We start from the raw sequence: 72,089 nt of genomic DNA on the forward strand, positions 1-72,089 counted from the left end.
CTTCTCTCTCCCCGATCTCTTTCCTTTTTCTTTCTTCTCTATAACGACATTTGGTCCCTAAACTTTTCCTTCTTACCATTTAGTCCCTCGACTTTTTTAATTACAACAATTTTGTCCTGCAAAATTTTCAATTAGCCCTTAAACTTTTCTTTAGCTTTTCAATTAAGCCCCTAACTATTTAATTTGGGCCAAATTAGATTTATTGAAAATATACAATTACATATTTACCCTTGCTTTTAAACATAAAATTATCAAAAATCCCTTGCCGATATATTTAATTACAAAAATACCAAACATACAAATTTTCATTAAAACCCCATATTAATAAAATTATACCTTTAATCCTTATTCCAAATTAATTTTCCAATTTAATCCTAACACGCAATTAATTTAATTAATCAATTTGCTAAATATTTTTCAATTAAATTTTAATACCATTAGCTAATTAAAATGCCCTTTTTCCCAATAATTCTTTTATAAAATATCCTCTACAAATTCTTCCATAATTCTCGAATATAGAATTTAATTTATATATATATTCATTTCGGGAGAAATTTTGAATAACCAAAAATATAATCTATTTCTTAAATGATTTACTTAATTAATTTCTTAAAAATCAAACTAACTGGATATAGAAAATAACTCATTTATGTGTCTAGCATTAAAACCATTTAAGTCATTCCAATTTAAACCAAGTAAAAATAAGGTGAAATTAATTTTAAATAAAACTCATTTATTAATATTATCATTATTAAAGGAAAATTACGGGTATTATAGACTGAAGTAGTGAGGACATGCTTGAACCATATGACCCATCTCGCCACACCTGAAACAGGCTCCGCTAGAAGCTAAGCACGGTCCCTGATATGACCTGTCGCACATCTAAATAGGTGTTGGCTTTAGAATTAGAGCTGTTGTAGCCAAAACTCTACCTACTGCCACTGAAGCCCTGCCGTAGCCTGAATCTCTGCTACCCTTCTTGTGAGTACGGTAGCCTCTCTGCCTGGCTTGCTGGTCGGAACCTCCGGAGTAGCCTCCACTATCGTAATATGGGACAGGTGGCTGCGAACTTGACTGACCATCAATCCTGGTCTTCTTTTTCCTGCCATCATTAGTCCCCTGTAAAATCCTCGCAAGGTCATCTCCATATGCCTGGTCATGTCAGTCACCTCTAGGAAGCTGCTCCTCATAGACTGAACCAAGGAGAAAAACTCTAGACCAAGCCTTGAAATATACTTACTGTTCTTTTGCTTCTCGCTACAGTATAGGCGCACACCTACTCAACTGCACAAACTGGCTAGTGTACTCCGCTACTGATAGGTCTCCCTTAACCTGCCTCTCAAATCTCTCTCTGAACTCCTGCCTCACGCTAAATGGGATGAAGTACTCCTCGAACCTGTCCCTAAACTACCTCCACAATAACCCATCCAAAAATGGGCGGATATAGTCTCTAAACCATTAAGATGCTATTCCCTTCAAAGAAAAACCGGCCATCTCGATTTTCCTCTTATCAAAACAGTGCAAATCTGATGCCATTTTCTCAACCTCGTCTAGGAAGTCCAAAGGGTCCTAGATGCCTTATCAAACTCTATGGGTCTCAGCTTAGTATACTCAGACATGGGGACCTTGTTTGGATTCCTAATACCAGACCCACTACCGCAGCTCCCTGAATCCTAGGCAGCCTGCTGCTACTGAAAAGCTAACAACTGCTCTAAAGCCCTTTGCATCCTAGTCATACCGGCTATCAACGCTTCCACTAGGACTCCACCAGCACCGTGTGCCTCCTGAGCCTCGCCCTGATCTGATTGGGCTACTGCTCAAGGCCTACCTCGCCTCCTGGTATCACGAGCAGGGGCTGGTAGGGCCGACTGAGTGGAAACCTCATCTCAGGTCTCTTTGGCCGCCGCTGCTGCTGCAGCTGCTAGAGTCCTCGGCATAGCAAGGCCTGAAAATAAACATCAAGATATTAAACCCAACAGACTCTCTAACGTATAGCACAAATTCTAGAATCAAAGAAACACGCAAGGACAGACTCGACCCTAACTCCGTAGTAGTTAAGGAAGCTAACCTAGGTCGAAGGAAATTTAACCTTAGGCTCTAATACCAACTTTACCACGATCCAATCTGTGGGCCCGTAACTGGCATTAAGATATGGGTAGGCTTAAGGCCACTAAAACCCGTAGTAAGCCTGATTAATTGACAATTCAAATATGCATATATAAACATACTATTAAACCAGCCCACATGTCATTCATAAGTACCTAACTGGATGTTAATAAACATTTCAAAAATTTGTTACAAACCAAATCAAACATAATATATCAGGTATACTAATGTGGAGAGTCTAGAATCTTAAGTAATTCAGAACATAAAAATAGGAATTAATTACAATAGGCCCGATGGAGAAGGAAGTCGGGTTGTCAAGTGCAAGACGGAGAACCTAAGCATCACACGAAAATTAAAATTGAGGTATGACCTCGAGTGAGTTAATATCATATGATCCTATAACAATTACAGTCTCCTCAAAATAGTATTTATTAAATCGGAATAACATGTCATATTGTATTAAATCATATGTCATACCATAATTCAGAAAAATACAAATTGAAATACTTATGGGATGAGTGCCTCAGCAGAACCCTAACCCCAATATTAGTAACCTTTCGGCTCTCTTATTCCAATAGGTTTGGTGCCCAACGAGCGAAGCTCAACTAGGTTCCTTAAATCTAGCTCGGACACTTGATTCATAAATAAGCCAGCGCCTAGAGAGCAACGCTCGACCAGGGACTTTCCTCCGGCAATCAAATTTCCACAGCCCAGACAGTTATACTCGAATAGGGCAAACTCAAAAATAACCTTTACTACATGTCTCTGATTAATACTGGTGTGCACGCGGTCCTGATGCAACCCATCATGTGGCATGTTCTACTGTTGCGTCATCCCAATGTCACAATCATAACATTAATAATAACTATAAATAGTATAATCATAAGAAAACATAATTCAATAACATAATAAGAATTAAAAGTTAATAGTCTCGGGTAATACTAATAATAATAAAATAACAATAAATATGATAGTAAAAATAATGATAATAATAATCAAAAAAATTATTAGTCAATTAATGTCGCATTTAATTTAGGCATAACAAGGTATGGTTGATTTTATGACTTTAATTTAGAGTTTTACCGCGCTCTGCAGTCTGCTCCTACGCCTCGGGTGGAGCTGGCTGGATGGACGGATTATCTATTCACGAAAATACTAAGTTAATAAGATATTCTTAATTTTTCCTAGGCCTAAACTCCTAGATTAGACTGCGTAAGAAAATTCAGACTCGAAAATTTTACCGAAAATTTGACAGAACCTCCTCTAAAATTCAGACAGTCCGATATAATATTTATTTCGACAACCAACCCACACAAAATTTTCGGATATTTAAACTAATTCAACACAACTACATCTACCACAAAACAATACAATAATTAATTATACCAATTAATTTGCAATATTTATTTTTAACTCATAATTAATTAAATTCAATTAAATTAAGTTATCTATAATTGATAATTAATAGCAAAATTATTTCTCTAAAATTATAAAATAATTTTTAAAGTCCAAATAAAATTATACCGAGTCAAAAATCTAAAATTATGCGCGTCTGGAAAACACTAGAGTTCGAAAGTCAAAACTGGCAACAGTGTCGGAATCCGAATCCTGAAGCACCTACGTGAAGCTTGAGTTGCGGGGAATCCGAAAATGCAAAAGCTTTGGCTGGAAACTCGCTGGAAGCCATCGGGTTAAGGCCGGAAAGGTGCTGCTCCGGTGAGGCTCCACCGAGGCTGCCCGCGACGGAAAATGATGGGGGAAGCTTGGCTCAGGGATTTTCGATTATGAGAAGCTTGTTTCCAGCGTCGGACAGGCGATAGGTGGATGGCAGGTGCAAAAATGGGAGGTGACGGGGAGGGGAAGAAGAAGAAGAAGAAGAAAAGGGGGGTGGGGGGCGGGGAAAGAAAAAGAAAAGTTTCTTTCTTTCTTTTTTTATTTAATAATAATATTATTTATTTATTTATTTATTATACTAGGATATTATAAGGAAGGTGACTACTTTCATCTTTTTCTTCAAGAGTGAGGCCCAAAGAGAATGAAGAAGCAACATCACCTTTTACTGCCGGGTGTTTCTATGTCTTACTGATTACTTTTTCAAGTTTCACGACTGCATCAAGGAAACTTGGATCACTGAAAAAGTCATATCATTTTCATTATGTTTTTCAATATCAGTATCAGTTTCTTCCTCTCCCTGTGAGCTTGAAATGTTAGTGACATTTTAGATATGAAAGTGAATGTTTTATTCAATATTCCACTCCCTTAATATACTCATCCTATCTCTGCCATTACTTCTCCAAACTCAACCACTACTTCAGCCACTTTCTTTAGGGCAGTAGATACTTTCTACATAGACTCTTATAAATATAAAATTTTATTCATTAATAGTATTTAATATAGATACATAATTTAAAGAACATGTAGTGCAGATTAAATGAACCTAATTATTATGAATAATTATATAAAGTTAGGTTTATACTCAAATCTTAAATAACATTAATTTACCTTCTTGACATTTGTAGATTTAGAAATTTCAACTCTTTAGTTTCCATCATCTTCACTTCTTCTGCTTTCTTTTTTCATATTTGACATTTTTTATTCTATCCACAACATTTTTCACCTGTTTGGAGTTCTTCTTTGACTTTCTTCTTAACACTTTGAGTTGTCCAGCAAGAGAGGGTTTGAAACTTTCTACTGTGATTATCTGTTACTTAAATACAACTATGTCCAATTAAGAAGTTTCTCATTTAAGAAAAAATTTAGAAATGAACATAAAAAAACCTATATATATATAGTAATGAACCTATATGTATAAAGTAATAAACCTATAGCAAACAATATATTCGTCATTAACAAAATATATATAATACATTATTTTTTCAGTTATAAACTTTATTTTCATAATATCTAAATTATATGTTCTTTAATATCTTTAGCATTGTTTATACATGCAGTATAACTATGTTATTATATTGAAATGCTATTTCAAATGAATATATGACTATTTTTACAAAATAACGAGATTTGCAAAAGTTCTAAACCTAAAATCATTGAAATAGATAGTAAAAGAAAATGAAAAAACAAATAGAAAGTTACAGTAAAGGAGTTTATATAAAACAAGGATGGAGAAAGTTGGTAAGAAGAATTTTACTCACAGCAGAGTAGAAGAGGATTAACGATGTCTAATGGGTATGAGATGAATAAAGATTAGAAAAGAAACAGAAAGTGTTTAAAAAGGTAAGAAAAGGTTATTGCTTTTGAAATATTTTGTTTAGACAATGTGTAAGAGAAGAAGAGTCTTTTGCTTTTTTAAGAGATTATGAGGGTGTTTGGTTTGAAGATTTAATGCAGTTGATAATTGTTTCTCACTGAGCAACTATATTAAAGTGTTTGGTAAAGACTTAAGAAACAACTACTGATAGCTGATGTATTCCCAATCAGCTGCTGATAGCTAATTTAGCCATATCAGCTATATTTTAGAGCTTTTTCTTATCAGTTGATAGCTGATTTGATTTTATTTATTTATTTGGACACTAATATTCTTATTAAAACTTATTAATAGTAACTTTACTTTAAATTGATTTCATTTAATTAAATTTTTATATTTTAAAATAAAGAATTATTATTTTGAAATTATTCTTAATAGTTAAATAATTATAATATTTAAAATTATAATATTTGAAATTAGAAATTTTTATTAATAGAATTTAAATTTAAATTTCTACTTTTAAAATACTTTTATAAATATTTTTAATAATAACTACAATTGAGCTACAGAAAATTAATTATAATATTTTAAATACTATAAGTTACTTTTATTAATTTGTATCATTAAATATAATATAATATAATAAAATAAAAATATATATTTAAAGATAAATTATGACTTTAATAGTCATTTAACATACTAACAGCAACCGCTAATAAAATTCTACCAAACGGTTTAATTTATCAACCATTAGCTACCAACTATCAGCCACCAGCTACCAACTACCAGCTGCATTGATCAGCTGAACTGAACAGGCTCTATGAAAGAGAACTGATTTTTTAGTAGTAATATAGTAGTGATAGGGTTTTCTTTTTTAAAATAAATTTTGTTGGAGTAAAAGTTGGTCACCTCAGCTCACGATTTTTTTCGCTTTAGTTGGCCATTAAAATCATGCATTGAGACTGCGTTGTATTTAAATAGCGAGCTGCACATGTTCTTAGTCCTAGGTCTATAATGCTAGATGGATTTGGATCCAAGATATAACAATTATCCTAAAAGCATTCTAGTCATATCCTAAACATATCTTAGTCGTATTTATATATTGTATTGATAAAAACAAAAATAATAAAATATTTCAATACATACATACAAACCTTTTAAATTTATAAAAATATCATCACATACAATTATATTTTTATTTTTTTGCTATAAAATTATAATCTTTTTATATATTTAAAATTCCACCGCAATAAATCATCTTATTTGAATCTCAGATAATATAAATAGTTTATATAATGAACTAACTTGATATAAGTATAAGAATTGTATTTTAAGAAGAAAATGGTACAAATTAATGATATCAATTAAGAAAAATCTAATTTCTTAAATTATCAATTCAGAACAGAAGAAATATATGTTTCATATATATTTGGTATACGAATAATATATAAATAGTATCTACAACTGTTATTTCGTTTATGTTTTGTATCTTTGGTATCTATACAATTATAAATTAGACCGCTATTTAAAAGTTTAGCCAATTTTTTAGAATAAATATATTATCAAACATCATCAATGTATAACATAATTACATGTAATCCAATTTATTGGCCAACTCAAATGGTCATTTCATTGCTTGTCCATACATGGACAACACTATTACAAGAAAAAAAAATTAAACTAAATAACTAGCCAACAAGTTTTGAATCAATGTCCCATGTCATCTCATTTCTTTCCTAGTTGTATAATGATCTATTTGATCATTCTATAAATTTAGTCTCCTCCCACTCATTATTCACTATGTATTTCTAAACATAGAAAAAAAAAAGATAATAATATATGCACAATATATATAAAAGTTTCTAGCATATCAAAATAGTATTTATATATATATATATATATATATATATATATATATATATATATATATATATATACCAAGGAGAGACAAACGAGTTTACTAACAAGTTTCTGGTGTGCAGGATCCCCAGACGAGGCAAGCACATAGCATACCCTTGTTAAAGACTATGAAATAACAAAATAACAAAATAATAAATTTTTATTGATGAACAAATATACAAACTTTGAAATGAAAGCTTTAAAATGAAAGCTTTAAACAAAGAAATATAACTTACAAGAGTAGTTGAATACAAGAGTAAGGTGGTTTCTCACTATCACTCTCTCTCTGGCTCACTCTCTTTTCTCACTATATTTCTAAGGACTTGAAGAATACAAGAGTTTCTTGTGATTTTTCAGTCTGCCTTCTTCTTTGGTAACTCCTCTATTTATAGAGGTCTTCAGCCTTGAGGCTCAATAATTCTTGCTTTGGATGCTCTTCATAATGGAGTGAGGGGCTCCACATCTTTTGCAGGAATTGTCTGCCACGCTTGGAATCTTTTTCTTTTAAAAAGTAATGGTGCAGAGTCTTTTTTCTTTTTTCTTTTCCTTTTTTTTTGGGCATTTGGCCCATTGCAGAATTGTCTTGGGCTGCTATTTCTAGTTTTCAACCCAAGGGCTTTACAAAGATATTATTTGATGGGCTTAAATATCCCAAAACAGTCATCTTTATTCGAGTCACCATCTAGATCAATTGCTGCTGAGCTGTTGCTGGAAGAGGAAGATGAAGCTTTAGATTTTCCTTTTGAAGAGGTGGTCTCTAACAACTGTTTGATCAATTGTAAGAAATCTTCTTCTGTTTGAGCCGCCGCTAGCTTTGGAATAATGAAAGACTTATGTGCCAGGAAAGTGGTCTGTTCTTTCGGAGGTGGCAAGAAGCTATTTTTTGAAAGAAAACTTTGTACCATCTTTAGAGATAATTTTTCTTGGTGGTTGAATTTATCCCACCATTTAACTTTGAATCTTCAGGCAAGGATGATTTCTCCATCTGTTGCTTGGTTGAAGTGGAAATATCATACGCATAACCACGGAAGGAAGAAGTTTGAACAAAATAGAAGTAAGGAAGGAAAATATATTTCTATTTTGTTGGGTTTATAGTGAGCTTTGAATAGATTAAACAAAAGGAGAACTTCTGGAATTATGGTTTTTGGAACATTGCCATAATAATTCCACCATTGTTTAAATCAATATGAGATTTTTGAAGTTTGGATTGTGCTTGTGTTGAAGTAGAAAAGCCAAGAATGGCTTTGTCCTTTGTTTTATAAAAAAAAAGGTATTAAACCAAGCTTGTTGGTAGTCCCAATAGTTGAAAGTTGTATTTAGGCTTGAAGGGTAGGTGCTTTGGAGGGAAGTTGGAAAAGATCTTGGCGAGTGTAAATCCATTCTCCAATCTGAAAGGTGAAGGATTCTTTGGATGGTGTATGTAGAATATGTTGGGTCTTTGTGGTCTTTATGCTTTTTGAAGTGTTTAAATTTTGCAGAACCAGTTACCTCAAGGATAGACTGGTAGTAAGATTGGGGTTTTGATTTATTCCAGGGTTTAAAGTACCATCCTGGAGGAAAAACTTTTGAAACTAGTTTTGAGGGGCTTTCTATACAGAATCCTTCCTCAATAGTTAAAATGCTTTGAAAGTTTTACTTTTCTACATAATCATTGGTTTTGAAAAGTTTTGTTTGAGACAAAACTATTTCTTATGAGTTAGGCTTTGAAATACTTTGAGAGCTTTGAGATAGGTTTCGAGGAAAAATTACTATCTCAGGTTTTAAAAAAGGGATAGAGAGTATACCTTTACCCTTGTTTGAAGAGGAGGATGACTTTGGAGAAATTTCTGGTTGGACTTCAGCCCTTGGTACTTGCTTTGAATATTCTTCGACCAGCTTTAAAAACTCGGGAGTTTGTTGTGCAAGCCACTCCTGAATTTGGAATTGCTTTTGGGCTGGGTCTTCTTTGCTTTTGTCTATTTCTTCCTAGATGATCTCAGTCCAGGTTCTGATAGGCTTTGAAAATGAGGGTAAAATCTCCTTTTTTGAGTTTTGAACAGCTTTTGTATTTGCTGTTGGCTTTTTCTCTTTGTCTTTTGCTCTCGATTTTCTTGGCATTGTCACTCCTATTTTGAAGGAACTCTCTGGTTAGAAAGTCTGGAATTGAATTCAAATCTCCTCTTATATATTCGATTTCAGAATCAAAAACGGAAAGAATGGCTTGCCATCCGGCAAAAATTTGTTTTGAAGCTATATTTTGAACATCTTTTTGCAATACTTCTTTCGCAGATTTACAATCAATCCTTAAAAGAAATTTTTGATTTAAAAGGTTATTTTGGAATTTTGAAATGTATAATACTATTGAAAGAATTTCTTTTTTAATAGTTGAATAATTCTTTTGAGTGTCATTCCAGTATGCAGAAGTAAACTGGACAATGCATTCTTTTTTATTTTGAACTTGTTTGAGAATTCCACCATAACCTAAATTTGATGCATCCGTTTCAAAAATTTTGAATGCAGATGGATCAGCTAGGTGTAAATATGGAATTTCAGAAACTTGCTTTTTAATGCTTTGGACAATCTTTGTATGCTCATCCGTCCATGCAGGGGGATTTTTCTTTAATCTATCATGGAGAGGTTTTGCTAAACAGTTTAAATTTGAATAAAAATTCATGACATAATTTAAACTACTAAGGAACCTTTGCAATTGAGTTTTTTGCAAAATTTTATCTGAAAATTTTGAAGTAAAAGCTAGAGACCTTTCAATTGGAGTGATAATTCCCCGGGAGATGTAGTGTCCAAGAAATCTAATTTTCGTTTAGAATAAAGATACTTTGGACTTTGAAACAACTAGAGCATTCTTCTTAATAACATAGAAAAATGTCTCCAAATGTTTGAAATGTTGCTCTAGAGAATTTGAAAAGATTAACACATTATCGATGTAAACAATGCAAAACTTTGAATAAGGATTAAAAATGTCATTCATAATTTTTTGAAATTCAGAAGGAGCATTTTTTAATCCAAAAGGCATCACATTCCATTCGTATTGACCAAATGGAACTGTAAATGCAGTTTTGTACCGATCTTTAGGATGAATCTGGATTTGCCAAAATCCTGATTTCATATCAAACTTTGAAAAAATAAAAGCAAAATGAAGCTTTTGAAGAAGATCTTTTTTATTTGGAATGGGGTATCTAATCCACTTTAGAGCTTTATTCAAAGGTTTGTAGTTAATCACCAACCTAGGTGTTATCCTTTCTATTTCACTATTTTTATTGATATAAAAGGCTGCACACGACCAGGGGATCTGGATTTGGTAATTAAATCCTTTTGTTCTAGATCTTTTATTTCTATTCTACAATGACTTTCAAGGGTTTCATTCATTTAGATAGGCCTGGCTTTAGTAGGGATTTGTTTGTCACTAAAATCTTTTTCATATGGTAAATTCACCATATGATGTTTTCTTTTCCAAAAAGCATTAGGAAGATCAAAACAAACTTCTTTTTCAATTTTCTTTTGCAAATCAGAAATTTTTCTTTGGACAAATTCATTTTGCAATTGGCTTTGGATTCTTTTTAAATTCATATCTTGTTTTAGATGGAAAAGCTGGGTTTGTTTTCCTTTAATCAAAGCATTTATCTCAAAATTATAAATTGAGTGAGCTTTTATAAGATTGAGATTTCTCTTCTTGGATTTTTCTAAAAAAGGAAAAATAATCTTTGAATCTTTAGCTTTAAAAATGATACCAACAGTAGTTACTTTGAAAAGAGTAATTAAATTGATAAAAGGGGTTCCCAAAATAACAGTTTGTTGTAAATCCTTTGTAAGAATAAAAATACTTTTTAGAGCAATATTGTTGTTTAGAATTGCAGCTTCAGTTTTCCCCGCAATTCTGATCTTTGAACTATTGGTTAAGGTAAGCCTTTTTTCTATTTCTTGATGATACCTTTTAGGAACTAGCTCATAATCGATACAGTTGAGGTCTGCTCCTGTATCAAATAAAGCTATAGTTTCTATTTGGAAATCACCAGGGAAAATGAGTTTTATTTCAATCAAATATTTTCTTGAGGTTATTTCTTTTAACACATTAATGAAGTTTTCTGGGACATTCTCAGAAACCTTAAGATTTCAAAAATCATTTTCTTCTTCAGAATCAGAATCACTATTCTGTTTAAGAATCAGGCTTTAGAGTAAAACAGAATCATCTTGTTGTTTTTCTTTCAACTCTTTGAGTTCAGCTTTGATAGTTTTAATTTCTTTTTGAAGTTCTTGGATAGTAGGGAGAGGGTTTTTTAGCTTTTTCCCTTTTTCCAAGATCATAGGTGTTCTTACTAGAAGAAAGGATGAGGGTTTCAGTTTTTAAAATTTCTTTCAAAATTTATTTTTGGATTTGAGGGTCATTAATATGCTTGACGGCTTCAAGAAGAGCTTCTTGTTGCTTAGTAAGCATATTAATATTTTTTGAAATTTCATCTGATTCTAATTCAGAATAATCGGAAGAGGTTTTATTTTCATCAATTTGAAACTCTTCCTCAGTATTTGAAAATTCTGATTCAGAGGAATCAACAAGAAGAGCTGAAATTTTGCTCAAAATTTCTTTTTCTATTTGGAGCTCATGAAGTTTTTTAAAAACTTGCAATACTTTGAAGTGTCCTTTTTTCCCACATTTGTAGCAAGTAATTTTTCTAAAATCTTCCTTTGAATTTTGTTTTGGAAATTTAGAAAAAGATGGTCTTTTGTAGAAATTCTTTCTATTTTTTGGCACTTTCCTATTTTTGAAAAAATGTTTTTTCTTAAAAGGTTTAGAAAAATCTTCTTTGCATTTTCCTTTGTAGGTAGGGGAAGGTTCTATGGGATTATACTCAAACTGATTACAAAAGCTACCTAGCTCCTGTCTAGTCTTCTTCATTTTCCATTTGAGTTGTCTTTGGAGTTTAAGGTCATGACAAATTTTTAATCCCTCTTTCTGAGTAAGGCTAACTAATTCACCATAAGTGTAGAAATCATAAGGGATCTGGCTATTATGGGCTTCTCTTATGGTATTCCTAACTCTTTCACCTAGTATCTTAGGTAAACCAACTAAGAATATTTCTTTCCAGAAAGGTTGGTTTGAATCTTCCCTAAGCATGACTCTGGCCAGGAAAGTATCTTTATAAGCATGCAAGTTGCTAAGTTTTTTGTAGGTTAGATTGCTGAGAAGCTCAGCATTCTTATCTTTTAGAAGAGATGGGTCTCCTATGAAATGGAGGAAAATCGTCAAGATTAAGGTTGACACAGCATTCTCAATAGGATTTCCTAGCTCATCTAAGATAGGGGTCCCTTCTATGGTGGTTTGGATGGCACCTAGGATTTAGAGCTATTGTATTTGGGTAAGATGGTAATCCCACTATCCTTTAAGCTGGCCAGAAAAACCAACTATAAGGAGCTCCGCTATAGCTCTATCTGAGGTACTGCTTTGGGTTTTGTAGGCATTAGCTGCCATGGTCATCTGTTATAAGAGACCAAGAATGTTGTACTCCGACTTTCCATCTATATTCCATTCATAGACGGAAGAAGCATTGAACCTAGATTGGGTGAGGAGATTATTTCTATTTTCTATTCCTAAATCTAGGGCAGTATTCCTAGAAGTATGCCAAGTCAATCTAGGGGTTTGCCATCCCAATCTGTTGATGTTGGAAGATTTTTCAGTGACACTTTCAAGCTCTGAATCATTGGATTCATTGCTTTGGGCTTGATCTATAGCACTGATATTTCTACTGCATTGAGAAGTATCAGGTACTAGGTTCTTGGAGGACTCAGAAGTGGCTAATTTGTTAAGCTGTTCCCTGACTGCTCTAGCAAACTCAGTTTGCTTCTGAAATTGGTCTTGACTAGGCTTTGAGATCTTGTAAGGTTTGAAGACTCGGTTTTTGAGCTTTTATGTTTAGCTTATCTCTCTTGGATGACCAGTGTTGGAAATTGGAGAGGTGAAAACTGTAGGAGGTTTTTGAATTTGGCTTTCTATCCTAACTAGTTGTTTCCCTATTGTATTAAGATAGGTGTTTGAGAAATTGTTCTGCTGAATAATATTCTTGACATTTTTCTCAAGCTCTTCTCCTACTAATTTGTAAGGTGCGGCTTCTATTTCGTTCTCTCCATAAGAAATGGTTATTTTCCTAAGGGGAGGATGTTCAGACTGGATGGTTTGGTTTTCTCCAACCTTCCACTCTAGAGTCTTGTTCCTTACAGTAATATGACTAATAAGTTTTTCTTTGAAAGGATAAAAAATACTATTTTCTTTGCAATAAATCTGAAACCAATCAAAGAATTTGATTTGGATTCTGTTTTGTATGCAAAATTGGTAGTATCTTTCTTGGATACTGTCCATTTCTTGTAGAAAATGTTTAAAAAACTAAAGTTTTTTGAAATGGTTTTTCTTTGAATAGAAATCTTCATGTAAAAGCTTTTTATTGATTTGAAAATCTTTTGAAATCATGTTGATTTCTGCTTCTAGATTTTGGGTTATTGCAGATGGTGATGGTGAAGAGGGGGTAGAGACGGTCTTTATATCATCATCTTTCTTTGGTTCATTGTAAAGAGGTCTAGAAATATTGCTTTGGTAATCAACATTTTGTAATATGGTGTTTGAGCTTGGTATATCATATGTTGAAAATCTTGGTTATGTTTATGATGGAGTTGGTTCTTTGTAAGGGGCATAAATAACAGAAGGTATTTTTGATATCCTTCCAATATCTATGGTCGATGTTGAAGAATTATTATCAGAAAATCTAGAAGAAGTTGATTTCCTGTTGAATGTAAGCTTGACTTTCCCATCTGGAAACTGGGTTATGTTTCTGAGATTTGTATTTGGCTCTGTCTGCTTTGGTGATTCAGGTTGGGTTGCACCTTCAAGGATCCATTCTTCTAAAAGAGTGATATCCTTCCATTGAATAGTTTTTGGAATAGTTGCATTGGATTTGGAAAGATTTGTTTGGAGGAATAAGGTTTCTCCTTTTGGTGAGTGGAGTTTGTGTTTTGAACCAAAAGCAGAAATCATAGCTTTGTAATGTATTTTGAAAATCAATGTTATCAGAATAGATCCTTCAAGCATTTTGTAATTATGTGTTTTTATTTGGAGAACAATGCTCTTTAAAATATTTTTCATTTAAAGAAATTGTAATATTTGGAAAATAATTGAAAGAAATTGGTCCTTTATTAAGGCTTGACTCAACAATACCTAATAAAGAATCATAGAAATTTGTAAACCTAGCATCTCTGAGGACTGCTAAGATGGAAGTATCTAAATCTTCTCTGGTCAAGGGTTTTATTCCTACCTGGACAAGACCTATATGAATGTATTTATAGTCTTTTTCTTTATGTTTCTAGAGGGTTTTTGGATTCGAAAGATAGATTTCTTCAAAAGACTTTGAAATTTGAATATCTCTTTCTTCAGTTTTGATAGTAAAATCAGTTTTGAAGATAGGAAACTTTGAAACTCATAAATTTGCTTCTTTTGAATCTTGGGTATTTCCCAATCATCAATATGCTTTGAAAAATCTTCAATAGTGATTTCCTCACTATTTACTAATCCTTTAGACCTTGAAAACTCAGAGGTAGAAGAGTTTGAAAAAGAAGAAGATCTACAGAGAAAAGATTCTAAATTCATTTTAAAATAAATCAAAATAACTTTCTAAACAAACATGGACCAAGCTACCAGATTTACTGCCCTTAAATTAGACGGGACTTACTACTGTGCATAAATGAATAAGTTTGTTTATCAGAGATATGATGCAGATTAAAAGGATTTTAAAATCTCTTATATGCAGAAAATCCTCTCTTCCCAGGAACCCTGTTGGCTTACCTCAGCCAATAGTTCAAAAATCAGAATCGCGGGGAAAATTGAAGCTGCAATTCTAAACAACAATATTGCTCTAAAAAATATTTTTATTCTTACAAAGGATTTACAGCAAACTATTATTTTGAGAACTCTTTTTATCAATTTAATTACTCCTTAGGTGCATGTTTAAATTATCAGTTGTAATCATTTTTTTTTTTTACTACAAATCAATAAATCAAAAACTCATAATTTTTTTTTTAAATTAATACATGTAACAAAGATTTATTCAAATAAACTTAGTTTTTCAAGTACTCATAAATAAGATATTTATATCACTTGCTATTTTCTTGAAAAATAGTAAAAAAAATCTATAACCAACTGTAAGAAAGCAAAGATTTTGACAAAAAAATCATAAGAAAAGATTTTTTAATTCTTCTACAAAAACAGCCCATAGTTTATGTTAAATCTATATATGCATTTTTAACCTAAAGAATTGTTTCAAAAAAATATTTTAACATCTTTCATGTGTGGAGCTTTTACTATAAATTTAAACGTATGTTTTATCTTTTTGTATTCATTTTCATAATAGTATTTTAAGAACTGAAATCTTGAGCTTTTAATATAAATTCAAAGCTTTTTTTTTATTTTTAATTTGCTTTACTTCTTATTTTTTAAAATTATTTTGCTTTTAATATTTTTAATTATTTTTTCTAAATTTTTTATTTTGATTCAATCCAATTTATTTATTTTTTATTCCATAATCATTTTTTGATTATTTTTTAAAATTCATGCATATGTTATCTTTAATTTCTTTTTTGTTTCTTTTCATTTTAGTAATCTTTTCTTTCTTATTTATATTTTAATTTTGTTATTAGACAATTATTAAAATAAGTTAAAGAAATTTTTAGATTAATTTAAATTATTTAAAATTAACCCACTTGGACTAAATTAATTAATTTTTTTAGTTTTTGAAATTATTAAGTAATTAAAAAAGTTGGATAATATAAAATAAATTAAAATTAAATAGATCTAGAATGATTTCTTTAGAATAAAATAGATTAAGGATGTATATTTATTTTTTTATTTTATTTATTTGACTTAGATTAAGATGCATGCTTATTTTATTTGAGTAAATTAGATTAACGACATACTTTTTTATTATTTTATAATTATTTGTTTTACTCATATAAATTAAATTATAAAGTCTTCTCATTTATGTATATATTATTTTGTTCATTATTAGTTAGCATGTCTATTATGATTTTATATTTGATAATTCATGATTGAGACTTTTTCTAGCTTGATCTTGCAAGACAATAATCGATGAGATGGGAGCGTCAACGGAAATATCAACCGACCCACTCTAACTATCAAGTTAGATAGAGAAAAAGAAAGAGAAATAATAAGATTAAAGTTAAAATAAGTAACTTCATATTCTACCTTATCTATCATGGTCTTTATATATATAAGGCAATTAGAGTTTTAAGGTTTCTTTTACCCTATAGTCCATTCATTTCCTTACTCTTTCCTAAGTAATGTGGTAGTAGCGACATATGCAACATATGGCTTTTATATTAAAGAATTTCATTCTATTAATAACGAGCGTAGAGCAATAAAACAAAAAGTATCCCACAGAGCGGGATCCGCGGATCCTTCTTAGCAAAGTAGTCCCGTGAAGGAAGGTTGAAAAGAACATAGAGTATGAAACCGATTTAGGATATTAAATTCAGACACATAAATAATAAAAGTCAATTTTCAATTTGATTACGTCTTTCAAGACAAGTAGATAATTGTGAAAAAACAAAAAAAAAAGTTATCTCATATTTTCTTATTAATGAATATTTTTTATATATTTCTTATTTTATAATCTAGCCTTAACAGAATATGTGTGGCTTTATCATTTCTGATGCTCTATATATACTTTAAAATGAGTAGGAAGAGTAATACATAATTTAATTAATATATACACTTAAATTTTAGTCTAAATCAAAAGGTATTTGTATGTAATTTAATTAATACTTATCAGTTCTTAAGGAACAAAATAAAGCTTATGGACATTTATATAAATGAGAAAACATTCTTTTACACATAAAGAAAATTAAAAATAAAGCTCCTGTTAATCTACTAATAACTTTTATCCTAAGAAGATCCACTTTCGATAGTCATATCACCAAAAATAGACCAAAAGATAATAGATACTCTATATTTATTATCTCCCAAACCATTTATCCCGAAAATTATTTTAATACAACTTTGTAAGTAGGAATTTTGATTCTCTTTCTTTTTCTTTTTCTTTCTTGCAATTTCTAAAAATTGATTTTAAAAACTTTTAAGAAATAAAAATAAAGTCATAAGAAAATTAAAAAAAAAAATTAGAGAATGAATTGGAAAGATATATATTGCAACCACTTCACTAATGCTACCTGATCAGTACAAAAATATATGTTACAATTATAGTCTGATGATGAGCCTCTAAATGGAGAGTCAAAAGAATGATCAAGAGCTGCAAGAAATTTTTCTTTTTTTCTCCTGGAAAACAAATAATAATAATTCAGCACACTCAACCCAAATGCAACCAGGAGCAAAGTGATCAGAGAAAAGCATGCTCATCCAAAAACAAAAAAAAAAAAAAACAAAAGCAAATCAAACCATTAATGGTATAAACAATTTATAGCAAATGCTGATTGATTAAAAAAAAAAAAAAGTCATATCTATTGGCTATTATTAGAAAAAGATTCCCCTAATCAGTCAACAAGAATGAGAGGGGCCATCAACCGAAAGACAAATTCACCCCTTAAGAATCTTTTAAATAGATTATTATAAATACACCCCAACGATGATAGAAGTGATCAGAGAGAAGCTTCTTGCTAAGTTCTAAGAAAGTGTAGCTAAAGGAAGAAACAACATACTGTACAGCTGTACAAGAAGAGATTTCTCTGATACCTAAATGCCCATAAACACCCCAGAGGTCTTTTTAGACTTCCAAAACAAACAATTTCGAGCAGTCCCAAGACCTCCAAGAATATATTGCTGGCCCAGGAAAGACATTTGGCATCTTCACCTACCTTTTTTGATGCTGCAAATAGTCTTTTGACAGCAACAACTTCCAACTACTATTCATCATCCAATTCAACAAGTTGTGCTCGCCTTTCAGCTGCTTTCTTCCTGATAAAGAACCCCCATCTCATTGCCGCCTTGATCTTCAGCCAGCCAACAACAGCTTTACCAGGACGCCCGCTGTTCTCGTCATAGTTTGGCATTGGTGATGCTGCCATATAAGGTGGGAATGAGAATCCATCTTCAGGTATATTTACAGCGCCATGCCCCCCCATGCTAAAGAGTCGAAGCAAGTGTTGCATATCTTCATTCTCAAGCATCTCATGACTTCGGATGCGAATTTCTTCCTCAGTAAAGTATTCATCAACTCCCTTGTCCCGGTTGTTGGTCCAGTCATCAAAAGGATTGAGACCAGATGGCTGCATGGAAGAGCCAAGAGCTTGAAACCCAGAGCTAGATGACTGAGGAGGACCAAGAGCTAGACCAACACTGTTATCATTTCTCATCCCTTGAGCATGGTGAGAGTTGCTGATCAAAGGTTCATGTACTGTGAATGAGGTGCTGTCAAACTGGGTACGTGAATTTGGATTCACAAGCTGGGATTGGGCCGAGAATCCTGCTCCCATACTATCGTTAAACCCTAACACAAGACAAGAAAACCCAAATAAGATGAGAATATTAAAATTAATGTACCCCCATTAACTACTTACTGAATATCTATAAGGACTTACCTCCAACTTGGAGGCCTGAATGCCCAGAAGCCTGCTCAGTAGTAACTGAAGCTGGTAGCCTTGGCAACTGCATTTGGTGGTCTGAAGCATTAGGGTAACCTATTTGGCCTATCTGAGGTTCATTTTGGTAAGTATTTGACCTCTTACTTTGCTTAAAGTTCAGAAGAGACTTGCCATCATACTCTATAACCTCATTCCAATTTTCATATGCTTTTTTCACCAATGTATCCACATATACCTACAAAACAAATTTTAATGAGTAAAGTCATGTCCAAGAAAAGAAAATTAAGCAGGACCAACCAAGTTTATTAGCTAAAATTTAAGTAAGCTCCTTTGGACAAAGGTTTAGTTTCAAAGACCAAATGAGTACATTGCATCAGATATAATCTCATCACTGAGATCGTAGACTCATTTAATTTTATATGTACTCAAAGCAATGCCCAGCACAAGCAATATTTTATGTTTCTGCAACACGCTGTAACATGAGTAATTAAAATAAATTTAATAAGAAAAACCCATGGATATCACTGCTGTTGCTGATATTACTGAGAGGACACAACTCCGGAAGGTCTTTAAAACTCACTTTTATAACAAACAGCCAGTGGATATCCATAAATTCAGGAAACTAATATATAAGATTCTCAAACCATGTAATATTTTTTCCAACATGTAGTTATACATGTAAAATGCTTCTATACGTTCCGTGATTTTTAAAAAATCCACAAGAACTCCAATACTGGAACTACAAGTGTACATTTTATCTAATTATCATACTTCAATAGGGAATAAGATATATAATTAGTATATCAAAATTCACACAGAAAACGTCACACATCAGTCTATACTCACCATAGAGAAAACAATAAACAACTACCATGAAGAAACTGACACATTCATTCTTGCAATATACAAGTAGTGTTACAGATAATAGTTTAACTTAAGTTTATAATTTGACATTTAGAGTTGAGCACGAAAAAGGGGAAGAAAAGAAAGGAAAATAAAAATCATAGAAATAGTGTCAAATTAAACGAGCAGCAGACATTTGTATGTGTAGAAAAATGACAGCGCATATTGCAAAAAACTCAAACAGACCAATCAGATCATTCTTTGATTTAACAGATAAAACACAAATTCAGCACAATTTTACTCACTCTCAAGTTTGTATATGATTCAAATTGTTCACGAGCTTTCAAATTGTTCACAGTAAAACTATGCAATACAGAAACCATAGGGTGCTGAGACATTAAAACACCTAAGAAGGATAAAATAATAAAAGACTATTCAAAATATAAATATATAGAAGAATGCAAGACCAACCTTTTGATCATCAGAAAGAGAACTAGCTGAATAATATTGTTCCCCAGAGATAAGGCCATTTAGTTCATAGATATTATTAAAAACAACACCGACGTTCCTGGAATCTTCAGTATAATAAACATAAAGCTTTCCACTGAGGCCACAAGTCTTTGCATGCTCTACAAGAGCATCCCACATTTTGTTTGACATGCCAGACCCCAGTATCTACATCCAAATAAAGACAAATCAGAAAATATGAATACGGCAGGAACATACTGAATCAAAAACCCAAACCTCCACTTACATTTCGTAATCTTTGAGCATCCCTGACCAAAAGTCTTAAGAAGTCTTCAACTGTGAATATTCCTTGATTATTTAGCTTCTTATGAAAGGATCCATCCTTGCCAATTTTCTCCAATCTCCATACATCGTCATTTAATGCAGGTGGGTAATGTTTCTTGTATACTGTCAATGGAATAGAAAATTAATTTCACATATTCCATAGGAAATATAAAAAATAAAAAATAAAAGGCAAGGAATGAACTTACGTTCTCCTCTGTGATCTTTGACAGTAAAAGCTTCTGTCTTTGCCTCACGAATGCGTATGCCCTCACAACATCCAGAGGCAACCTTCAAGCCCAGCCTAAACTTCCTGCTCCTTATCCAACTTGAGTTATCCGTAAACGTGAGATCCCCCAGTGTTCCTACACCTTCTTTGAGTGTGACTTGCAGGTCCCCAGTCAACAGTGGTCTCTTTCCTTCCCGTTCTTTAACAACATGGCTTTCAAATTCTTCTTGGCTCCAGTCTTCATCATCTTCATTGTTAAAATCCCCTTCAAGCACAAGAACATCTAGTTTTACAGAGGCTTCAGGACCAGACGTTAAAACATGACCACTGTTAGCATCAAGCAGAACAATGTGGATCGCAGCACCCTGCTCGCCCTCTACTTTTCCTCCTGTGAAAAGAGGAAGAGATAACCTGGATCTAAATTGCAACTGCAAGTTTCTTCCATCTGGACCTTCAATTCGTTTTGGCGAGGACCTAAAATCAAACATGTTAAAGAATAAGCAATCACTGCCAAGAAAAACACATGTTCAATAGCAATCAATAAAAGAAATGCTAACGAAAGGCGATTATTAGTCAGAATAATCAAAAGGGAAACATATGCTATGTTATTAATGACTGATCACAAATAAAAAGACTCCATTTCGTCATTTTCACTAGCTTCACGAACATTTAAAGAATGACTAGTTAAAACTGCATAAACATAATGAGCCTATTATCCACATTGTCATAGAAGCAAACAATCAACAGCTAAAAGATCCAAGAATTACATGAAAGAGACCCATCCGTATGCCACAAAAATACCTCCATGCACTACTGATATTTGTGTTCGGTAATTCTACTCCTAATAAACAACATAATCACAAGGTCTTAGCTTGTATAATTACTTAATGACAGAATGCATTCTAAAATACAAGTAGATGCAGCCAGACGGGCTATCTATGGCCGCTAGAGTACCAGAGAATTAGATATTCCAATAAAACTACGATTCTATAATCAAACAACAGTAATGTTCTTCCTGGAAATACCTCGGTTATTGCTTTCCCACTCACCCTCATAAAAAGGCAATGATTTATCAACCAAATTCTTTTAAGTAAGCCACAATTATATTGTATGTCATCATCATAAGCATTGCTATCAATTGTTTTAATAGCATTTCTTCTAATATCTAGTACTTAGTTTAACACAAAATAAAATTACTCAGTATTCCAATCAAGCACTTATCTAAATAGTGTGTACCGACCTATGGAAATCTTCTTTAATCCCTTCTAATACTTTTGGTTCTTTTAGCTTAAAATTCCTCACATTCCGTAAATGGGAAACCTATATTCATGCTTATGCAAGTAATTTAAATATCCTACCCTGTAAATAATTATAGTTATGTGGATTGCACCACTTTAGTGAACTTCCATTTTTCCAGCTCATTAGGCATAGACCACAAGAAGGGGAGTAGCCTATCCCCCTTCCTAGTCCCTACCACATCTGAATTCAACTGCAGCTCTCCTTATCCATAAAGAAACCAGAGGCCTAAGGTACGATCCATAAGGATATCCTTAACCTAGAAAAAATAGCGCGTAGGAATTGCTGTCCTGGGATTATGATCCCAGAGTTTCAGTGCATCCACCTACTTTGGCCAAGGCCACAGAACTGCTAAGCCAATGGCTAAGTTCAGTGAATTTCCTTTCCGTGGACCTCTGCCAGATCATTAATCAGAATGCCTTCAGTTGATTTTACTATTATTAAGTATCAATACAGTCAAACTGATGTAGACAAATATCTGGCGATACAACCACCAAACACATGCCACCAACACTCAGAAAAAAAAAAAAAAAAAATGCAGCTTAATTATGAAAAAACAAACTTTCATCAAGAATATCTTCTACCTTCCACTGAGTCTAGGAGGGCCCAACTTTGCTAAAGCACGTTCCACTTCCTCACTTACCTGTTTGACATAAATTGCACTAACACAATAAGATGCCAAATAAGACAAAACACGTTTAAAATATACAGATGTACATAAAAAATGCCAGAAGGGAAATAATTAACAATTATGTGCTTAATAGAGAATAAAATTTTCTCTAAAATAAAATTTCGCTCTTCTTTGCTTTGCCTAACCATATAATTACACCACATCAGCAAATTCGATATCGTGTACTGTTACATGAACTATGTGCAGACCTACATATGAGACAATTCTTATTGTGGACTACCTCTAACCCTCGGAGTTTCCAAGACAGAGGTACCATTTATACGTGCATTATTAAACAGATAAATTTAGGGGTGCGGAAGGATAACTTCCATTTAAAGCTACAGTTGCCACAAGCACTTCAAAAGTTATGAAGGAAAAAACAGACCAGTTGTCATAGAAACAGGGGCCTTTCCAGAGATTCAACTAATTGAGGACAAAAAAGTTGCATGAAGATTTTCCTTTTTATTTCCTAGGAGGATAAGGTTTCTATTCCTTCTAGGAGTAATTTTGTAAATCTAGGTAAAAGCTGTCCAGTTCATAGCCCCTTTCATTTGTAGAAAGTTGGTCCATCAGAGCATTTTGTTAAGACTCCAAGCAACTGCGCCATTGGAGCTGTTCGATCCCAAGTTGCTTGATGAGGGGAAAACTTTCCATTTACTCTATGCATATGATTGTAAAATCATCTTTTTAAAATAAAGCTGACAGAAACTTTTAGTCTCAAGTGCTCAGTGACAATAACGACATGCCTGTAGATCATGTTATCCAAATGCTGATTCCTGGGAACTGCAACTGATGCTAAAAATATATCCCAACTCTCAATTCAAGCCAGATCCTAAACTCAGATCTGAAGATCTCAAAAGTTATCCAATTTCCCAGAAATATAGCCTGTATAAATCATCTGTGATCAATTCACAAAGAAATGAAGCAGATAAGCAAAGTAAGATTCTTACAACTCTACGAAGGATAGGTTCCAAAGATGAGCAGAGCTTCTGCAGACTGTCCACCTTCAGAGCTTCTACAATGACACTGCATGATGCATATCAATTTGCATCAGAGTGGAACTCAAAAAATAGATATAGTCTCATACAGTAAATTTATATAAAGTAGTCCCCAATTATCAAACTGAGCATATATAGTATTATATGATATCTTGCATACAACCAGTTTCCTAATAATCACATTGAATACCGTTATGCTTGTTTTCAACAGATAGCAAGTCCATCAGAGTAATTTTCCCAAAGGGAGAAAGATGAAAAGATAATGAAAAAAAGAGAGTAGAAAATAGAAAATTTTTAAATGGTAAAACTGTAAAATAGAAAAAAAGAAAAACAAAACAAAACAAAACAAAAACAGAGCAAACAAAACAAGAAAACTAAAACCGCATTTCACAAACCCCAAACAGTCAACAAACTATTTAAAGAACTGACTCCAGCAGGCTGAGAAAATCCAAACCAATGATACTAATGAGAGAAGAATGCAACCTTTTTGACTTTATCACGAGAGAGAGAGAGAGAGAGAGAGAGAGAAAGCAACACCAATATTCCTAGCAGGTAACTACTAAATCCTCTACAATTTAAAAAATTTCCACTACAAAATCCACCTTTACTTGCATCTTTGCAAAGGGCTTATGAAATTTTTTCTTTAATATAAGATAGCAGAAGAGAAAAAATAAATTAAGAGCAAGAAAGTGTTATATCACCTTGGCCACAAGACTATAAAGAGAACTGGAAAAAGGAGGAGAATCAAATAGCCAGGTATATCAGGGCTGGCTTAAGGTACAGGCCACTATGCCTAGGGCCTCAAAACTTTTTTCTCCGTACATATGTTATAAATTTTTTTGGATGTATTTAATAAATAAATTATTAACTATAAAGTTTTGCCTTCCCTAAAATTCTAGACAAACTTAATCTATTATTTAAGGTCTAAATGTTATCAATTAACAATATTTACTTGGTAACTAATGTTAAAATATCTTGAACCAACCTATAAATTGACCTCCTTTATAATATATCTACCTTAAAATTGCTTGATGATGATAATTTGAAGAAAAACCATGACATGCTTTCTGATATTGATGCTTTAGAGTTTATTTTCTAAATTAAGAGTCATAAAAGATATCATAAACGCAGAAATAAAAACACCTCTTGAGATACTAGAGGGAGTCTGCTATCACCCCAAACATGTGCCTGCCACTTTCTCCGAAAGAAGGACCTGGCAATATTGATTATGGCATTTCTACTTTTTTCTTATTCCTATTTAGCTATGGCTTTAGTGTGTCCATACTACTCAAGAAACCTTTGCTATTTCCAACTATGGGTTCATAGAGAAGGTAAATTCACTTCCAAATGCATGGATAGCTTATAGAATACTATTAACCACTTGCATTATTGTAGCTCAGCATAAAGTAGTTTTTCAAAATTAAGATTAACAAAATCTTCTCTGTGTTCAACCATGTTGCAAGAAAGATTAAATAATTTAGCTATATTGTCAATTAATAAAAATTTGTGTTTTTGCACTTGAATACAAAAATTTAATTAATGATTTTGCAACTCAAAATAAATGCAAGAAAAAAATATTTTAGATAATTTCTATAAAATATTTTTAGTATTGGAGAGCCATCAAATAAACCCCTACTTATTGCCACAAATACTGTTTACCCTGCGATAGATTAGCATTAAACATTAGATCCAACTATATTACTTCAGCAAGTAGAAAGAAACCTTCTCCGCATAATGCATAAAGTGTAGACAATTTCTCAATACCTAACAACAAAATCCAATTGATTCATAAAAAATGCAGCAGACAGTAAAAGAAATCCAGTATCCTTGACAGTGATAACAACATTTCAATAGACACTTATCTTCCCACATTTCAAGAACAAATGAATTCAACTTAACACACAAAAACGCAATTAAATACTCAAAATATTACAATATAACACTACTCAACAATCAAATTTTGCACAACCAATTTAACAATTTATTTAAGAAAATACCCAAAAGAATTTACCTAGCTAAAGCAGGGCGCTTTCTTTCAGGTTGTTGCTCTTCTCCACCACCTTCTAAAGCTCTCTTACCTCTAGCCATACTATTAGTCCTCTCCATATACCTTGTCTGCATTTTCTTTTAGCCTTTCTTAACCCAACTTTAGAAACCCTAAAATTCCAGATCTGCAAACACACACAATTTCACTTCATCAAAACAAGACAATTAAACTATCAAACACTTCTCTCTTTCACTACAGAACCACCACCATCACATCAATTCAGCTCAAATTACATAATATACCCCCATCAAATTCATAAACCAAGAATTATAAATAAATAAAAAAAAAAAAAAAAAGACCAAGGAAGAATCTTAGAATTCTTTCACTCTCAAAACTTCACATAAAACTTCTTCCCTGACTAACAGATTACTCGAGTAAAAATCTGAAAAGGAAAGGAAGAAAAAGGAAGAACCTGATACAGAGAGAGAGAGAAAGTAAGAAAAGAGCCTTTATTTGGTATGAAGAGATAATAGAGAAGGAGGAATTGAAAACAAGGGAAAAGAAATAAGACTAACAAATAATAATCTTTTTTAATTTAATTTATTATTTTTTTAATTTGGTTTATCATTAACTTTGTAAAGTGTCCATGTCTTTTTGTCTTTTGGATTATTCATTTATTTCCTCAAATTAAAACCTGAAAAATTACAAAACAAAATTCAATGTTGGTCTACTCTGGCGACTGTGTGCAGTGGTTAGTACTTTAGGCATAAAAGAGAGAAGAGGAGAGAATGATCACGTACTTTGTGGCTCACTGTGAGACTTCTATTAATCGATGTCCATTGTGCTGACTTTTCTTCGTTACTTTGTGATACTGAACTCGATCAATAATTTTCTTTAACCTTTTTATTACAAGTTGGATTTTTTACTAGATATCGCCTGTCTCTTTTTCTGCTTTATATCTGATCAAAATTGGTACTGTCACTGTGATTCGTGGCCGTCCATTTTAGAGAAAGAGAAAAAAAGAAAAAGAAAAAAGAGAATTGTGCAAGTGCATTTATTTATATGCCACGTCAGCGGCCGGTTCCAATTTTTAAATTAATTAATTCTTGGATGACGTCATATCTGGCGAGGAGATTGACGTCACTTGCTTAAAACTGTGTGTGGCGTTTTTTCTCCGTCCATCTTTTTTTCTTTTTTCGTTTCTGTGAATTAAAAAATGATTTCACTTTCATGGGACATGAATATCCTTGCGTGTATATTGGTACCGATATTATCCTGAGAAACGACCAAATCGGCCCCTCAATTTATGAGGAATGACAAAATGAGGAAAAAAATGCACTTTTCATTTGTTTATATTAAGAAAGGCATCTATACTTTATAAAAACGAGCTAGAAGTAAAATTAAAAAAATGAGTTATATAACATTAATCTTACATTAAAATTTAAAATTTAATATAACATTATTCTTATTACTAAAACTCAAAATTGAATGTGGCTCGTGTATTGAAATAGTAAAACGATTGAGTGTAATATTTTTTTATTAGGTAAGCTACTACTTTTGAGGCAACTAAAGAAGGCATTAAGTACATTCGCGAACCAGGTTTAGTTCTTAGCATAGCATTGTTGAAGAAATATTACAATGGAGCTATTAAACAAACAAAGGAAGCAAACTCTTGAATATTACAATGAAGCTATTACAATGTCATATTATTCGTGAAACCATTTTCAGGAATGATATAAGAATTGAAATGAGTATCCATTAATGAGGTTTTATTACATCCTTTATCTAAGCTTGTGACCTAATACAAGTATAACCGCTCTATATATGCTTGCAGGCTTCGACATATAGGCTAGTGGCTTTAATGAATTAGACAAATCTTACAAAAGAAATTATAGTGATTTTACTATTATGAGAATTTTATTGCTATACAGCGATTTCATTTAACTATTATTGGTCGATGGATCCTTTAAAACTAGATATTAAAAGAGGCCATGAGATTAGTCCCTAATAAACTATTAATTAAAAGGTGAAGTGAAACCACTTTACAATTCTCAATATTATGAAACCATTACACTTATCTTTGTGTGCATACTAAAAAAAAATAATAATGATTAATTAGTCTATAAGTGAATTAATTAGAAAAGGTACAATTATGCAAAACTCTACCTTATTGTTGATAGAAAAGTTTTTTCTGACACTTATCCTGTGTTTTTTCTTTTTTAATACTTTAGTGCCAAAAAGCTAAATTGGAACTACATATCAATTATATTACATGTATATTCAAGCCCAGAAGCTTAAAAAAGACAATGAAAAAAGATCATTTAAATCATAAAAACTTGTTCACATAGTCCCATTAGCTTGGCACTTTCCACCAACAATCCAAGCAAGGACAACTGACAGCTCAAAAGTTGTGGGTTTATTTCAGAGAATTAAGAGAAATGAAAAAGAAATTCAAATTTTCAAAAGCCTCAAAGCCCGGTTGCACGATTAAGAGTATTAAAAGATTTCTGTTACAGACCTCTCCCTAAGGTACTAACTACTACAGTAAAGAAAAGCAAGATTGCACATCATGAACAGAAGTGATTCTCCTGATATAAGATTCTGAATAAAAAAGTACCTTTTCCTTAATTAGAAATCTAAACACAAACTACCCATAATTAATAGGATACCTAATGCTCCTTAACTTGCTCAAATTCCTCCAGTCTTTTGTGAAGTTTGATTAGCAGTTGACTGCAGGTCTCAGGAGGCGTGCAGGGACCACACATAAGATAGATAACATTACCCAAAGGTCTCATGTAAACGCCATCTTCACGGAGCTTCAGAATAAGCGAGCGCGAATATAGTGATGCATATCTATAGAAAATCAGATGCTATATCAGGCATATATGTTATATAAACACACCAATGCATGAAAGCAAATGTTGCAAGAGAGGAAATTCAAGGCTTCTGAAGGTGTTAGCAACTTGATAAAAAAAATGAATATTACATCATTGCTAGCATAAAATGTTTTCATATGCAGACTTGTGCAGAAACATAGCAGTTGATAACAAAAATCAATCACAGCTTTCACATGCCTAGAAGTATATTATATGCCTATACCTCAAATTGCCATCAATAAAGAACCGATAAAAGCTTTGTTCATAGCTGATCTAATTCGAACACCTTTCAGATCACTTAACACAGCAAAGTAGAAGCTATGGCTACAGAACACAAATGAATTACCATTTGATACGGAAACAAGATGTCAGAAGGGACAAAAGGTGCATATGCAAGCATATAATACTAAATCATCTTAACCAAAAAATGATCCATGTCTTAGAAGTATCTAGCATGCATGAAAGTACTATTAAAAACTAATTATCATGTGTAAAATTGACAAAAGGGCATTGCACTTTATGATTCCAAGCGCTGGACTGAGAAGCATTCTCGGAAAAGGTGTGGACATGACAGACATTTGTCATGACCAAGTGTCAGATATACCGAGTTGTCATAACTTCCACAAACACATAAATGTGTATGTAGTTTGTCAAGGAGCCCAAATGCCAATCATCCAACAAAAAATCATATAATACAATTCTCTATTTTGAACAGAATTTTAGCTACCAAGCCTTGGGCTTCTGCTTCTTTGTCATTAAATAGAATACCTAGAATAAAAGTTCATAACCATGAATGTACTGCATGCACAAAACAAAAGAGAAAGTCAAGGTCAATACCCAGCATTACTCCCTTCTGCTCGTAGTTCTAGAGCAAATAGAGTTCCCAATGCAACCACTCTTTGAACAGAAGAATGTGATGAGATTCGTTCTATCAGTTCCCCATTCCATAACTGCAAGCATCAATGCAAGTACTAAGTCAACTTCATAGTTTACAGTACACAAATTTATAAAACAGTATACTTAGTCTGCTTTTTGTTTTTGGAGGAAGGAGGTGAAAAGAGATGTTAGGGCAGCATATTCCATCACCATTTGCTCATAATGTGCAATTTAGCTTGGAACCATGGGAACTAGGAAATCGAATAAGACCCGAATCCAAGAAATTTAGATTTTTCATATTAAAAAGAAAAAAAATATATAGATAAGCTATCGCTTCCATTTCTAGCCAATTGAGGGAGTTCCTGTACCATGAGAAGCAGATCTTACAACAAATTAATGGCCCAAGGTATCACTGGAATATAAGATTTCAATTTTCACTAAAAAAATGAACATGCTAATAGTAGTAAACAGAATATTACTTTGCCAATGATTTGATCTTCCCTCTTTTTTCTCCCATTTATATTGGAGACAGAGTACATGCTTTCACTTTCTTAGTTATTGTGAAAATCAGCAGACAAATGTTCACTTTAACCAAACTTTTTGGTTCTTAAAAAAGAAATCAATTAATATGGATATTAGAACTGTGGCATCTGGTGGTCAACAGTCAACTATATTATGTAGATGATGGATGACTACCTGCAAGAAAGAAACAAAAATTAAAAATATAATTTCCACATACCTCCCTAAGCATTCTTCGCTCCGAAATGATATTAGGGTTTGTGCTGGGATCTTTGAACCATTTAATGGATTTGGCGGCTGCTGCGCATCCCATAGCATGAGCAGAGTAGGAGTGTCCATGCAAAAGGGCATTGAGCTACAACCAGAATCAAATGAATTTTTTAAGTACATTTTTTATGCTTCCCAGTAAGCAAGAAGAGTGTATCATTAGCTAATGCATGCATATTGCACAATAATTGCAAGACAATCAAATCATACATGTAAGGTTCAAAAGTTGATCTTTGCAAACAAGAATGTAAACCATCAAATGCTTGTTAAACCCTCTAAATCTATTACAACCTCACAAGGTACAGATGAAAACTCATATTGCTGAAACTTCAAATTGACTAACTAGTATAGTATTCTAATTTAGAATAGCTAAGAGCTAGTCCATCAAGCAAGCAGACCAATCTGACCCAGAAAAGTATTCTAGTTAGTTCCCATAATTTTACTTCAACAAACAGTTTTAAGATCAATGCAGTCAATACTACATCCAAGATCTCAAGTAAACCTTTTTAACAATCTCAAAGTTTGTGTGCATGAAGTCCATCACACTTTGACAAATAGCCTATGTGATCATCCTTATTCATATTGCAGACAAATACAGTCAAAAAGCACAAATGGCAGTAATCAATATAGAAAGTTACACAAACTGCTGGTACCAAACAAGCATGTTACAATGAACTACCTTAGAGTCTCCAATAAATGAATTAAAAACTTCTTCTGTGGCCAATGTAGCAGCCAATGGTACAATCCCTCCGGTCATCAGTTTTGCAAAGCAAGCTATATCTGGTAAACAACCAAGTAATTCTGACGCACTCTGACAAAATATGAATGAACTTTCATTAAATTTACTGAAATTCACACCTTAGAGATTTCAAAACAAAAAATAAATGCAAAAAAAAAAAAGGAAGAATAAGAATGAAACTCAATGAAAAGAACCAACCTCTGCTCCAAGACGCCAGAAACCTGTAAAAACTTCATCAAATATAATTGGGATATTTCTACTTCGACATTCATTTACAAGTGCGCGTTGGAAAAGTGGATCAATCATAAGCATTCCACCAGCACCCTGTACAACTGCAGTAAAGGTCCAATATGCAGAAAATTAAACAAAGAGAACACTGAGAATGTTCAATTCAATCTACAGCAACCCATACTGAAAATATGGCACCCATGTTGAGGCTACAGCGTAGACAGAAATTCATGGGTTTCAATGAAACAGCAAACCTCAATTATAGCATGACTTGCTGCGGGAGAATACAAGTCAAAAGAAAATTTGTAAGCAGGATTCCTTGAGAATGATAATTTGCAGAGCCAATAGAAATGAAATAAGAATTCCAAATATTATTCAAGCAGAACTCCTCTTATCAATACCCAATCAAAAGACTGAAAGTCTTGGGGAACCAACAGAAATAAAAATTTGCAAAAAAAGCTTTTGGCCCGTTAAGAAGTTGACCAGCCCATGGAAGAAAGTTATTGAGACTATTCTAAATTTTCAAAACAATGGAAGCAAATCAGATACTGTTTTGAAGATCTATATGAGTGTAAGAGTGAGCTTGCATAATAACAGTTCCAGTAAAACAAAGCTGGCAAGAAAGTTGAGCTTGATACAGGCTTGGTCCAAAAGTAAAGATGCAGCACATGAGACCAAACACATAACTTTTTTACTTTCTTCAGATTACGTAATGAATGATCCTTATTGAATAACATGAATTGGCTAATGATAAAAAAATCACCAATTGATTTCTGATGCATGTCATCTCAAAGCAAAGATGGAATTAACTTCAATTGAGCCCTTAAGGACACAAGCCAAAGACAAAAATCATATGCATTATATGGGTCCAGGGATAGCGCAATAGATACAATTGCACCTCCAATAAATCACGTTACAGATTTGATGCAAATAATCAAGTAACATAGTATAAGAGTGTGTAAAAAGTGGATCCTGATCATGAATTTCTCTAAGAAACGAACTGAACACTTTGAGATATAATAGCATATGTAATACCAAATACTAATGATTCCCTTGCCTGGTTCTATAATTAAAGCTCCAATATGGGCAGTTCCTTTTAATCCTGAATATTGTGATAACAGCTGTGATATATATGATGAATAAAATCCATAAAGATCTGAGGAGTCCCTGCTCCTATCAAAAAGTTCATCACGCGAGCCAAACGCTGCAGAAGTCAGAAGATAGGAAACTACAGTGACAATAAAGATAATAGCCAGAGTCAAAAGAAAGAATAGAAGACTTCATGTTTACTAACCCATGACTTTATCAGTTTCAGTTTGAGAATGCATTGCATCAGGTAAGGTAAGATTCCATATGCTGTTGCACATAAAGATTGTAGGAGGATCTAGAAAAAGGCCTCTTCCAGTGTACCTATCAAATTACAGAGGGCAAATGATTGATCAAATTAAACCACTGATGGCTTCATTATTTTTCTACTACTAAAAATTGTATGCAACTAAATTTTGCATTGATGCCAAATGCCAAATGCCTTTCTGTATGAAAAAAACATTACATTTTTAGGAATCAATAAAAATAAAACCATTTAATTTCAAACTTAAAAAGCGTGTAAGAGCCAACACATTGAATCGCCTATAAGAATGTGTATACCATGCTAAACTGAAGAAGCTGTAAACCCTAGACTAAAAAACTTTACATATGGACCTTATGTAAGCTGTCTGCATAATTTGCAAATACATCTCTCAATTCTCCCCACTTCCTCTATTGCCCCAACCATAACCTCCTCCCAACTCACCCACCCTAATTATGTTAAAGATCGTTGAAAAGTTTGCCACACATGACGGATAAGAATTTCCAAAAGCAACAAGTTTTCCATCCTTCCACAAATTACGTTATGTAATTAGTGACATTGTGCTGCTTCACATTACTTCCCTTAGGATTTGTTACAAGTTAAAATTAAAAAGAATTATTCTCATAATTATGGAATTGCATTATAGCCACATTCTCTCCCTCAATCGAGGAGACAAAAGAAGAACTCTTAATCAACATATGCATCATAATCTCTGCCACTCCTAGCAACCAGCTGATGACTGCAGTTGTTATCTGCACCACCTCCTCTCAAGTATTTATCCTTCTATAGTATTGATTTTTCCAGAGTTTTGTGCAGTGCTATAACCACATCTAAATGCCTACTTGCTGAGGCAACTGATTACCTATGCCCTAACAAACTGACTGCTTGATTTCAAACTTTTACCTAATTTAACTTCAAGTAATACTTACTCTAGTTACCCCTTCGAGCAAACTAGATTGTTTCCAGTTTTGATCCAGCTAAATAAGCATGAAAAATGATAACATATTTAGATCCAAGAAGAGGTTGGGCTCTTGTAAATGTTCTAACATGCAGTCACATTGCTGCAAAAATGGACTAGTACAGATGTTTCAACTAGTGAATTGAATATCTCATATTTTCTGGGATTCAACCTTAATGCTGAAATGCTAATGCTTTCAATGAGTTTGACAATTTCTAGTGGGATTAATAAATTGTGAATCTTTCACTTATCATTGCCATATGACTTTCAACCAATATCAAATCCTTTGCATTTGCAATGCATGTAATAAAGACAAAATAAATAAATGCAATTAATAACATTGTGCAAGAGTGGTGAGCAATTGTTGTAGAAAGTTTTTCAAATAAAACTTTAAACCATGGGGCTGCACATTAGCCAGCTCAACATTGTACTAAGCACAAACACTTACAAGGCAGTCTTACATATTCAAACTGACTTGATGTTCTGGCTTTAGTAATAAAAAGAATAATGCTTCTAGGACTAAAATAAGAATCCATACCATGGTTGCTGAAGGAAGCCTGTATAAGATGATGGCCCTTGCGCTTCCATAGCTCCCAATGTATCACCATGGTAAGACCCTTTAAGAGCTAATACCTGAAAGTAAACTACACCTAAGTCACCAGCTGTCAACAAAAGATGCTCCATCACGACTACGTGAGCCTTTGCACTTTTAATCATAATACAAAGAAGAATGTGTAGAAGACATGCAGGCAACATTCAAGCCACTTCAACAATGTGGACTTGGCGCAGCCTAGGCATTGTCCACTCCCCTGTCTAGACAAGCCAACTGTACTTCTTAGCTACTACCTAGATTAACCTGTGTTTTATTTTATATGAAGCATTTTGATAATGAAGTAAAGACTAAATATTAAAGGGCATAAGGATATATTGGAATGTAAAAACAAGCATATATGAAATATAGCATTTAAGTGCACAGTTGAAACTTAATTAGCAAGTCTACCATTAACCTAGCTCTATAATATGCAAAAACAGGAATTTTTTGTCAAGTAGACTGCATAAAAATATAATGGAGTGTAATCATAACACTAGAAATCCTAAATAAATAAATGGTCCTATAAAAGAATTTTATTTAGTGAAAAGCTAGGATATTTAAGAAATCAAGCTATCTGCACTTATTCAATTGTCTCCACTTCTTTTAAGATTTTCGATATCAGATGTGAACTTTAAGATCACCGATTGCAATCACTCTGATTTATCTCTTAAACTATATGCCCTTGTTGATATGGCATGTTCATATGGATTAATTTAATAACTTTTGAGCTAAGCATGACAAAACTAAAGCTATTACGAATTTCTTGGCACGAAGAAAAAATTTACTGATAAAACAAAGAATAAGTCCTTATATATAGAGTAACTAAACAAGTACAAGACCAAGCAGAGTAATGCGCTGCAATCAAATTGGAGAACACTAAAAGAAACTGCCTAAATTGGCATTGGTATTTCATTGGTACTTAAATTTGCATTGGTATTTCATTTATCCTTTTTTTCAATTTAGATATAAGTCCAGATTAAAACTAAATTTATAGCACTACTTAGGAGACAATATGTGAGAGGTGCATAATCAAAGATAAACCTTTAAATCGATGCACCGTTCAGCTGTATCGTTATTGGCTGAATCTAAAAGGATTCTATTATCAACAAAGTATTTACGAAACGCCATCTTCAGGGCAATTTCAATCGCTGTTGACCCATTATCTGAAAAGTATGTCCTAGAAGCCCAGCCTGTCAAAGAAGAAATATGTACTCATAGTTCATAACCAACATAAATCAGTAAAAGTCAAAAAAATGCTGAGATAATGTAACATGATGTACTAAAAGATTTAGTTTATGCAAGAATGATAAGTTCTTTATCACATTAGTACGTTAAAAAAAAAAAACAAAAAACAAAAGGAGCGTCAGAAGAATTATGACTTCACAGATCAAACCATGTGTAACACCTTTTTACAATTGTTGATATTGCTTATCAAGCAGAATTCAATAAGGATTACTTAGAAATGTGCAAGAAAATTATCAAAATATTTGTTGGACTAGATAACTAACCTCTGCCGACACCCTCAACCAAAAGCTCTGCACATTCTAAAGCTGGTTCATAAACATTCTCAGGAAACATTACATGGCCAAATCTTCCTGCAGCATAGCCCATATCTCTGGCAAGCTCAGTCTGAAGCCACCTAAGCATAATAACCCACATTAAAGATATTCAGATGTGATAGCTGTAGTGCAGAACACATGAACTTTGTCATAAGGGCAAAACAAATAGAGATGCTTGGAGAAGAGGGGAACACAAGGATTGTACCAAAGCCCAACAACATGAAACTTTTCAGCATTCTAGGATACACTTGTTATAGATAACTTCATGTGGTCTGACATTTGTCTCATTATCTTATGACATTTCCTTGAGTAGTAAACCTTTTTCATTTGTAGGAATGACATGGCAAATCCATAGATTTTAAAATGTATTGTAATGAAATAATTATAATAATAAGCTTAAGCAAATGCATGCACAAAATCACACTCAAGCATTGATTTTAGTATTTAGCAGACATAGTTCATGTTCATATCAGTCATGGTGCCATATACATTCCAGCACCAGCAGGGTTAAGTAAAACAATTGAATGAACGGAGACGAAAAAATTAAAAGGCCACACATTGAAATTTGAAACAAAATATATAGAAAAAATAGAAAATAAAGCACAGCATCTAAGATAGTAAAATAGTATCTATCTGACCATCAGTAAAATAGTATCTATCTGACCATCAGACAACATTACAGAGAGCATAGAGAAACATTAACATGTAACAAGGACCTGTAGAGTAGCATTAGGCCCTTGGGTCCACCAACTAGCACATGCATCAAACTGTTCAGTTATGGACTTATTTTGAGCCTGTAATTGAAAGACAATGAAATTAGCTTGAGATGTTAGAGAAATAAGTGCTTTACATTGGAAATTCTCACACAATCGACAAGCAGCATGAAAAGCATAAATAATTTGTCTATAAACCTAGACAAAACGATAAATACAGCTCACTTTATCATTTGGTCAACATGAATAAAAGTTGAAAACAGGTTTGTAAACAGTAATTCATTTGTTTGTTATAACACTAACCTTGTATACTGCAAAATTCTCTCCACACCTTGAATCAATAACAGTAATAGTTTCTTCTGGTACAAGTCTATGCTGAGTAAATGGCCACCATAAGACATCTCTTGCCTTCTTCGGCATCTCATTCAATCTTTCTGTTCTCTTTAAAAAATCAGATACCATTATATCCTTCAAGGAATTAAAAATCTTTTCAGAATCCGCAAACCATTCCACCAGGTCATTTGACATATCTTTTGGAACAGGTGGCAGTAATATCACAGGCACCCTAGCAAAATACAAAACATTAAAAGAATTAAAAAGACTTAACTCATAAAGGCAAACTGACCTAGTTTGGAATGAATTATGTGCAAGAATTCAAATCAACTGAATTCTTGCGAAATGATGTAGTTTATTGCATGATTTCATTTCTTTCAAAATGCCTTATTTTCTTGAGTTGAAAGAATTGAATTCTAAAAAATAAGACATTTCCAAACATGAGAATATATTAAATAGAATTCAATTCATTTGAATTCTTGCAACCTTTGACTTACCCAAACACTATAAAGTGATTCCTAATAAGACCTATAATATAGAAGAAAGTACCAAGTGAGCAGAGAATTGCTTCAAAATTACTACCTATTACGCAAATATGAGAGTAGTGGGACCTCATTGACAAGGCCATGATCTTCAAAAACAACAGCAACAATATCATAACCTCGAAGTTTTAAACTTTCATAAGCAGAAATTGTTCCCGAAATACCACCTAGCCTCCCATCTCCCACAAGTACACCAGGGAACCGAAAAGGCCTGTTAACATGTTTTAAAACAAAATAAATTATTAATAAAACAATTCAAGCTTATTAAAACACGCAAAAGGAAATATCACGTACCTATACAAATCACACTGTAAAGTACCAGAAGGACCGGGACTAGCAACACCACCAGCAGTCTCAACAATACAAAAAGAATCGAATTTTCCATTTTTATCTTTGTTAATTACTTCCAGCTCATTTTTTAAACTCTCTAAAACAGCAGCATCCTCCACAACTCCATTCTCTCTCTCCGCTGCTAAATGTGGAGAAACGGCGTCATTCCATGCAAACAAGGTTTTACAAATTAACTCCGAATTATCAGCTCCTCCTCCGTCGTTACTTAACGCCTTGTTCTCTTCACGGAAGTTCAAATCGTACATTCCAAATTTAAATTTGAATTCATTGGCGTCGAAATCTAGAGAAAGGTGAGATTTGGCGGCGGGAAGTGAGGATTTGAGGACGGAATTCGAGGAGAAGAGAGAGAAAGGGAGAGAAGTACGGCGGGAAGCGAGAGAGTGAAGTTTTGTGAACAGAAAATGAGAGTCAGAATCGGAAGGGAAACCGGTTTGAACCGGTTTAAGGTAGAGGAATTTACGAGTGCCGGGAGAGGAGAGGAGGAAGGAGGAGGCGAGGCCGGTGGAGATAAGAGTTTTACCGAGGGAAGTGTTGGAGCCCCAAATTAAAAAGGTTGGATAAGAGAGTGGAAACGATAATGGTGATGGATCTGAAGTTGAGGTTGTGGAGAAGAGTTTGCGGTGGTGGATGAGGAGCACTCGGCGGGAGCGGCGGTGGAGGTGGCGGACGAGGAGATGGAGCATGGTGGTGAGACGTGGAAACCCTAGAGGTAGGTAGTAGTGAGCGAGTCTAGTGGAGAGGGAAGTTGACGTTTGGCAGTAGGAAAATTTGAAATGGTGAAGAGTGATGGTTGTGGGGCGGCAATTTCTAGTTCAAGAATTTATGACTATTGGTTTCTCATTTGGTACGAGACACGTCGTACGTGTATCACGAGTGATATTGTCTTCACCCGTCAATCGCGGTACCATTTACTGGAATAGAAAAACAATTAGTAATTTTAATACTTTAGTAGTTTTTAATTTAATCAAATAAATATTGAGATTTTATTTTAATTATCTCTTAAATATTTTCTATTTTTTTTATATACATATATCTAGTATTAATTTAAAATAACTAACATTTAAATTTTAATTTTTAATAATAATTAAACACTTAAATATAATATATAGACGTTTTAAATGAAACTACATGTCAAAAAATAATTAAATATTACTAAAAAATAAGTTAAAGATATCTATTAGATTATATCAAGTATTAAGATATTAAAATGACTATATTATTAAAACTCGTATATTTAAATATGCATTTGGCTAAAAAAATTGAATATAAATCGTTCTTAAAATAAGGGTTCGATGATCGCTCAACTATGGTTTATATATTAAAATTATCTTTGATTTTCAATTTATATCGCAAAACTTTTTCAATTAATTAGGGTAATAAAAAACTCCCTGCCATCTATTAATTATTAGTGAATTAGCGAAAAGCACTCATGGTACTACTTGTTTTTTTTTAAAAAAATAAAAAGACATCTTATTAATTAAATATCACATCAGCTCCATTTTTTTTCTCACATCATTTAAGAGAGACATTTATAACACTATCTCACTTTTTTACCCCGTTCTCTCTTTTCTTATATTATTTTTCTCTATAAACCTTTGAAAGCTTTATATTAATAGCTGATGTAGTTGAGCAAAACTTTCCCACTCGAGTTATGGAGTCCCTCATGTTGAGCATCGAGTGGACTATCAATGCAGTCTGACGGCTAGAATATGGGTATTTTGGTCTGAAAAGAACCTAGCAGAAGATATTTTAGGTGTGCTAGCGGGAGCTCCAACTTTTTCATGTGACTTAACAAGGCATTCAGTTCCTGTATTCACAAGTTACTCTCAACTTGAAACGGGATGAAGAAAATTTGAGTAGGGAGGTTCATCTGAAAATGTTGCTTGAAAGAGCAAGCATTGAGAACGTTTTGAAAATAGAATCTGAAATAAAAGTATTAAAGGAAAAGGTTAAGAATTTGGATGAGAGAGATTTTAAGGCTTTGAAGCAAACGAAAAAGTTTCTTCATATTCCTTTGGCTATCTTTATTACTATCTTGCTCTTTTCCTTTATATAAAAGCATAAGTTTATAGGTCATATGTAATGTTATGTTTAATGTTTGCTTGTTAACGTAAGTTGTTTCTGGTTAATACGATGAACCTGTTTTTTCATTTGGATTTGAATGTTGTTTATGGTAATATTGGTTGTTTTCTGTTTTGGTATATAATGAACTTGTTCTAACAAACATATTGGTGAAGACAATGAAACTGAAATAAGTAGTTTTTTACATTAATTCCAATAAAAAAGAGGTTTTGTTTAAAAAATGAAATTGAGGGTTTCTTTCCTTTATACCTCTTTTAAATTGATAGTATATGCCTAAAACCATCAATAACTAACAAAAACCAAAATTACGATGCCTTACACATGACCATATTCAAATTCAACTGTTAACATTCCTAACATTAAAGCAAATTTTACAATTTATTTAAACTCATTTTGAATCACTTGGAGTTCCTTTTCTTGCTAGGCCACTTATATCTTGAAGGCACTTCTCTTCCTTTTAGTTTTGCCCTCTTGTTCCCTCTTTCTTTTGTATTTTGATGTTGAGGTTAAATTTTTTGCTTGATTATGTTTGGTTTGCTGCAAGAACTTCACTTACACTTGACTTTTGATGGTCAGAGAATGCATCATCTATCCAACCTGAACCCTAATAAAATTGACATCAAGCATCCATTGAGTCACACATAAACTTCTTACTATTAAATTAACCCAATATTAAATTAAAGAAAGTTTTGAGGCAGGTAAATATTGTCTCATATATGCACAATAGTCCTAAAATCTCAAATAAGCTGCTGATTGTCCATCATTAATCACAAATTGCATCGGCTTAAACATTCCAATTCTTCTTACCAAGTAATACAAGAGTTAAATTGGATTGAACTCCTTTAAGATTATGTGAGGCATGTTTACTTATAGAAAACTTTATGAGCTGTTTAGAAAAGATTTCCAAATGAAAACTCAATATAGAACTTTATGTTTTTTTTTTTTTTGTGTTCTTTTCTTAAATAAAAAAAAAAACAGTTTTTTCATGTTAATAAATTTTATATATTTTCTATGTTTTTCTTTATAGATGAAATCACTTTTTTTCAAATAAAAACAAGGAGTTTTAATTTCATGTATTCCAAATTTACTTTTTATACTTAAAATATTATCCAAATATAAAATAAAAAGTTTATTATATAATAGCAAGTAAACATATTTTATAAATTATCTATGAGAATAAAAAGTTTTTATTTTCCTTAAAAGTTAAAATATAAAAATAGAAAAAATTAGTAAACAGACTCGTAACGTTTGGCATGGTTTTATATATATCATATTTCATAACATATATAAAAGTGCAAAGACGGAACGAGTGACATAGTAAATTGCTAAAACGGCCTTTAGATTAGGATTAGTATTTTTAATTTATTTATTTAGAATTTTGTTTAGAATATGTTAAAAGAGATCTAATTTATTTAGAATTCTTAACCTATACCTACATTAAAGCAAATTGTACCTACGTAAATTGGATTCCTAGTTTATTTAGAATTGTCAAAGAAATCGAAAATTATTTAGAATTGTTACCTATGTCTATGTTTATTTCCTTATTGTGTTAATTTATATATTTAAAGAAAATTAGATACTTAATTTATTTAGAATTGTTAAATAAATTGGATACATATACCTACATTAAAGCAAATTATATTTTTATTATGCTAATTTATATATTAGTTAATTTATATATTTTAAGTTTAATTGGATTAGGATTGGAATCATATCTGAATTAAGATTTTAATATAGCCATTTTATATAAATACTACTAAAAATACACAAAAATTATTTTGATTATTTTTAGATAAATACTACTAGCCACAGAAACAATCCTATGTAGCATATCAAAGGAAAGTGGACTGGCAGAAATGTTGCATAAAGCAAATTTAATAATTCGGGATGAGGCGCCAATGACAAAAAAAAATTGCTATAGAAATAGTAGACATAAGCGTCAGAGAAACAATGTATAGTACACAACCATTTAGAGGAAAAGTAATTGTCTTCGAAGGTGGTTTTACATAAGTTCTACCTGTGGTACTAGAAGGAATAAGACAAGAGACAATATGCACCAAGTTTAGCAAAATCATATCCAGAGGACAACATGGAAATGTTGAAATTGACAGAAAATTTGAGCATAATTTGACAATGAATTCTTACTGAGAGTGGATAATGGAGAAGAGCCAATAATAGAACACGACAATATAGTCATACAAAAACAGACGGCAATAAGACATGACGCAAATGGCGATTGTGAGAAGGACTCTATCGATGCATTGTTCCCTAATTTGATGGAGAATTCTGGGTTTGCAAAATAATGACAAGTCGTGCTATACTGGCAACGAGAAATGAATCTATTGACACCCTAAATCAAAAGATTATATGAATGTTCCATAGAGAAAGTCATATGTAAAGCAGTTAAGATCAAGCAATCGATAACACAAATAACCATTACCATGAGGAATTTCTAAATATACTACAACTAAATGGACTGCCATCGCACAAACTAGAAGTAAAAGTCAATTGCCCAATCATACTATTAAGAAATTTGGATGCATCAAATGGTTTATGCAGTGGAACGAGGATGGTGTGTAAGAAATTTGAAAAGAATTTCATACATATTAAAATAACTATAGGACAACATGCAGGAAAACAAGTCTTCTTATCAAGAATACAAGTCTTCAGCAAAAAATGAAGGGTACCCATTCCATTTTAAAAGAAAGCAATTCTCAATATGATTGTGTTTTGCATTAACAAAGTTCAAGAAGAGACAATTCCTAATGTTGGAGTATATTTACCATAAAATGTAATCTCTCATTGACAATTGTATGTGGCGCTATCACGGGGAATTTCAACAAATGCAACAAAAATACTGATTAAAAGAGATGAGCCAAAAGTGCAAGAACAACCTATACAAAAAAAAAAAAAAAAAGCATACAAAGAACATGTGCATATATTATTAATAGTACATTCCAAGTAATATATACATAACTAATATATTTTTTTATAAACTTATGTAAGGAATAAATCTTTTGATATATGATGTTTGGATATATTGTACATTCGAGAGACTCAATATTTTTCAGAGGTCATTTACTAGTAATAAAACAGGAAAGAGAGTTCAGAACAAGTCTTATAGTTTTGAATTTTTTTAAAAGAAACACGACTATGTATTGAACATTTTACATTTTTTAAAATTTTCTCGTGATTAATTGTTAATGAATGTACGATAATATTTCCATTAGCTTTGGATATTTCTTATATGAAAAAATATAAACTATATCTAAAATAGTAATTGAACACCTTCGAAGACAATTACTTTTCCTCTCAATGGTAAAAACGTGGACAATTTCCTGCAAAATATTAAAATATTCACTTTTGAATATAATCATTCTCAATAATCATCAATGAAATTGTTTTAATTATTATAAAAGTAAAAGAAATATGAGATAAAATAAAATAAGAGCTAAAGAATGAATAAGAATAAATATATGATCAATAAAAATAAAAAAAAGATCATTTAATTAATAAGATAATTAATTCCTATGAGAATAGAAAAATTAGAAATAAAATTATAATAAAGAGTTTGAAAATGAAGAGGAATATAAAAAGTTGTGCTTTCAAATGACACTAAATAGGATATTAAGTGTCAACTGATCCTTATAAAAATAGAAACATCTTAAAAATAATATAACAAAAAACTTTAAAAGGAGAACGAATATAAAAAATATTTGCCTTCAAATGGCACTAAATAGGCTATTAAATTTAATTACTTTTATGAGTATAAATGTGATGATTAAAAAGAAAAAAATCATAAGTTAATAAGATAATTATTTCATTATGAAAATAAAAAAATTAAAAGATTTAATAAAAAGTTAAATTATGAGAAGAATTTGAAAAAAGGATTATAAGATAATTGTAATTTATAATTAAGTTGTTTTATGTTGTAATCCAATACTTAAAAAAATATCTAATATGGAAGTTATAAAAAAAATTCAAAAAAGTAGAGGAATATGAAATAATTAAATATCATAAATTAAAGTGTTAAAGTTATAATATAATACTTTATAAAATAGTAAAAAATATTAAAATAGATTAACTATCTAAAAATTATAAAAAAAATAGCTTAGAAGTCATATAATATATTATGTAGAAAAGAAAAAAATAATATTATATATATGTATATATATAAAAGCACAAGTTGTACTTCATCAACAATCAAGTACATGTACTATTTTAGTACATGTACTGTATGTAAAATAGTAGGGAAAAGTTTAAAGTTGTTAAATTACACATTTATCTAAAATTAGTTGAGCATTGAGGTGGACAATTGCAGGCGATAGGTAAGCTAGCAGTTTTTCCTCGTCATGTTTGAGCAACCATTATCTACTCATGAGCTTATATTGATGTAAGTTTAACAAAGCCTGCCTTTATTATTTTTTCTAAAATATAATATGAAATAAAGATAGATACATTCTTATAAAATTCATGGAAAAGACATTTCAACAAATAATGTATTCATAAAAAAATTTCACAAATCTCAGTATATTGGACTAAGAAGAAAGAAGAATAAGAGTAGAATAAAAAAAAGAAAATTTAATAATATCAACAATTAAATCCACATCAACAAAATACAAATAGAGGAATAAAAAAATAAAGAAAACGAAAAATGTAGTGAGAGTCAAGATTTGACAAGAAAAAGAAAGAAAGTAATGTTAGTGATTTATGGAGAAAGAAAATTAACAGTTATTATCAAATTTTTAAAACAACAATTTAGTGGTATAGAAAGTTGAACTCTAACAATTTAGAGAATAGTGTCAAACATCATATAACATGCCAAATAAGAAAAAGAAAATATGTGTTAAGACATTATTTTCATATATAGATGGATGGGTTCTTTCACTTGTTAAGAAATATAATTTGAGATGCAAATATGAGGTTAATAAACAAATGAAACTAAAAAATAGAGGAAAATAAACAGAAGAGCACAGAATAACAAATATATGTATTAGAACTCTGAAAGAAAATAAGAAGAAAAGTGAAAAATCCAATACAAATCCGTTGCCACAAAGCCTCTCTTTGAATTATCAAACATTGCATCAAAGAACAAAGAAAATAGAAAATTTATTTTGTGCTTGTCGCTTCTTCTTCTTCTTCAATCAATAATATAAAGAGAATAAAATAGAAAGAGATGATGGAGGAGCACAAGTGCTGAAGAGAATCTTATCTCCAAGTTTCATCAAAGACGATTCAACTCTTTTAATTTATTTGTTTGGTATTAATTTTTTTTATTTTTTCAAATGAGTGTATGGTGATGTATATATTGATCTAAGTCTAATTTCTGATTGAAAATAAAAGAAAACCGGAAGGACTTTTATAAGATGATTGTTTTACTTTGAATTAAAAACTAATGCATGTGTTGATGTAAGTCTAATATCTGATTTTAGAAAGAAAAAAAACTGAATGGACTCTTTTACTTTGAAAGATGTATGTCTTACTTCACATTAAATGCTAGATATAAATAAAAAGTATTAAAAACGAAAAAATATAATAAAAATACCAACATACAAAAAATAATTTCTGATTTTAGAAAAAAAGAACTGAAAAAACTCTTTTAAGATGGTATTTTATTTTACATTAGAAGCTAATGCATATATTGATCTAAGCCTAATGTATGATTAAAAAAAAAAAAAGAAACTGAAAGGGTTGTTTTACTTTAAAAGATTGATTTTGACTTTATATTAAATGCTAGACATAAATAGAAAGCATTAAAAAGGAAAAAATATAACAAAAATACCAAAATGTAAAGAAATAATTTCTGATTTAAAAAAAAAAAAAGAAACTAAAAGGACTCTTTTTAAAATGATTGTTTTATTTTACATTAAAAGCTAATGCATATGTTGATTTAAACCTAATTCTGACTTAAAAAAAAGAGACTGAAATGACTCGTACACTTTGAACGATAGATGTTCTTACTTTGCATAAAATATTGGATATAAATAGAAAGCATAAAAAAACAGAAAATATAACAGAATGACCAAAATACAAAGAAATAATTTCTTATTTAAAAAAAAACTGGAATGACTTTTTTAAGGTAGTTGTTTTACTTCACATTAAAAGCTAATACATTTATTCTCTAAGTCTAATATCTGATTTGAAAAAAAATAAAATCTAAATGACTCTTTTACTTTGATAGATAAATATTTTACTTTACATTGAACGCTAGAAACAAATAGAAAATATAAAAATTAAAAAATATAATAAAAGTACCATAGTATAAAAAAATAACTTTAAACAATTGAGTGATGCCACTTAAAAAAGAGAAGCTCTATGCCAAACACTCTTTATATATATATATATATATATATATATATATATATAAGGTAAAATTTATAAATTATGATAATTTCAAAAAGTAATAGTAATTTCTCCTTTCTCTAAATGCTAGAATATAAGCTTAAAGGCACAATTAACAGCCTTACCATGGACAACCAACAAGTCTAATATATATATATATATATATATATATATATATATATATGAGGAAGGATAGACAAATTTACTAAAATGGTTGTATTGATTATTAAATTAATTAGGTCAATTATTATTTATTAAGTACAAGTCTAATTCTAGAAGTCTAACTCAATTAAAATTATCAACACATTCATTTAATTGAATCATGACATATATAAATGTGTGAAGGGAGACGATAAATAAATTTCTAAAATAGTCTTATTGATTATTTAATTAATTAGGTCAATTATTAAATAATTTTATTAATAAAAATATTAATAATTTATTAAATATAAGTCTAATTCTAGAAGTTTAACTCTACTAAAATAAATCAACACATTCATTTAATTGAATATAATTCAACTTATAATTATGTGATTAGAAATCTATTAATGAGTAACTAATAATAAAAAAAATTTAAATGGATAAGTTAAAGCTTATTATGGTCACACCATACAAAGTGATCATGTTCTAACTTGAAGCTACTCTTCATCATTTTTGATTCAAACTCCTGCACAGTAACATATGGATAAATTTAAGTTTATATAAATAATATTTAAAATAACATAGTTACTATAATTTTTTTTTTAGAAAAAATAGATGATAAGTTTATCACTATGTAGAGGCGATTCGGTTATACGTACAGCCGATCGACTCTATGTACAGCCGAATCGGTTCAATATATTTAAAATATAAATATAAATATTACTATATAGATAAATATTTTTCTTAAACACCAGACTTGATTTAAGTGATGATTAATGGCTAAAATAAATACTAAATAATGGGTTAATATATTTTTGGATAATTAAATAATTAATTAAATAAAGTACCAAATGGAGCCATTCTCATTAGAACCATATAAATTTGTACAGACTCAATTAAGCTTTTTGGGCAAAATGACCACTTGTGCGATTTAATAAAGCATAGTGTCACGTGAGTTTTGTTTCCTTGCCTGGTTGCGAGGCGGGCACGTGACAATAGTCTCCAGCGTGTCATTGTAATTTCTTTTTGCGTGTAAATATTACAACAAAAGGCATGACAAAAGATGCACGGTAATTTAATTTGAACCGAAAAGAACTGGCGACCTTTCCTATGTCCATTTTTTATTATAAATATATGATGAAATCATCCGAATATCTTTTCTTTTTTTCTTTCTTAGGAAAAGAGAAAAGAATTCAAACTAAATAATCACAAAATCTCTAAAAAAGAAAAAAGGAAAATGTCTGGTAGTGGAAGCAGAAAACTCCGTGGTCCTATACGATACCGTTACCTAGACCACAACAACAAAAGCCCAATTCTTCTCCTCTCTACCATTCTCCCGATCCCTCCTCTCCTTTCTCCGTCGAGATGTTCACTGCCACCGTAACAGTCGTTCCTCGTCGGTCTGTTTTTCTCGGAGTCGACGTCGGTACAGGAAGCGCACGCGCTGGTTTACTCGATGAGAACGGGAAACTCTTAGGGACGTCTAGTAGTCCAATTCAAATTTGGAAAGCACGTGATTGTGTTGAAGTTATCGATTTATATTATTTATTTAATTATTCATATAAAATAAATTAAATTTAGCTTCATTTGATAAAAAAATTATAGTTTGTTTTCGTTTTTTAAATTATGGCAGCAATCGTCAACAGATATATGGCATGCAATATGTGCAGCTGCGAAGTCAGCATGTTCACTTGCAAATGTTTCTGGTCAAGAAGTTACTGGCATTGGTTTTGCTGCTACTTGTTCTCTTGGTTTGTCATATTTATTTTACCTTGTTTGAGTAGTGGAATTCTGTTTTAGTGGCATTTTCATGTTTGGTAACCTTATAGTTAATAGAATTCAATTCTTTCAATTTAATAAAATAAAAACAAGGTATTCTGGAAATAACAAAATCATGCCAAAAATGATATGATTGTGCAAGTATTGATCTCATTTGTTCTACATTAAATTCCTGAATTGCATTTTTGTAGAAATTGTGGCTATACTGCCTTTTGTATATTCAATTTTTATTTTATTTTAAACAAGGTTGCTTTTTTTTAAAAAAAATAAAAACTTTTTAGTGGCTGTTGATGCTCATTTGTTCTACATTAAATTCTTGAATTGCCTTTTTGGTAGAAATTATGGCTATACTGCATTTTGTATATTCAATTTTTATTTTATTTTAAACAAGGTTGCTTTTTTAAAAAAAGAAAAAAACTTTTTAGTGGCTGTTGATGGTGATGGAGCACCAGTATCAGTTTCATGGAGTGGGGATTCAAGAAGAAATATTATAGTTTGGATGGATCATAGAGCTGTTAAACAAGCTGAGAAGATTAATTCTTCTAATTCATCAGTATTACAGTACCGTGGTGGTGCCCTTTCTCCTGAAATGCAGCCTTCAAAGGTACTTATTCATGTTGTGTTTGTAAACTCTCGAAATTGCAAGAATTCAATATTACTGAGTTCTCGATTTTAGTCAGTTTTTATTTAGAAAGATCATAGTTGCTAGAATTTGATTCTTTCAACTTAAAAAGAACATGGCATTTTGAAAGAAATGAAATCATAATACTACAAGTGACATGATTTTCTAAGAATGTAAGTCAATTGAATTCCTGCAAATGATTTATTCTGAACAATGATAATGTGTTGTTCTAAGATGGCTTTCCTATCCCTATATCAGACCTAATCTACAGTGTATTTATTTCAAAATTTTAAGAATGATAAGTGCTTTGATTGATACTGAATTTCAAATATTGAGATTGATGAGAAAATAGGTTCTTCTTCTGCCTTTCTTTTCGGTGCTATATTTGTTTGTGTTAGTATTGAAAATATTGCAGCTTCTATGGGTGAAAGAAAATTTACAAGAGTCATGGTCCATGGTGTTTAGATGGATGGATTTGAGTGATTGGTTGTCATACATGTAATTATTTTATCTCCAAACATTCTTAACGGTCATACTTGTACATGATTCTCCTAGACCAGTCAAATACTTGCATATTTGATGCTACTGTGCTGATCTCTTTGTTTTTTTTTTTTTTTTGATATTTAGAGCAACGGGAGATGATATTCTTAGTCTATGTACCACATTATGCAAATGGACATATCTTGGGCATGCACATATGCAGCAAATGAATGAAAAAGATTCTCGAGATATGAAAGCTCGTGGATGGGATGATGAATTTTTGGAAGAGATTGGCTTGGGTGATCTTATAGATGGTAATCATGCTAAGATTGGTATGCTTATACGACAAGGAGTTCTATGCATTTTATTTTTATGATAGTTTATCATTGACATACTTTGTCTTCCATGTGATGCTGGATTATGATAACCAAAATTTAAACTTAAAATACGAGGAATGTATAGGTGCCTGTGGATTTATTAAGTTTGTTATACCTGTCAGTTCAATATCTAATTTGCCATGATACTATGCTTAAGTACTAGAAACTCAATATTCTTGTTAAGGCTTTATTGTGCATCTAATTTTTATAAGGCCTATTCTTATACTGGGAACTGTGAAATGGATTTTAATAGCTTGAGACTTTAAAGAATGTCTGTTGTTCCTTTAATTAATTCAATGAATATCTGATAGACATTCAATATCAGGAATTATGGGATTTATCCCTAAGTTAAGTTGAAATTTTAGTTCCTTTCTTGGTGGACAATAGGGATTTTCAAATGGATGGGTAGGAGTATGGAAAAAGTGGGTTACATTTGTGTATATTGTTGTTGTCGTCGTTAGAGAATTACTACAGCTCGTGATTTGTACTGCAACCAGTGCCAAGGCTGCTAATAGGAGCAATAATCCCACCTGCTACTATTATTATAACTGTTTTCAATACTACCATATTTTATAGCCACCAGTAAACTAGCTGCATGACTATTGTTATCAATACCATCTCTGCTATTAACCCTACTGCTGCGTTGAACCAAAAATTAACTACTTCTATGTATAATGGCCATCATTGAACCACACCATCAATTCATGGTTTTTATTAACAAACGATATATTATGTATATTTTACTGGGAATTTGGAAACAACTCATTTTTTTTCGAACTCTATAATTTTTCTAACTCCATTGTTTTCTCAACTTTGCGAATCTAAAGAAACTAGTCACTCAAGAATTCTTAGGTAATATACACCTAAATTTACACATTCAAATGAGAATTATTTTAAAACATGGGAGCTGTGGCCGATTCGGTCCGATACAATGTGATTAGGTCTGATACCATTGTTTGCTTTTGATATCAATATTATTCATGAAATTGTTATCTAAAACATTGCCATCAATATATAGAATGTATTTTCCAAATCCTTATATGTTAAAATAGTTTTCCAAGTTGTCTCACTTATAGATTCTTATGATTCAATGAACAATAGCAATTAAATACACCCTTCCTGCATGATTTATTCAATTATGACATTTTCCTCTTTTATGGTGTTGCATTGATTAAGTGTATGTAAAAGACAATTTGAAACATACTTATTATAATATATATATTAGTGCGAAAAGGACGGGAACAAATGAATTCACTGATATGGTCTTATTAATTATGTAGTTAATTGACTTAATTTAGTCATTATTAATTTAATTTAATAATAAATTATACTAATAATTCATTAAGTATAAGTTTACTTGTAGAAATTCAATTCCATTAGAGTTTTTAATCATTAATTATAATTAAATCTAATTCTAGAATCTTAAAAATTGTTATTTTATAGTACATGCTTGGACCGATCACAATTTAGTTTAAAATGTTTCTCATAAATAATTAATTACCATTTTAGTTTCTCTATTTATATTAATCACTTGAGATCATTATTAGAAATTAGGAAAAAGAACTATTAGCAAACATTACTACTATTTTCATATGATATAAGCATATTCTATATTTTTACTTAAATTATGTTAATTTAGTTAAAAATATCAAATGCGTAATTACATGGATCAAAATTAGAGTTGGGTGCAATCAAATTCGAACAGTAAACACATCAATCCATTTTAGTCAATTTGTATCGTTTGTTTCTGTTTTAAATTTAATAGTTATTTTATTTTTTATTATATGGACAATAATGAGTCCAACTATTAATATTCACATGCTGCTATGTAGGTGAAGCTAGTTAACTATAAAAAAGCAAAGCATAATGTGTTAGTTTCAAACATTATTATTTTAGTTCTGCATTTACCAATATGTTACTCTTCTTATAGCGGTAACCTGACATCATATGATTTAAACAGGACGAAGTGTAGCTGTCCCTGGTTATCCTCTAGGTTCTTGTCTCACTCCTACAGCTGCGAAGGCAAGAAATTTTGTACTAAAGAATTCACATAGATTTCAAGTGGTGCTTCGTTGAGGTCCATTGACCAAACATATTTGATTAGACGCTAAAATTTTGGCACATAACCTTTATTTGGGCTGTGGATAGTGGATTTATTTATTATCAACCATAAACCTCTGGTACATCTCTAAGTATTTGCCTATATGTTTAGGAACTAGGTCTTGAAGCTGGAATTCCTGTGGGGACTTCACTGATTGATGCTCATGCTGGCGGTGTGGGGATCATAGAGAGTGTTCCTCTTCCCGACATAGATTCTGATGTTAAAGTTATTATGTCATTTGGAATGAAAGATAATCCGTTACGTTTATTGTCTGTTAAGTCTTGTGACAGCAAAAAGATACTTCCTCACTTTCTTATAAACTTTGACTTTACAGAGCATGATAAGGAAGCAATATGCCATCGTATGGCTTTAGTCTGTGGTACTTCTACTTGTCATATGGCTGTATCACAGAGCAAGCTCTTCATTCCTGGGGTTTGGGGTCCTTTTTGGTCAGGTAACATCTACAATTTCTAATATCAATGTCTGTCTCCTTGAAAATTATTACAGTGTTGCAACAGACTATCATTTTGGAGTATTGTGAATGTTATAATGAAATGATTTTTAAGACATGGATGTGCATACATATTATCATACTTTAATCAAAAGTCAGTGTTTATCTGTCATATGTCATCGTATGGCTTTAGTCTGTGGTACTTCTAGTTATCATATGGCTGTATCACAGAGCAAGCTGTTCATTCATGGGGTTTGGGGGCCTTTTTGGTCAGGTAACATCTACAATTTCTAATATGTCTCTCTGAAAATTATTACAGTGCTGGGGCAGACTATCATTTTGGAGTATTGTGAATGTTATAATGAAATGATTTTTAAGACATGGATGTGCAGACATGCATACATATTATCATACTTTAATCAAAAGTTAGCATTTATCTGTCCACAGCAATATATTGCTGAACTTAATTTCAAGGCCTTTTTTTTTTAATTCCTACAGCAATGATCCCTAAGTACTAGCTTATAGAGGATGGACAGAGTGCTACTGGTGCATTATTAGATTACATCATAGAAAACTATATTGCTTCTCCTCGCCTTGCAAACTGTGATGCTTCTCAGAGTAGGATATCAGTTCCCACAATATACATTTTAACTAAATTATATTTAATGGTTCTTTACGTAGTAATGTGGCTTAATTTATCCCCATAGTTGTTAAAGGTGCACGAGGCACAAGCCCTAACGCCTCAAACACTAAAAGGTGGGAGATGTAGGCTCACGTATATAACATTTTAGTTTAGAGTTGTTTTTTTCCCTTTTCTTTAACTGTTTCTATTTTTATATAATCTCCAGCATTAATCTCAATATGCAAGTGAACTTATGAAGATCATGCATACCAAATTAAAATAAACCAACTATAAGAAAGAAAGAAACCCAAGTTGCTTTAGATCAGAAGGGGGATAAGATGTTGCTGCCATAATTATTCTATATCACAATACTAGGTTTCTCCTCTATCTCTCTATCGTCATCTTTCTTCTATGTCTTTTTTTTTTAACTTTACCTTCTCCATTCTTCTCACTCCAATTTTACTTTTATTTTCTTTAAACCCAAATAGTTCCTCCTTCTTTTCTTGCTTTTCATTTGTTATACTCTTTCACTAGCTCAATCCATAAAACAATGTCCTTGACCTTTTGATTCTGTCTCTGCTGCCCCTCAGTTCTCTGTCCTCTTTGGCTTTCACAACCTCTTTTTTTTTTCTTTCCTCTTCTCTCTACTTTTTTGGAAACCTCACATTCTACATTTACTAGCAGCAAAATAACTTTTCTTTTTTCATGTTGGTTTTTAGTTATGCCATGTTAAATTATTGATGCTACCATTATCTTTGTGCCAAGTTAAATTGTTAATTGTGCCATGTATCTTAGCATTAAGTTTTTATTTACTCGGTTTTTGATAAACATTTGTTACGAACAAGAGATTGTTGATTGTATCAATATGTACATGTGTGTCTAAGTTTTAATTTCTTTCAGAAGTTTAATTCTTTATTTTCTTCGCTGTTGCACTTCACGTCTCTCAGGCACACCCTTGAGCCGCTGCCTTTAATAACTATGGTTGATCCTGTATCACTTTTCCTTTTCTTCTAGACATATCGCTATTTGAACTACTGAACAATAAATTGAGGAGTATAATGGATGACATAAAGGCTCCATTCCTTGCTACTTTAACACACGATGTACATGTCCTTCCCGACTTCCATGGAAATAAGTATATGATTAGTGATGAAAGGTCTTTTCAGGTTATAGTGCCTAAGTTTTGTTATAGATCTTTGAGCTGTTAAATTCTTCATGCTACAAGTCTCCTGCTGCAGATCCAAAAGCAAAGGGAATTATTTGTGGCATGACCCTTGACACAAGGGATAGACAATTGGCTCTTCTATACCTTGCTGCCGTGCAGGGTATTGCATATGGTACATGCCATATTGTGGAGCATTGCAATGCTCATGGTCGCACAGTGAGAAAGCATCCTTTCAATCTTTATGCACTTTTTCTTTTCAGTTACATGTTTTATATTATGTATAAACATATAACTGGACCTCATACTTTTAGTTGATTAGTGTTATTAGGAGATTTATTTTATATTGTAATTGTTTATCTTTTCAGTTATGTGTTTCTTAGTTAATGGAATGATGACTATATCACGAAATGTAATTTGTTTTAACACTTACTATTCTTTCTATTATATCTTTATTCCTGGCAGATTGATATGTTGCTTGCATGTGGTGGTCTTTCAAAAAACCCTGTGTTTGTCCAAGGACATGTAGATATTATTGGTACTTCACTCTCTTTACTGTTTATATCTTAAAATTTTCCTCAGTAATTTTAAAATTACTGTGCATTTTTTTGATCGATGAATAGCCTTTGTATGTGAATTTTCATTTATGCCACTATGTGATGTTTATGTGTAGAGACGAGTTAAGAATAAGACGATTGGTTTACGTGCTGATCCAACATTTGGATGAAGAGAAAGATTGGGAATTGGTTAACAATGGATATTCTTGCACCTGCTGTAGCTACATTGTTGCTTATCTGGTTCAACCATTGCACCAAAAATTGTTGATACATGTGCATTTACTGGCATTTACCTCTACTGCAATTTTCCCTCATTATTTCTTTTCCCAGTTTGATATAATGTATGGGTGAAGCCTCAATGTTCACTAGTTATTAATTATTATGAATATGCTAGGAAAGTCTTTCAATCTTGAATTGTTAGCTTGAATAGTTCATGGAACCTTAAACTGAATTTTGGATAGTTCATACTAGTAAGGTTGGTGTTGAGTTTCAGAGTTGGAAGAACTAAGCGGGTTTGGTGTGCAGATAAATTTTTCTTTTACAACATGTATAAAAATTAAAGAAATATGCACTAAATTCAGTACTTTAAATCTATGATAGCTTTGCTCTTACTACTTTTGAGAATATTAGTTTTTTTCTTCCAATGTTGTATGCATGTTAACAAACTTAATGCTTATTTGTTCATGATTGGTGCAGGTTGCCCTATTGTACTACCACGAGAAAATGAGTATGTGCTATTGGGTGCTGCTATTCTTGGTGTTGTTGCCGCAAAAATATATGCCAGTCTCAGTGAGGCCATGAAGGCCCTGAATGCAGCAGGTCAGGTATGCATGAGCTCTTGCTTCTGAATTTTCAGTTCAATTCATAACTTTTATGATATATAACTAGGTATAAAACAATAAATGATTAGAGGAGAGGTTTTAAGCGAGTTCAAAACAAAATGCAACTTTTCTTTTGTGCCTTCTGTTTTTGCTGGAATTCCTATTAGTCATTGTTTTCTCTTGGTTCATCCCATTACCCACACCTCCCTCCACCTCTCTAAGAAAAAAAGAAGAAGAGAAAAACAGACAAAAGGAATTTGAAGGAAGTATTACTTTAATGATGTTGACCTTCCGAGCAATTATGCTAAGGAATTTTATAGATCAGTTGTGAATAAATAAATCTAAAGGCCCTTGCTTAAGATTGGGGCTCGAAGTTGATGGTAGAATTTGGCAACACATGGCAAACTTTACCTCATTGCTCTCCTTCAAAGTTTTGGTGTTTCTGTGTATTATAGAGAAGTTGCAGAAATTGCCAGAATGAATTTTTACTTGCATTTTAGCACTGCCGGGGTCTAGTCATTTGGTTGAAGTTTTGATTGCATTTATAAACCATCTATGCACAGCTTTAAACTATATTAATTTATTTTTCTACTCAGCACTATGTTTACTAGTCAACATGTTTTGAATTAGTAACAACTTGCTATTTTGTTGTCAACGGTACATGGATTGGCTCCCATTAATTTCAAAATCAATAGGGAGTTGTATGTTACTCTATAAAATAGTCTGTAAACTGAAATCAATAAGGAGTTGTATGTTACTCTATAAAATTGTTTGAAAACTGAGAGGACTGTAAGGATGGTTTATGCAGCTTGCTTCACTTTATTAAACATTAAACCAATATTCTAAAATGTAAGTAGCTGCTAACCTGGTATTAATACTTGTGCAAACTATTCTGCTTTGTCGTCGTATATTTTTTTATTCATATCCATTTGATTTACTATAATTAGCCTGACTCTTTCCAGGTCATTCATCCATCAAAAGACCCAAATGTGAAGCAGTATCATGATGCCAAATACCGAGTATTCCGGGAGCTTTATGAGCAGCAATTATCTCAACGTGCACTAATAGCTAAAGCTTTGGAATAGGGCCTGCTGCTACTCAGGACTTGTGGAAACTTGTGCAAGATCATGGGAGTTTGATAAAATCTCAAAAAGAAATCTTTGTAAAGTTGATTAGCATTTTCACTAGGTACATAGACCAAAGATTTTACAAGAAAATAAATTATGCTTCTGATTTTTTATTTTCTTGGCAACTTGTTATTGATTCCATTGTAGGAATGGCTTTACACTTAAAGCTTCGAGGTCTTTGACTAGAAAGTTTCGAACAATCTCATGTCTTTGTGGACTTATGATTCTACGGGAATTAAATGGAAGGAGAGAAAGGTTACTTGATATATCCGCACTTTGCATAATATTTAAATAAACTGTATAAAAAGAAAAACAAACTATCAATGTAAGTGAAAAAATTTATAACAAGAAAAAGAAGTTTACGGAAAAAAGAAAAGAGAAAGCAAAAAGGCATAGTGGCTCCCTGTTGTTAAGTGATTAGGACATGTTTGGTTAAGGTGTCGTCGATAATTGTATTTGATAAAATTATTTATAGTTGTTGTCGTTTATATTTTTAATAACGTATATATTAATCTAATTATTTTTTCCTTTTTATTAAAATGCAGCATTACTTATTCTTCTAGCAAAATTTTATAAAAGAAATAATAAATATTTTATTTTAATATTAAATTAGTATTTTTAAGGGATTTAAGAAATATTTTAAACTGTTATTTATTTATTTGTAAAAGAAATTTAAATTAAGTTATTTTAAATTAAAATTAAAAGAATAGTAAATAAGATTAAGTAAGTAATAAAAGGTTAATTTAATCTATTCATTTTAAAATTAAGAGTTGATGAGAAGTTTCAAATTTGAGTCGTTGTAAATTGAAGCTGTAGCCGTGGACTGCTTTTTTGAAAAGTTATCAGTTATTTTCTAATAACAATGTCAAACACTCTCTTAATTTTAAAAAGTTTTAAGTGGTTCATTCACCAAGCTAAAATTAATACCCAGTTGAAATTGAGTTACTAAAAATAATTTGTGTTGTCTTTCATATTTATTATTAAATTTAAAGATTATATTATTTTTTATTTATGAATTGTGTCTTTGACTAAATTGGCTGATAAAAAAATATAATAAAGAGAATTAAATATTATATAAAATTAAATCTAAGAGAGCATTTATTCAATTTTAAGATTAATGCTATCAAAATATTAATATACTCAAAATAATCAATTTCAAATCTCATTTAAGATGAATGTAGGTTTTTAAGAAGATAAATCGCATGTAATTCTGAAAAGTTGTACCAAATTATATCTTCTGGATGAGCATTTAAAAACAATAACTACATGATTTATGGTGAAGCTCTTACATTAACAAATCATCCTTAATTTTTCTTTCCCTTTTGCTCTATAGTTAGATTTAAAGTTACTCTATCTATCTATTATTCATATCAGACATTAAATTAATTCTTCTTGCTATTATTGTATCATACACACAAAATTTATGTTACATAAGTCAATTTTCACAGAATTTTCGAAATTAAAAAAGGAAGACTACTGTTTGGGTTGATAAAAGGCAATTATAACTTTGAACAAAAAGATAACTCAAATATAAATTGAAAGAGAAATGATTAAAAATTAAATTTCAGGTAAAGAAAGTATAGATCAGCTAATAATTTTTTCATTAAAAATAGATCATGTTCGAATAAAATAATTAATTATAAACTCGTGCACATAGTCATATTCAATGGATATATAATAAAACTTTGAAAAAATATGAAAATATAAATGCTGAAAAAGATTATAAAATGTAATAAGAAACATGTTGTAAGAGAACCGAAATATATACTACTAAAATTAATTTATTTTTCAAGAGGACCAATATATATACTACTAAAACTTATTTATTTTCAATTGTGGACGATTAATGATCATAGAGTTTTAAAATGTTTACCAAAAAAAGATGAAGAAAAACACTAAGAAGTGAAAAAATAATATTAATTACAAGAAGCCTATCCGGCAACTTTTACTATAGTTGCAATTGGTGGTATTATTGCACACTCTATTTTGTTAAGACAAAACAAAAACAAAAATATTTGAATTTAAAATACTATTTTACTCATAATAAAAAGTTATCAACAAGTTATACAAAATCAACAAATTACCATATAAAATATTTTTTAAATTTTATATTATTTTTTTTTGCATTAAACTTTCCTCTTTAATTTACTTTTATAATTATTATTTTCAAAGTTCTTATTTGTTAGTGTTTTTAATAATTTCTAAATATCTTTAAAAATAGCTGTTATTAAAATATAATTTTAATTAAAATAAAGAAAAGAATAATTATTCTATTTTATGGAATGAATTGAAAATATTACTTCATATTATGAATCATATTGAACAGAAAAACTAAAAAAATAAAAAAATTTTAAAAGAATAATATAAAATTAATATAAATATTATATTGCATAAAATAAATATTACTTATCATTCTAATATTAAAAAAATAACTTAAGTAAATAAAATATTGTAAAGACAAACTAAAAAGTTATTTTCTTTATTAGAGAAAATATAAAAATATTACAATTAGTTATAGTGAAAATTTTATGTGTCAAATGATATTTTGATTGTTCTGATTGACGGATAAAATAAATTTTTTATGTTAAACATTAATTTTTTAATTAGACTATCTAATTTTTATTTTTATTTTCATTTACAATCTTATTAAAATTGTATTTTCTTTGTGAATAAATTGGGGGGAGTCACTTTTTTATTGATTAATATAGAAATGCTAAGCTAAAAATCTTTCATTTTAAATTAAAATTTTGAAATTACTTATAAAATAGAAATATAATAAAAGAAAAAGGATTTTCTAGGAAGATGAAAATGTAGCTAATTAGGAAGTTTTTTTTACCGTTGATGAGTAATATGAATGGTCCATTCTCTTAAGAGCATCCCAAACGTTTTTTTCCCTCTATTCTTTTCCTTTCACCCAGTTGTGAAACGTACAATGAATTCTGCGATTCTCTTATGGCTGAAATCCTCAATTTCAGTTTTAATCAAAATGCCTCTCTTTTATTCTTCTGTAGATTTAGTTTGATTGTTGTTACTTTCTTGTTTAAACCGGGGAAATGGGTTTATTCTCAAGCATTTGACAAAAATCTATTGCTTATCGCAGCAGTCATAGAAAGAAGAGAAGAAAACAGTAACTCTACACTTTCTAAATCTAGCATGTCGTTTCATATTTCTTAGTTCTTATTCTTCAAATGGGTTTGATGAAGTTTTCATGTGCGATCAGTTTTTGGATTTCTATTCTTCAAATGGGTTTAATGAAGTTCTTGTATGCTCAGTTTTCGGAATTCTATTGGCAAAATAAAAAAATTGTTTATTTTTTCAATTGTTAAAGCTTCATTTGTTATTCATGAAAAAAAGAAAACAGGAGAAAGCACTGTTTGGTTGGGATTTTGTGTTGAATTCAATTGAATTCTTGCAAATGATTTATACTAAATAATGATACTGTATTTTTTTTAAGAGTTTCAAATATTGAGATTGATGAGAAAATAGGTTCTTCTTCTACCTTTCTTTTTGGTGCTATATTTGTTTGTGTTAATATTGAAAATATTGCAGCTTCTATGGGTGAAAGAAAATTTACAAGAGTCATGGTCCTCTCTACCATTCTCCCAATCCCTCCTCTTCTTTCTCCGCCGAGATGTCCACTGCTATCGTCACAACCGTTCCTCGTCGGTCCGTTTTTCTCAGAGTCGACGTCGGTACATGAAGCGCATACTTTGGTTTATTCGATGAGAATGGGAAATTCTTAGAGACGTCTAGTAGTCCAATTCAAGTATCAGCTTCTAATTAAACATCAGTACTTTAACCTAATTTGTGCTGACGTAAATCTTATGTTCTTCGAGCTCCAGTCTTCAAGCACATATCATTTGTAAAAGCTTTAATTTTTAATCAAGTCATAATAGCCAATGAACAAGAAGTTAGTATCTTAAGCTAGTTAAAAAGTGGCTAGGAGAGCAACTTAACTCTTCAAGTTGACAACTTCCAACTCATGATCAGTTTTTCAACTAAATCTCTAAACAAAAAGCCTCATCACTAGTGCCGATGCAAACCTTATGTGCTTCGAGCTCCAATCTTCAAGCATAGACCATGTCTAACAAGTTTCAACTTACAATCGAGTCATAATAGCTAATGAACAAAAAATTAGTGCTTTAACTTAGTTTAAAAAGTGGCTCGGAGACCAAGTGAGTTGGACTTGAATAAAAAAGTCTTTCCTATAAACATGTAAAGAAATAATAATTAGAGGAAGATAATGGTGATTAGTAAAAAGTGTAAGAAATATATTGAGAAAAAGGAAAATTAGGATACAAATGATTACTTGAGATATTAAATTTATAAATAAAAGGTAAAACTAAATTGTTACATTTTAACTTACTCATGCAAGAGTAAATGCGTATCTATGCCATGTTTCGCTTTTAATCTCATATTAATTAAAAACTATTATCCTAATAATTGTATAATAGAATATATTTTTGATATATTAAAAGGAAATGTGTCCTCTACATATGTTGCCACCTCAAGTAACATCTCACTGTTAATCCATTACTGTTTACTTAGTCCATCCATCCTAATTGGATAACATAAATCCACTAACAACCATTTATTATTAAAAAAAATTAATTCATATAATATCTTCCTCTTCCAAACTTTATTATTATATAAAAATATCAATTTAATTCTTAAGTACAAAAGAAATTATATTTAAAGACTTAACTTATTTAAAATTCTAAAATATTAAAGTATAGCCTACTGCCATTAAACTCGAGTTATTTAATAATTTTCTCGTAAAACAATCATTTAAAATAACTATCAACAAAATAATCAAAACACCACAAAATTATTAAATGATAAAATTTAAGTTATTATAAATTTCTTCTATGGGTACACCCTAGACCCATTAATATCCCTAACACCACATTATTTAAAAAGTTTTTCAACATCCATATACAGTAATTATTATTTAAGGCCTCCCTAACCAATCACATACCATTCAGTGATAAGTAATCATATTATTATACACTCGCAATCACCATACAGTTTACTGTGACGTCTCAAGTGCAAAACGTCATCCATACAGAGATCTTTGATCCATTGAGTCTTGTTTGAACCGTTCAATATACTTTAATAATTCTAAGTAAAATATATTTTAGTATAATTTTTATTTTCGCTTTGTTTAAAACTTGCAGTATTATGTCCGAGACCGACCGACCGATATACTACTCGACGTATTTGAAATGAAACTTATTTGACATGAAAATGCTTATAATACTTTTGAAAATTCATAGGTTCATTTCCAAGTCTCGAAGATTAGGGCTCGAAGAACATAAGGTTTGCGTTGGTATAAATTGAGTTGAAGAATTGATAATTTGTTAGAAGCTCATACTTGAAAAGTTAAGTTATTTATTCTTGAGCTAAATATAACTTTTTAATTTTCTTATTTTGTTCACTATCTCAATTTCTATTTCTAAGGTTAGTACGCCTTTCTCATCTCTAAATAATTTCATGATAGGGTTAGTAGCTAATGTTTAATTTTATTATTTTATTAAGTTGCATGGTGGAGTTCCTTCAAAAGTCATACTGGGTTATTTTAATTTTTTTATTTGATGTTTGAATTGAATTGTTTGTAATATTGTCTGATGATTATTAATTAGAAATAGAAAATTTATAAACTCTAATTTGTTAAAAATTGTATGTGCTTGGAAATTGGAGTTCGAATAACATAAGGTTTGTGTCGGCATAAGTTCAGTTGAAGAACTAAAGATTAGTTAGAAGCTGATACTTGAAAAGTTAAGTTGTTTATTCTTGAACTAAATATAACTTTTTAATTTTCTTATTTTGTTCGCTATCTCAATTTCTATTTCTAATGTTAGTACCTCTACCTCATCTCTGTATAATTCCATGATAGGGTTAGTAGCTAATTTTTTTAATTTTATTAAATTGCATGGTGGAGTTACTTCAAAAGTGATGTTGGGTTATTTTAATTTTTTTGTTTGAATGACTTTTTTTTGTTTGATGTTTGAATTTAATTGTTTGTAATATAGTTTGATGATTGTTAATTAAAAATTGAAAATTTATAAACTCTAATTTGTTAAAAATGGTATATGCTTGAAGATTGGAGCTCGAAGAACATAAGGTTTATGTCAGTACAAGTTAAGTTGAAGAACTGATGATTAGTTAGAAGGTGATACTTGAAAAGTTAAGTTGTTTATTCTTGAGCTAAATATAACTTTTTAATTTTTTTATTTTGTTCACTATCTCAATTTCTATTTCTAAGGTTAGTACCTCTACCTCATCTCTAAATAATTTCATGATAGAGTTAGTAGCTAATCTTTAATTTTATTAAGTTGCATGGTGGAGTTACTTCAAAAGTCATGTTGGGTTATTTTAATTTTTTTGTTTGATGTTTGAATTGAATTGTTTGTAATATAGTCTGATGATTGTTAATTATAAAAAAAAAATTTATAAACTCTAATTTGTTAAAAATGGTATGTGCTTGAAGATTGAAGCTTGAAGAACATAAGGTTTGTGTCGGCATAAGTTAAGTTGAAGAACTGATGATTAGTTAGAAGCTGATACTTGAAAAGTTAAGTTGTTTATTCTTGAGCTAAATATAACTTTTTAATTTTCTAATTTTGTTCACTATCTCAATTTGTATTTCTAAGGTTAGTACTTCTACCTCTTTTATAAATAATTCCATGATAGAGTTAGTAGCTAATCTTTAATTTTATTAAGTTGCATGGTGGAGTTACTTCAAAAGTTATGTTGGGTAATTTTAATTTTTTTGTTTGAATTACTTTTTTTGTTTGATGTTTGAATTGAATTGTTTGTAATATAGTCTGATGATTGTTAATTAGAAATAGAAAATTTATAAACTCCAATTTATTAAAAATGATATGTGCTTGAAGAGTGGAGCTCGAAGAACATAAGGTTTGCGTCGGCACAAGTTAAGTTAAAGAGCTGATTATTAGTTAGAAGCTAAGTTGAAGAACTGATGATTAGTAAGAAGCTGATACTTGAAAGGTTAAGTTCTTTATTATTGAGCTAAAAATAACTTTTTATTTTTCTTATTTTATTTAATATCTCAATTTCTATTTCTAAGGTTAGTACCTTTACTTCGTCTTTAAATAATTCAGTGATAGGGTTAGTAGCTAATCTTTAATTTTATTAAGTTGCATGGTGGAATTCCTTCAAAAGTCAGTGATAGGGTTAGTAGCTAATCTTTAATTTTAATAATAAATGGTTGTTAGTGGATTTATGTTTCCCAATTAGGATGCATGGACTAAGTAAACAGTAATGGAGTGACAGTGGGATGTTACTTGAGGTGGCAACATATGTAGAGGACGCACTTCCTTTTACTATATTGAAAATATATTTTATTATACAATTTTTAGAATAATAATTTTTATGTAATAGGAGGATAAAAATGAAATATAGCATGGATATGCATGTACTATTGCGTGAGTAAGTTAGAATATAACAATTTAGTGTTACCTTTTGTTTGTAAATTTAATATTTCAAGTAATAATTTATATCCTAATTTTTCTTTCTTTCTACATATTTCTTACAATTTTTACTAACCACCATTATCTTCCTCTAATTATTATCTCTTTGCATGTTTATAGGAAATACTTTTTTGTTAAAGTCCAACTCACTTGGTCTGCTAGCCACTTTTTAAACTAGCTTAAAGCACTAACTTTTTGTTCATTGGCTATTATGACTGGCTGAAGCTTGTTAGACATAGTCTGTGCTTGAAGATTGGAGCTCGAAGCACATAAGGTTTGCGTCGGCACAAGTGATGAGGCTCTTTGTTTAGAGCTTTAGTTGAAGAACTGACAGGCTAATTGTGTTAGTTACAATCTAAGGCAGTGAACCTATCGATGCAGTCTAGCACTCATGGCGAGTATCAAGGTTGTATTCCTCGGAAAAGTGAAAGCCCAGAGTTACTTCTTTGTTTTTTGTTATATTAACCTATAATGAATGATGAATAATTTCTAAACTAACTAATAGCTACAAGCTAAGTTCTAAGGGAGATGCAAGAATAAATGGATAAATGAAATAACCAAGATAAGAAAGCAAACCCAAAGGGAATCTAAACTAGTTGGCAATCAAACAAAAGATAAAGGATTGATGAGTCTAATTATACTACCCGTGGACGAATTCTTAACTGAATTCGGTTTCTCTCTCTCGATAATCGAATTCCTAAACCTAATAACCTAAAGTTGGAATCTTTTCATAACGATTGATTCTTAAATTAGCATTAAGCTTTAATCCGCCTCTATTAAGCTTTGTTAATTCTTAATCCGGCTAGTTAATTATCCTTATCTCTAAGTGATTATTAACCAGTTCTTGCTATTCAAAATTCCAATTGCCAAATGGACTTCTCAATCACACAAAGCAATCTAAACACCACAATTCACAACGTCTCATGAATAATGCATTATCTTATTAATACTGAAAGCAAGAAGAATACAAAACCAACTCAAACAATCCAACAATATAATATTAAGCCAACATAATAAAGAAATCTTAATAGATTTAATCAATCTAGCTAAACATGTTCATGTTTAAAACAATCTAGAAAATCAATTACAATGGAAGAATAATGAAAATGAAATATGTATACCCTTTTCTCTCGAATTGGATGAACAGCTCCAAATCTGGATATGCACTACGATTAATCTCTCAAATTACCTCTTGAATTGCTCCACTACTGTTTTACACTCGAAACCTTGCGATTCTGGGGTTCTTCCTCCCTGCAACTCTCTTCCGCACTTAACACTATGCAAAAATCAAACTAACTGCCAGGGCTCTATGTCACTCTTTCCTCCTCTCGTAACCCTAAAAAATTTGTTTTCCTTATATATTTATTTCAGCACAGCCGTGGTCAAGGCCGTGTTGTTCAGCAGGCCGGAGTCCAGGCCGTGCTGAAACTGTGGATCTCACTAATTAGGTTTTCACCACGGCCATGTTGCCGCCCATGCTGGCCATCACGGGCCTTGCTGGAGGCCGTGGTGGCTACGGAAACCGTGCCTAAAGTGCCAATTTCAAGGATCAAAAGCCAATGGTTGAGCACAGCCAGAATCCAGGCCTTGGTGATCAGCACGGCCTTGACCTAGGCCGTGCTCAATGTATGCACTGCGGGCTCTTGTCCGATCTTGATGAATTCTCATCCATTTCCGCATGTATTGATCTATAATTGCTTAAACACCGATGACGGTCCTATAAATGTTCCTGAAATGCAAAAGAACACAAAACACGGGTGATCTGGGAATAAAAGCATAATAAAAAAAACCAGTATCGCCATACACCTTGTATGCCAATGATAATCCTAGAAATATAATCACCCAGGTACAATTAAAAGAGGATAATTATGATGCATGGGCTAGAGCAATTCGAACTGCTCTCAGAGCCAAGAAGAGATTCAGTTTTTATTAATAGAACCATAGAACAACTTGATGAAGATTCTGATAAATTAGAAGACTGGTGGACTATAAATTCCATGTTCATATCATGGATGATGAACACGATTGAGCCAACAGTGCGATCTACTTTGACACACATGGAGATTGCAAAGGATTTATGGGAAGAGATTAAAGAGTGTTTCTTAGTGACTAATGGTGCACGAGTGCAACAACTGAAGATAGAAATGGCAAATTATGATGCAATCTCTACGTGCAAGTGTGGGGGTTGTAAGTGCAATATCGCAACTGAAATAACAAAAAAATGAGAAGAAGAAAAACTTCATCAATTTCTGATGAGGTTGGATGACGTATATAGAAAAGTAAGAACAAACATTTTGAGCACAACTCTGTTGCCTGGTGTGAGCAAGGCGTATTCGTTAATGTGCCAAGAGGAAGGGGTCTGAAATATTTCCAAGGGAAAAGGTAAATATCTAGCTCAATAACTGGTGGTTAGGCTTTATCCTTAGTTGTATCCCTATCAGTGGCTATATTTGAGCTATTATATTTGAGCTGTATATATACTCTATATGCATACTTAATAAAGACAATTTCTTCCTCTCAAAACCTTTTTCAATTTACACTTTAATTAGACATAAACAAAGGAAAACTAAAAAACAAGATGAAACAAAATTGTGGGGTTGCCTACCAGAAACCGTCCCAAATGCAAATCTAAACCATAGATACTGTAAAGGAATGTTAGAGAGAAAGAGAGAAAATAATTTCTTCTTAAGAGAGAAAACAACTTCTTTTCACGCCACACATTTACTCATTTACTTCGTTCTTTATAACTTAATAAAGTTGTATCTTACTTTATATTTTGTTTGGATTAGGTATCTTTTTTTTGTCTTAGTATAAAGTTTCATCATTCTCTAGAGTCTAACCTATAAGTGTTTGTCATCTAACACATGTAGACAATGGAGAGATAGAGTCGTTGTTTCTTTATTTGCAATCAACAAAAAGGGATGATCCAACCGCATCTAAAAGATTTAAGACATTGCAATCTGATGTGTTCTTATGATCTTCTTCGTATTACCATTAGCTACTAATAGATATACATTCAAGGAAATAACTTTGTTCTTTTAAGATGTTGGTCGAAGAACTGGTAAAATAAGGGTATTTGGTGGCTTCTTGTGGATTGGGTGGCTAGAATTCTAGGCGTTTAGTTCAAAAAAGATAGATTTTTCAAAAAAAGAAGTGGTTAAATAGGTTTTTTTCTTCTGTATTCTTGTTATATATATTGTAGGTCTTGGAGTCGATTTTATTATGGCTATAAGTCCACTCTCTAATGGTTAATGGGCTATTATATGCAAGCAAATATGTGTAAAACTATGCACATCAAATTACCCTACACTTAAACTATTATTTGTCCTCAAGCAATTAATAACTCACCTCATAAAACTGCAGTTAACAATTCCTTACAGTTTATGCCCCTAGTCCACAACAGATAGTATTCGACACATCTCAAAGGATACTCAATCGTAAATGAAATTGAAAATCATTAACAGAGAATGGAAATAATATTAATGCATGAATAACTTAAATGACAACTTAATACAAACATCACGAACCAGTGCCTTACCGGGATCACTCAAGTCACTCAGGGTGTATATAAGGTGAAAAACAAATCCCTCAAAGCAAATGTACAAGACCCGCTCACCATAAGCTTACTCATAAATCATATCTTCGCTACTGTGAATAAGTAAATATCAAAATCAAAGAGTCTTTACCGAGGTTGTAATGGGGCTAAGGTAAAGGTATGGAGATTTGGACAGAAGTGTGAAAATGCTAGAATTCATGTGATAAACAATAGTATATGCTCAAAGGATTAAATGCCTAAGATCACAAAAAGAATCATTCACTAAAATCCCTACTTCATTGAATAACGCTCGCAAATGCTCTAAATCCAATAAAGAGATAAATAATTAAAGAATTTTGTTTATTATATTTTTTTTCTTCTTCTTTTTTTTTCTTTTTTTTGAATAATGAACTAACAGCTTATTAGCGACCGCTGCATACAACTCGAATAAACATAAAGAATAACGAATACAATTTGGATCAAAAGGAGCATCTAAAATATCGCAAAAAAGACTTAGTGAATTTACCAACATAGCAACTGGCAATTTAATCCCACATAAGGTTGAGCAAATCACAAAAAGAAATTCCAGTATAAGGATAGGGGAAAGACAAATGTAAAGAATGGTATAATTGAAGTGTATAGGTGTAAATTATGAAGAAAGGGTTAAGGCTCAAAACTGGCTAACTAATGGAAACATAAGGGGGTAGGCTTTTGGTCAAATGTGGTGAATCCTAAATCGCCCAAATCATCTCATGGTATTCACAATATTCATGTAACTTCAACACGCATTACAAAGCAAGTTCTAGAAACAAAGTCAAGTACAATGCACACTCAAACAAGAAATATAAAGAGCATAAGTATAATGAATGCTCAACAGGCTCAAAATCTCACTTTGAGGTGTGGTATTAGATGTAATTAGTTCGCAACATCATTAATTGAATCATTACTTAAGAGACACATGCATATGACATTATTAACGTTCTAAGTTAAAATTCGACAATTCGAAAAACAATTAAATAACACACGGTTTAACCCGGCAGGGTTGATGTGTAAAACACCATCAATTGTTTTCCAAGGAAAATGAACAACAAAGAAAAGTAACTACAATTCTATAAATCAAGTCATCAATCAGCTCAAAAATAGCATACTCAAGTGCATAAAAACACAGTGTCCTAATATCCCCTAAAAATACACAACACCTGGCGATAGCAATTTCAGATATATCTAAAAACCATATGAGAGATAAGGATTATAAGGTTTACCCACAACCACCCCATACTTGAAGAACACACTGTCCTCAGTGTAAAATGTTATGGATACCCCGCATGGGATGCTCAACTAAGAGAACAAAGGCAATACAATCCAAGTGCATGACATGTATAAAAAATAAAGTAAATAAATGCAGAAAAATAAAAAGATCTAGGGGACTGCCCTGATCATCCATCGAGGCCGATGTAGTGGAAATTCAGTGCCTCCTCGGTAGAATCTAAAAATAATAAAATAAAGAAATAATCAAATTGACAATAATGATTAAATAAAATATGAAAACTTAAAACCAATAAAATATTTCAAAATGAAAGGGTAAAATATTAAAAATGAAAAGTAGAATTTGGGTTGCCTTCCAAAAACGCTTCTTTTTTATGTGATGAGTATTCTTAGCTGGACTCATGGTGAAAAGCAAACGGGTGTGATCGACGACCATCCATCCTTTTTCCAAGCAAATGGCATCAAATATCCGCTCAGAGGGATAATCGTCAATTTCCTCTTCCCGACTGTCAAGCAAGCTGCAAGTATGATGGATAAAACTCGCTCCTCGTATAATTGAACATAGTGACGATGCTCTAGGGGCTCTTCCAATTTGAAAGCTGAAGTTTCACCAATTGGAAGGATCGACAGTTGGGCAATTTCTTTAGGAATGTCAATGGTTTTCTCCAGTCCTTGTCTTGGTTCACTTGTTAGAAGAAATTCGAGCTCCTCCAAGACTTCTTCATTGAATAACTCGTGCTCATCTTCCATCATTGAAGGGACTTGTGGAAAATCCACCAAAAATTCCTCTAACTGCAACTCAGCATCATCAACTGTACATTCATATTGATAGTCTTTCAGAGGAATCATGTTCGCCTCTTCCTTTTCTGGTTCCATCTCCATGTTCAAGAAATCGTCCTGCATAGAAGCATCATCGTCAAACATAGTAGATAAACCAGAAATATTTTCACCTGAACACAAAGTGATGGCGCTCAAATGTTTCTTAGATTTAGTAGCATTTGATGGAGTTCCGTATTGTTCTGCCGCTAGTAACTTGAAGATCAAGCCTACTTGATGCTCTATGTTCTCAATTGAGGCTTGTTGACTTTCAAGTATCCTCTTTGTTTGTTAGAATCTATTATCAAGACTTGCAATGAACCTCATCATCAGTTTCTCTGACACTAACTCTTCATCTTGAGTTGAAGGTGCAAGATTAGGCTGTTGATGTAGTTATTGAAATCCTGGTGGTTCTTGGCCATCTAAGCTCCATCCAAAGGGTGAATGAGTGCTCTATTCTTGATTGTAGGTGCTTCCATACGAGTCATTTAGCTAACTTCCCGTATAATTCACATGTTCATAGTTATAAGAATAATGAGCAACATCACTATACAATGGACAATCATTACTCAAATGTAAACCACAACAAAATTCACAAAAAAACTTGAGATGAAAGGATAGGAGTGGAGAGTTGATCGGTAGCCCTGTAAAATGATTCAACTCGAGCTTCTAAAGATTCACGGGTATCCCAATTTTTAGCACTCTCTTGGTTCCTGATCCCATTTCTCCAACGTGTCATACAAAGAGTTTAGCATTGAACCTCCTTATCATCCACTACTTGAATTGTAAACTTAACTAAATAAATATGTACAAACAAAATAGAAATAAATAAAAATAAAAAATGGATAAATTAACAAATAGTAAATTTCACTATAGTTTTCAAATAGTTCCCCGGCAACGGCTCCAAAAACTTGATAAGCTATTTGTGTTAGCTACAATCTAAGGCAGTGTACATATCGATGTAGTCTAGCACTAATGGCGAGTATCAAGGTCGTATTCCTCGGGAAAGTGAAAGCTCAGAGTTACTCCTTTGTTCTCTGTTACATTAGCCTAAAATGAATGATGAATAATTCCTAAATTAAATAATAGTTACTCTAATTGTTATCTAACTACGGCTACTAGGGAAGAATTAATTCAAGTTAAGGAATAACCCTTTGGGAATTCTTGTCTCTAGGAAATGGAAACTAAAAATGGAATTTATTGATTGAATTCAATTTTCGTGGGAAATTCTCTACATAATTAATGTCTTTCTCAAGGTCGCTAACATCTTAACTTAGATTAATTAGGGTTGAAATCTCTTCCTAACTCTAATTATCCAAATTAGCATTATGTATCATTTAACACTATTGTGAGTTGTTAATTCTCAATCCAGTAGAACGAACACCCTATCTCTAGGTGAATTCAATTCTAGGTTGCAAAGGATAATCCAAACCTAAACATCTTTCTCAAGAACATTCAAATTCCAAACATCATTCAACAAGATATGAAGAACAAATCAATAAGTACTTCCATTGCAAACCAATATTGATAATCAACACATTCAATTCAAAAGCTAAGTGCAAAAATCCCTAGATAAAGAACCCCAATGGGTTAACAAGTTTAGCCAATCATATTCATTATCAAAACCCATAAGAATGCAATTATAATAATGAGTAAAGGTAGAGAAACCCGATTACACCCTTGGATGAGAGTAAACAGTCCAAATTCCTCTTGCTCGAATTGAATCGATTCTTGTTCCTCTTGCTCAAATTGAAACTAATCAACGAACCTCACCCAATCTTCAATCTTTGAGGGGAATCCGATTAAAACCTTGCTCCAAGTCTCCTTTTCCCTTGGTTCCAGCTCAGAAAACCCTTAGAGAGAGAAAAATTAGGGTTTGGGACGTTTTAACCCTAGCTGCCTCTCTCTTCCTCTTTTATTTCTTTTTAAATTAATTTTTCCAACTGCCATGAACGTGGCCGTGTTGATGCCCATGTCGGGAACATGGGCTGGTGTTGATGGGCGTGTTTGGAACACGGCCCCGTGCTAATGCCCGTGTTACTTTTTGTGGTCGTGCTCCCTAACGCCTCTTTTTCTTTGATGTCTAATGTACCCAACACGGCCCGTTTTGGTGCCCATGTTGGGAACATGGCTAGTGTTAAAACCAACACGGCCCGTTTTGGTGCCCATGTTGGGAACATGGCTAGTGTTAAAACTAACACGGCCATGTTCAGATTAGGGATGCACGAACTCGACTTATTTCAGCAACTTTGACGTCCAATTCTGCTCTAATTCTTCCCTTTATCACTCTTTGACTTCTTTTGGACCTAAAGCACACAAATAAATGCATAGGGTGAGTGTTGGGACCAATTCACATCCAAATGTACATAAAATCAGCCTTAAAAACCTCATTTAGATGTTTGTATTCTACGCACATCAAGAACCGATCATGAGTTGGAAGCTGTCAACTTAAAGAGATAAGTTGCTCTCCTAGCCACTTTTTAAACTAGCTTAAAATACTAAATTTTTGTTCATTGGCTATTATGACTGGATTGGAAGTTGAATCTTATTAAAAATGGTATGTGCTTGAAGATTGCAGCTCGAAGAACATAAGGTTTGCATCGGCACAAGTTAAATTGAAGAACTGATAATTAGTTATAAGCTTTTGATGCTTGCAAAGTTAAGTTGTTTATTCTTGAGCTAAATATAATTTTTTAATTTTCTTATTTTATTCATTATCTTAATTTCTATTTCTAAGGTTAGTACTTCTACTTCATCTCTACCTAATATGACTTTTGAAGTAACTCCACCATGCAACTTAATAAAA

At 31.6% G+C, this 72,089-nt stretch overlaps 2 protein-coding genes and 1 pseudogene across 4 annotated transcripts; 1 reads left to right on the forward strand and 2 right to left on the reverse strand.

Annotated features, from left to right (window-relative positions):
- Window positions 1-17,693: 17,693 nt before the first annotated feature.
- Window positions 17,694-26,240, reverse strand: LOC8277909 (calmodulin-binding protein 60 B). The gene is made up of 9 exons (XM_015723606.2): window positions 26,081-26,240; window positions 25,633-25,792; window positions 23,574-23,649; window positions 22,538-22,596; window positions 20,638-21,131; window positions 20,394-20,554; window positions 20,111-20,314; window positions 18,794-19,031; window positions 17,694-18,702 (listed from the first exon to the last, which is right to left on the reverse strand). The coding sequence occupies exons 2-9, from the start codon at window positions 25,740-25,742 to the stop codon at window positions 18,119-18,121; spliced, it is 1,926 nt and encodes a 641-aa protein (XP_015579092.1). The 5' UTR covers window positions 25,743-25,792; window positions 26,081-26,240; the 3' UTR covers window positions 17,694-18,118.
- Window positions 26,241-28,064: 1,824 nt separating this feature from the next.
- On the reverse strand, window positions 28,065-38,320 carry LOC8277910 (bifunctional dethiobiotin synthetase/7,8-diamino-pelargonic acid aminotransferase, mitochondrial). Of its 3 annotated transcripts, XM_015723603.3 has the most exons (14): window positions 37,453-38,320; window positions 37,199-37,369; window positions 36,587-36,848; window positions 36,287-36,364; window positions 35,520-35,640; window positions 35,053-35,201; window positions 33,958-34,052; window positions 32,408-32,523; window positions 32,171-32,317; window positions 31,084-31,217; window positions 30,826-30,957; window positions 30,100-30,234; window positions 29,322-29,434; window positions 28,065-28,461 (listed from the first exon to the last, which is right to left on the reverse strand). In XM_015723603.3, the coding sequence occupies exons 1-14, from the start codon at window positions 38,190-38,192 to the stop codon at window positions 28,278-28,280; spliced, it is 2,577 nt and encodes an 858-aa protein (XP_015579089.2). In that variant the 5' UTR covers window positions 38,193-38,320; the 3' UTR covers window positions 28,065-28,277. The 3 variants fall into 3 exon arrangements, with proteins under 3 accessions (XP_015579089.2, XP_048227849.1, XP_048227850.1); XM_048371892.1 differs by lacking the exon at window positions 36,287-36,364; XM_048371893.1 differs by lacking the exon at window positions 32,171-32,317.
- Window positions 38,321-47,243: 8,923 nt separating this feature from the next.
- Window positions 47,244-56,439, forward strand: LOC107261811 (annotated as a pseudogene).
- Window positions 56,440-72,089: the final 15,650 nt, after the last annotated feature.

The sequence above is a fragment of the Ricinus communis genome, chromosome 3 (assembly GCF_019578655.1).
Source record: "Ricinus communis isolate WT05 ecotype wild-type chromosome 3, ASM1957865v1, whole genome shotgun sequence".
Lineage (NCBI taxonomy): Eukaryota > Viridiplantae > Streptophyta > Magnoliopsida > Malpighiales > Euphorbiaceae > Ricinus > Ricinus communis.

What these genes read in the sequence shown, in the direction of transcription:
- LOC8277909 (XM_015723606.2), bottom strand. Translation starts at nt 25,742, where the DNA reads ATGCAGACAAGGTATATGGAGAGGACTAATAGTATGGCTAGAGGTAAG. An exon ending in CCTCCTAGACTCAGTGGAAG is followed by an intron (nt 21,132 to 22,537) that starts GTAGAAGATATT and finishes GTTTGATTTTAG; the next exon opens with GTCCTCGCCAAAACGAATTG. An exon ending in TTCAGGCCTCCAAGTTGGAG is followed by an intron (nt 18,703 to 18,793) that starts GTAAGTCCTTAT and finishes GTCTTGTGTTAG; the next exon opens with GGTTTAACGATAGTATGGGA.
- LOC8277910 (XM_015723603.3), bottom strand. Translation starts at nt 38,192, where the DNA reads ATGCTCCATCTCCTCGTCCGCCACCTCCACCGCCGCTCCCGCCGAGTG. An exon ending in AACGGTGCATCGATTTAAAG is followed by an intron (nt 34,053 to 35,052) that starts GTTTATCTTTGA and finishes GTTTACTTTCAG; the next exon opens with GTATTAGCTCTTAAAGGGTC. An exon ending in GCAGAAGGGAGTAATGCTGG is followed by an intron (nt 28,462 to 29,321) that starts GTATTGACCTTG and finishes GATTTTCTATAG; the next exon opens with ATATGCATCACTATATTCGC.